The sequence below is a fragment of the Mauremys mutica genome, chromosome 13 (assembly GCF_020497125.1).
Source record: "Mauremys mutica isolate MM-2020 ecotype Southern chromosome 13, ASM2049712v1, whole genome shotgun sequence".
In the NCBI taxonomy this organism is placed as follows: Eukaryota; Metazoa; Chordata; order Testudines; family Geoemydidae; genus Mauremys; species Mauremys mutica.
The window spans coordinates 33,566,838-33,621,624 of record NC_059084.1 but is presented as its reverse complement, the minus strand read 5'-3'; the positions used below and the strand labels follow the sequence as shown (position 1 = coordinate 33,621,624).

Below are 54,787 nucleotides of genomic sequence, written 5' to 3'. Positions count from 1 at the left end.
ACTTCCTGTTATTTGTATTAAACCTGCTGCAATTAATTTCATTTGGTGACCCCTAGTTCTTGTGTTATGAGTAAATAATACGTCCTTATTTACTTTCTTAATACCAGTCATGATTTTAGAGACCTTGATCATATCCCCTCCTTAGTTATCTCTTTTCCAAGCTGAAAAGTCCCAGTTTTATTAATCTCTCCTCATATCGGAGCTATTCCATACCCCTAATCATTTTTGTTGCCCTTTTCGGAACCTTTTCCAGTTCCAGTACATCTTTTTTGAAATGGGGAGACCACATCTGCATGCAGTATTCAAGATGTGGGCATACCATGGATTTATATAGAGGCAATATGATAAATTTCATATATGATTCATCCAACTTGACCAGTTCATGAACAATTTTATTGTCTCCACGGAGAGAAAACTGATGCAGGGGATGGCTAGCAGGAACCACACAGCCGTGACACAGTTCTTCTTTGTGGCTTTGTCCAACATCCTGGGGCTCCGAGTTTCCCTTTTTTTTCTGGTGCTGGTTTTCTACCTCATCACCTTGGTGGGCAACATCATCATCATCACAACCACAGTGGTGGACCCTGCCCTTCGCTTGCCCATGTATTTCTTCCTCCGAAATTTGTCCTTTCTGGAAATTGGCTACACCTCATCCACCATCCCCAAGATGCTGGTGAACTTCCTCTCTGAGGACACGAGTATTTCCTTCCTGGGCTGTGCCACACAGATGTATTTCTTCTCCTTCTTAGGGATCACAGAGTGCTGCCTGCTGGCCGCCATGGCATACGACCGTTATGTGGCCATATGTCACCCTCTGCGCTATACGGCCATGATGAGCAGAGGTGTCTGCTTCCAGCTCTCAGCTGTGTGCTGGCTCATCGGGGTTCTGGTGGGAGTCGGGCAGACAACTTTCATATTCACGCTGCCCTATTGTGGGCCCAATAGGATCAACCACTTCTTCTGCGACCTGCCACCGCTGCTGAAGCTGGCCTGCGCAGAAACCTACAGGAATGAAGTAGCTGTTTACACCATCGCAGTCACCTTCATCATGGTCCCCTTCCTGCTCATCTTGCTGTCCTACATCCGTATCCTCCACGCGATCCTCAGTATTCCGTCAGCTGCGGGCAGGAGCAAAGCCTTCTCCACCTTCTCCTCCCACCTTATTGTGGTGACCCTGTTTTTTGGGTCCGGCATCGTGACGTACCTGAGGCCCAAATCCAGCTACTCCCTCAACACCGACAAACTGCTTTCCGTGTTCTACTCAGTGGTGTCCCCAATGCTGAACCCTTTGATCTACAGCCTGAGGAATAAGGAGGTGAAGGAAGCTCTGAGAAGGGTAATGGCCAGGAAAATATTCATTTGAAAACTGGGGGAATAAATTGGTTATTTATTTTCATATTCTTCTGATGGTTTTGGAGTTGCCTCTTGTAGCCCAATCAATGATTCATATATTCATTATACTGATTATTTAAGAATTTCCAGTGATCACTCTGCAGGTTCTTGTCCCAACATCAGGCCCAGTAATATTAAAATTGCCATTGAGTTGGGAATCCCAATGTGTTCAGTTGCAACCCTCACACTTTAGAAACTCTTCTGTATTTGTCATAATTCATTAACACGTTTAGCCAAGTTACCCAGCGAGGTAGATACAGATACTACAGAATGTCCACCTGAACATCCATCCCTTGCAGAACAGCCTGAAATGTCAGCCATTGTCTTCCTCATCATCCTGGCACAACCCAAGGGCTACGCTCTCTCTTCTCCTGCCCACGGGCTGGGATGCCACTTTTATAATATGGTCTGCTGGGATAGTCAATAGGAGGCCTGTGGGCCAAATCCACACCACCAGGTGCTTTTGAACAAGCTGTGACATCTTTTTATTTCCTTATTATCATGATTGTTATTGCGATGTGAAAAATGTTTCTCTAGAGTTTGGATCCTGACCAAGAAATTTGGACCTTGACAAAAAATAATTGACTCCCCTTGTCTTACAGGATCCAGGCCTGCAGGTTTCTTGCCTTACTGCTGAATAAAATAAATGCTAAAGCGAGCTCTAAGGGCTGCAGTCTGTGAATACTGTATGAGCCTTGTGTTTGTCTGAAATCTGACTATTGTAAAGGCATTCTTGTGTGCACATATTGGGTTAATTCAACAGCTGGGTGTTCAGGAAACAACCCAGGAAGATGGACAGTAGCTCAGATAAGAGCTCCTCTGCAAACATCATGACAATTAACTGTGATATGCTACCTCCGCCCACCTGCCCATGGGGGGCCTGCCAGTCCAGCTTCCCCAAGATCAAAAGACTGAGAGTGATTTCAAAAGAGACACTTCCTGATTAGAGGAGAGCTTGATTTTATGGGACAAAATTGCCTCCTGACCCTCCAGAGGCTGAGGGATTCCTCAGGGAAGCTTAGCCTGCTAGGGGCTTTAATCCTTGTCTCTTGCTGTGCCGTGTTCCTACTATTAAGATTGTTTTAAACAGGCTGTTTTGGGTCACTATTATCACTGCAGGTCACAGTTCCCCACGGGGACACGCACCTCTATTGAGCGATCCTAGCTAGTACCCACGGTGCTGTCACCAGGGACCCGCTCTGTGCCTGGGAGAGTCCCACGATTCCTCACCAGAGAGGCAAAGGCTCATGACCTGACACCTGGGGTGGGGTCCACTCAGTGAGACCAAGAGAGGGGGCAGAGGCTCATCTAGCCCTGAAGCAAGACAATTCTTTTCTTTTCTATCTTCTTACATTTTTGCTCTTTCTCTCTCTTTTCTCTTTTTTCATTTCCCCACTTTGGGGTTTTTTAGTCTGTCTTTTCCATTATTTTTTCTTCTTTTTCCACCTTCCCCATCCCTGCTTTTTGTTTTAAAAGGAGGTTGTTGACAAAGCCCTGGCTGGGATGATTTAGTTGGGGTTGGTCCTGCTTTGAGCAGGGAGTTGGACTAGAGACCTCCTGAGGTCTCTTCCAACCCTAATCTTCTATGAGTCTGTGATTCTATGAATGAACCAAACTCCTTGATGCATTTTTATTCACTCGTTCACCACTCTTTGAAACAAGAGTAGATTAATGTGCACTAGGGAATGTTAGTGCACGGCACCAGTGTCTACATGGACACTCCATATGTGTCACACTAGTGAAAGGTAGATTTACACCCTGGCTTGCTGCAAACTGTCTACACAAGCCCTGAGAAATGAGGCTGAGATTTTTCCAATCTTCCTTGTGGGCATTTCAACAGGAAATGGAAATTATTTTTCTTCTCAAGGTGAGGTTTTTTGGGGGATGGATGGATGGGGATTGACAAAAAGCCACTATGTTCTGCTGAAAAATTCTATGGAAAAAAAATAGTTTTGTCAAAAGTTTCCATGGCAAAACAAACAAAAAAAAATACTCCAAACCATTCCAGGGGGTGAGCCAAAACCATGTAATGTGGGTTTGAGCATTCCCTGCAAATGCTGAGGGGCTCTGAACTAGAGTTTTGCTTTCTCCCAATACAGAGGTAAGGACAGCTGTGGAATTAGGCGCTCCATTATGTTTTCCTACACCGAGAGCAGAGCATGTGCATTCAAGCCATATATTTCTAAGTAAGGCTACAATTTAGTCATGGAGGTCATGGACTTTACCGGACCTCCGTGACTTCTTCGGCTTCAGCTTTTTACTTCCTTATTATTATCATGATTGTTATTGCGGTGTGAAAAACGTTTCTCTAGAGTTTGGATCTTGACCAAGAAGTTTGGACCTTCACAAAAAATAATTGACTCCCCTTGTCTTACAGGGTCCAGGCGTGTAGGTTCCATGGGACTCCACCTGTGATTCCTCCCCCCTACCTAGCCCTGCCCCCTGGTTATTTTTAGTGAAGTCACAGACAGGTCACAGCTCCCATTATTTTTTGTTGCCCCTGACTTTTACTAAAAATAACCATGACAAAATCTTAGTTTTATTTCTAAGAACGAAAGAGAGACTCTAGACTGGGATTGCGCACAGACTCTAAGCATGGGCCTACGCTAAGCATGTGATTGGTCTCATAGAAGTCAGTGGGACCATTCCAATGCCAAGGTTTAGCCACATATTTACTGTCTTATTGGGCCAGGACCACAAACTCTCCATGCAGTGTGAGCACAGTGTGTTAGTGACTGTGAGTGACCCACACCGCTGCTGCCGCACGGACCCATCCCAAGAGGCTTCCCATCATGTATAACTATAAGAACCACTACGTGCCTCCGACACAGCACCTGAGCCTTCAAGTTTCAGACCCACAGCCCTGTCATCGGAGCATCCCGGTCAGTGCTGGTTGTGGTGGGCGGGTTCCTCTCACTTCTGAATGCAGCCCCTGTAACCTTAAAGTGACTAGAACTAGTGTCGAGGCTGCTCGGATGCAGCTAATGAGACCAAGTCCCCTGTGGCAGCCCGAGCCCGTTTCTAAAACTGCTAACAATGCCTTTTGGAGAATGGGTTAGGAACCATGTCCCCCAGGGCCTCTGCCCTGTCACTCAGTAAGAGATCACTGCAACAAATGTATATAGGCCAGTGGGGACAGACTGATGAGAAAGTTCTTCAGCTGAGGACGTTCAAGTGTTTTCCAAAAGATGCAAAAGCAGGAAGGTGACTAGCACAGAGAGGGCCGGAGAGCGTCTCTTCCTGGGAGCGTGGACTCACTCCTCTTTCATCTTCGCTCCTGAAGCAGGTAAAACCCTCTCATTTATTTCACCAATCTCTTCCCCCCATTTAGGCCAAGGAAAACAAACACATATGTGTCTAGGATTCTTGCTGTCTCAGAAGACCAGGCTGAGAGACTCTGCGGGGCATGGGCAGTGTAACTTTTCTTGCACATTATCAACCTCAGTCAAGCTAAAGCTGTGTAGATCACTTGCTTGCCTGGTCTGAGACATCTGACTAAGCCTCGGCAGTCATCTTTTGTGCTCTGGTGCTACAAAACCAATGCCCATGACTCACTTCCCTCATGCGAGTGACCCTGTTGAGAGCATGTGAAAGGAGTTACTCGTGTGTGTGTCAGTATCCTAGCTTCTTGTGCAGCAGAGACAAGCAATTTAAGCTGGATAGATAATGGGCTGGAGCCGGTCCAGAATTTTTTTAAAATAACAAACCAGAAACCACCCAAATTGGATCTGGACTCTGCTGCCAGTGGCCCCTCTCTTTAATTTCTAGCACTTGTTTGTGTGTTTAAAAAATATTTTTCCAGTGAAAGAAAAAAACGAGAGAAAATGGGGAAAACTCACTTTCTTTCCTGTTTTTATTTATTTCCCTGTTCTCCCCTCAGTATCAAACAGGGGGGGTGAGGCTTTTTAAAGGTTTAAAAGGTTTAAAAAGGAGAGAAAGCAGCACCTTTCTTACTTGTTAAAACTTTTAAACACTTTTCCAGTGGGGCGGGGGAGTTTTAAAACATGGGGAGGTGTTTTACCTCCCAGCTTTTTCTTCTTTTTAAAGAATAAAAACTTTTTTCCACTGACTTTTTGTCACTATCCCATTTTTCAAGTTTTGGTTGAAAAAATGTCAGCCAGCCTTAGGTGATCCTTCCCCCGCAAATAAGTCCTGCTCTGAAATCCCAGGCCTCAGGCTCTGAAGCTCAAAGAGCACCTGTGTTACCTGTCACAGGACAAGGCCTTTGACAAGCAGTGCAGCAGTTCTGATCATACTGCCTGGGGTGGGGTGCTCTCACCCCATGCATGTTGGGAATGGGTTAAAATGGGTCTGAGGGGCCAATGAATCTGCCGGCTCTCACCTAGCATGGGCTAGGTCTAGTTAAAGATCAAGCCAAGCAGGGCAGCCCAGCTGGGGAATGGAGAGTGAGCGGAGAGGAGAAGAGAGTTCCTTCTCTCTGGGAAGCAGCCTGAAAGAAGAGTAGAGCAGAGCGGTCACTGAAGGGGTCAGCTAGCAGCCAGAGTGGACTCAGGTGCCCCAAATTGCTGTGGCCTGCGTGAACCCCTCCAGATGGAGGAATGTGCCAGGGATCCGGCTAGAACAGTAGAGGCACAGCTGTGACAAGGTAGCTGCCAGCTGAACCCAGCCGGGCTGCAGCTCTGGTTACTAGACATTTCTGTTGGACTTTGGGTGAAGGACTGTGAAACATGAAGGGCTGGGACAGCCTTGTGGCTGAAGGCTAAAGGACAGTGGGGAAAACTGAGGCAGAAATTGCCACAGCCAGCCAGAAGTGGGCGTGCTGGGGCAGCAATTTCACCATGCTCCTGTACGTACATGAGACGGAATACACCACTGTCACAGTCATAAGGGTGTGGGTATCTATGCAGGTTTCTATTGCTGACGGCTGAGATGCCTGATTTCACATCTGTGAGAGACCGTTATGTGCCAGCACTCTAGGTGACATGCCCTTGTCCTCTGCCTTTAGCGTCTCTCAGGATTCAATGCACCCATCCAATGGCGAGTGGAAATCACACCACAACACCTGGCTTCATCCTCTTGGGCTTCTCCAGCCTCATAAACCTGCAGGGTTTGCTCTTCGTGGTCTTCCTAGTCATCTACATGGTGATCCTGCTCGGGAATGGTGTCATTGTCTTGGTCACGGTGTTGGACTCTGCCCTTCAAACCCCCATGTACTTCTTCCTCAGGAACTTGTCCTTTGTGGAGATCTGCTACTCCTCTGTCACCCTGCCCAAGATGGTGGCCAGTTGCCTGGCAGAGGATGGAAGTATCTCATTCATCGGCTGTGCTGCCCAGATGTATTTCTTACTTTTACTAGGTGGCACAGAGTGTTTCCTTCTGGCGGCCATGGCCTATGACCGTTACGTGGCCATATGTAACCCCCTGCGTTACACACTTATTGTCAACAGGGAGGTTTGTGCTAGGATGGTAGCCGGGTCCTGGCTTGTCAACATCCTGCTACATTTTGGGCAGACGTATTTGGTGTTTTCTTTGCCCTTCTGTGGGTCTCATGAAATTAACCATTTCTTCTGTGATGTCCCCCCTCTGCTGGAGCTGTCCTGCGTGGACACCTACAGGAATAAAATGGTTATCTTCGTGGCAGTCCTGCTATTCCTAATCATCCCCTTTTTCTTGATAGTTATTTCTTATATTAAAATCGCCAGGACGATTTTGAAGATGCCGTCAGCCCAGGGCCGGCGCAAGGCCTTCTCCACCTGCTCCTCACACCTCATTGTGGTGACTCTGTTCTATGGCTCTGGCATGATTGTGTATTTAGAACCAAAGTCAAAGGAGTCAGTGGACACCGACAAACTGCTCTCGCTGTTCTACACCATTGTGACTCCAATGTTCAATCCCTTCATATATAGTCTGAGGAACAAGGAAGTGAAAGCTGCCCTAAGGAAATTAGTAGGGAGAAAATGATTCCATAAAATACACACTGTGTTCCTCAGGTAACGTTCTAGATTCCTAAGACAATGCAGAACCGACAAGCTACATTTCTGGTTCCTCAAGAGATGCTCAAGATTTCTGAAGATATAATCTAGACTACTTGGAGAATCCACCAGACATATTGCTAATTAGTATTCATTCTAGATTATTCAAGACACATTCTAGACATCCTGACGTACTGAAAAGATTCATTTAGACATGTTCAACATGACACATTTCATATTCCTCAAGATTTGCATGTTGAACTTCATCATGTATATTTTGAATGCAGAAAAAAATATTAGGGGAAATCTCATAACCAAAGCAGCTTCTTAATGTACGACTCACATTCTTCCACATCTGCTTTCTTGTAAATACTAAAATGTGCTGTAGCTTTAATAAAGCAAACATGTTTGTAATGAAATAATGTATCTTGATAATGTAACTTCTTCCTTTCCTGTAGTTTCTGGACAACTGCATTCAAGTCTGGAATGTTATCCAGCCTCAGACCTAAGCCAATGTGAAACATTAGTTTTAAATGCAGAGTTTATTGTATCACAGTTAAAAAAATATTAATTTTACATTCAAATTATTAGAAGCACTGTGTTAATTTGTTTAACCCCTCACTTTTAATGAGTGTTACCTAGAAGGAAATGTGTATGTTAGTGTTACATTGGTTGGAGAGATCTGGAAGAATAGACTTTAACACCAGCGATGCGATCCTGGATTTGCAAAGCATCTGTTCTAGTCTAGTCAAGTCTCATCTATGTATATTCTTATACCAGGCTCATCACCATAGCTTTTAACCACTTTGCAACCATGGCTAGGGATTGGGAACTCTCTGTGCAATGGCTAGATACTGAGAGCATTAGAATAGATACACTATTGTTCACATCATTTTGAATGTTGATGTTGCTGATTCAGGCACTTGAGAACACACACAAACTTTAATGGAACATGAGCATAGGTTTAAAGTTAAGCACTGATTTCCTTCACAGGGAGGCCCTAAAGTGCAGAACCCAGAGTGTTTCATTAATCAAAGCAGAGCTTAAAGATCAATAAGAAAGTACAAAACATAAAACAATTCTATAGCCATGCTATCAAAGTTAAAATGGATTAATGGAAAATATGGCATGATGCTAAAGAATAACAAGAACTTTAGAACTACAGGATAATAAATCAAAGTTTTATCACAAGATGTTAAATTACTTCCAATTTTTTGCTTTTTTGGGTAGGTAATTTTGGTACCAACGTGATCCTTGGTGGACGTCCTTAGCAACTTGCCGGGTAAACTTGATCCTAGTCAAATTTCAAATCATCAGTGACTATTCAACCAAAAGGAATTTCTAAACACAGAAATTATTTTATTACTGAAATGTCCATTTAACCCTAAGTTACTTTCCCAGGAAATAAGGAAAATAATAAATAAATAAAATAAATAAATAAATATATGTAATAAGGAAACGGTTGACATGAAATGTTTTGCTGTTATCAAAACAAGTTGAAACAAATTGTGCCAAAATTTCCATCTAACATTTTGTGAGACTTAACACGTCCCCATAAAAATTTTAATTTTGTCAAAGCAGTATTTTCTTACAGAAAACTGCTTAACAAAATTTTGTCCAGCTTTAAAAATAACTAAAGGTGTGTGTGCCAATTGATTGGGTACTTCAGTAGCATTTTGTGCGTGGCCTCAATAGTGCATGTGGGAGGGAGTGCACATGTGCATTCACACGCATGTACTTGCTTGGTGTAATTGGTGATGACAAGATGAAATTGTGGAACCAGAACATGGGAATCAAAATTGTTTAGCCACAGAGCTACTATTGTCCTGAATCAATCCGGGAACAAACCTGAGTGAAAACACCAGTCTGGGAACAGACATACACCTCTACCCTGATATAACGCTGTCCTCGGGAGCCAAAAAATCTTACCGTGTTATAGGTGAAACCGCGTTATATCGAACTTCCTTTGATCCACCGGAGTGCGCAGCCCCAGCCCCCGAGAGTGCTGCTTTACCATGTTATAGCCAAATTCCTGTTATATCGGGGTAGTGGTGTATTTGGTACAATAACAGCCAGGTACCTCACATGAACCGGGGCAATCAATGTAACGATAGAGAGGAAACAAGGGAAGATTCTTCTCTGACATACCAAGTAGCCTAATGCATCACAGGAAGTGAGGAAAAAAGGCCTCTCTAGAAAGATGAGGCTGTTCTTTTATTGCAAAACCACCCAGAGGGCTGTCCATCTGGTTTAACGTACTGCATAGTTGGTTAAAATCTGATGGTATCTCTCCGTTCTTAACAAATCTTGATTTTAATTACCCCACCTGAGTCTTGGATTGTGTTGAGGTTAAAGCAGATCAGAAAATGTCGCCAAAACATTTATTTGTCCAAAAAGTGACTTTTTAACTAAATGGAAATTCCCATGAAAAAAATGTTGTTGTTGCTGTTGTTGTTGGGTGGGGAGTTGTGATATCTTTTTTTGATATGTAAAATTCTCAACAGTAAATTAAATTTTTTCTGGATCTAAATTGCAAATTTTGGTTTTCATTTGTTGAAATGATATATATTGATTTGGGGATTTTTAGTTTTTCAAGTAAAAGTCATTCTCCGTCTCTTCCCCCCATCTAGGGTGACCAGACAGCAAATGTGAAAAATCGGGACGGGGGTGGGGGATAATAGGAGCCTATATAAGAAAAAGTCCAAAACATCAGGACTGTCCCTATAAAATTAGGATATCTGGTAACCCTACCCCTATCCCCCTTTTTCTGGTCAGCTGTAATATGATGTTCTGGCTCTGTTCTGTGATAAGTCTTGTTTTTAATTATATCATCTTGGTCTTGGATTGTGCTGAAGTGAAATCTCTGGTATGTTCAACATCCGCTGACTCGGATGGGAGTCAGTTGATGAGGTGTTTGGTTGCGCCAGTCTTCTGACCCAACTTAGATGTGTTTGAGTGTCATCAAGGGCCAGGGGTGGTGGAACAATTTGTATAGTGGGGGTACTGAGAGTCATTGAACCAAACTTCAAATCCTGGATATAAAGGAAACCACTTCAAGCCAGGGGGTGCTGCAGCACCCCCATCACCCATAGTTCCAGCACCTATGTCAGGGGCTCCCTAACTTGCTACCCCAGTTGGCTGACCTACCTCAGAACCAGTGGAAGGATTTGAACCTGTGTCATGGCAGCAAGCCTACATAAAGTAATGGTTCTCCAGCCAACCTGCAGGCTTAGTGGAACGTGAGGGCCAGCTCCATTCTCCCTTCCCACACCATGAACACTTGTAATATGCTGGCATTGGAGCATGGTCTCGCTTGTGGATGCAGCCTCAGAAAGACTAAAGAGTCAGCCCGCCTACCAGACTAAAGTTATTTCCTTTAGCTCCAGCGACAGACGTGTCTGTCCATGGTTTTTTGTGTGGTCCCAGCTCCCTGTACTGAGGGGTTTTGTGGGTTGTGTGTGATGACTTCCCCCTGAGCTTCAATGGAAGACAACAGGACTTAGGCACCCAAGTCAATTGACATATGTGAAAATGTTACTTGTACAGTTTTCAGCTAGTGAGTTGTTCATGAATTGTTCACCTTAACTATTCCTTATTTGTGATTGGTCACTGACTGCATGCAGTTAATTGCTTCACTCTGATTGGTAAATAACCAATCAATTGCTGGGATGAACTTCCAGCAACTAATCATCTGCGCTAAATCCCCTGGAATTTCTAGGATTTACAGACACTTTCATGAATCCACAATGGTTAGCACAACAGTCATAAAGAGCAAACACCCCAAGCAGAAGCAGACAGAGGAGCTGGACCATTTATTTATAGGTTTGTTCATTTTTCTCATTAGCCAGGCAATATGGTACAACAGCATAGTCACTTTTCTGCAGTGTCACTATTCCTTGTCTTACAGAGCCCACCACGCTGAGAGATGCTACAGGAGAGCCGAGTTGGTGTGCCAAACACCTTGCCTTTTAAATCAAACAGTCCGTATAAGATACACATGTTCCCATGTCCAGGAAGCATAGTTATGGGCGGGGTCAAAGACTTTACAGCTGCACAGTGCCATTCAGCCCAGTGTGGTTATTTCTTATTTACAAGCCAGCAAGTGAGAGGAGAATTGGGTCCATTTAACGCCAATGGAGTTACTCTTGATTTACACCAGGGTAAGTAACAGAGGAGGCTCATGCAAGAATGGTGAAAACCAGGTTCACAATAGTTTTAGAAAACACTGGAAATGAGCAATGACCTCCCCCGGCAATGTCCCACAAATAAGAGTCACTCCTCACCCACACCGTATGAGGAAGGAAGTCTGCCTTACTATTGACTTTCTGAGTGCTCTCCTCACCTCCTTGTTCCTTAGACAGTAAACAATGGGATTGAACATAGGCGTCACCACCGTGTAGAGCAGAGAGAGCAGCCTGTCACTGCCCAGAGAATAGATCAACTTGGGCCTCACATAGGTGAATGTGATGGTCCCGTAGAAGAGAGAAACCACAATGAGATGTGAGGAGCAGGTGGAGAAGGCTTTGCGCTGGCCCACGGCTGAGGGCATCCTCAGGATGGCAGAGAGGATGAGGATGTAGGACAAGAGAATGAGCAAAAATGGGATGAAGATAAAGATCACTGTGACTATGGCAACGGCAGCTTCATTCTTGCGGGTGTCTGTGGTGGCCAGTCTGAGCACAGGGAGAACATCACAGAAGAAATGGCTGATATTATTAGACCCACAGAAAGGCAGAGTAAATATTGACGCTGTTTGACCAAAAGCCACCAAGGTACCAATGGTCCATGAACCAGCTGCCATCTGAGCACAGACTCTCTGGTTCATAACCAGGGTGTATTTCAGGGAGTGGCATATGGCCACGTAGCGATCGTACGCCATAACGGAGAGAAGGCAGCACTCTGTGATGCTGAAGAGAATGAAGAAGTACATCTGAGTGCCGCAGCCTGCAAAGGAGATGGTCTGGGTCTCTGACAGCAGGTTCAGCAGCATCTTGGGGATCACGACTGAGGTGTAGCCAATTTCCAAGAAGGACAAGTTCCTGAGGAAGAAATACATCGGGGTGCAAAGAGCCTGATCCATCACCGTGACAATAACTATCAGAGAGTTACCCAGCAGGGCCACCATGTAGAAGGTGAATACCACCACAAAGAGCAGGACTTGCAGTGCCTGGAAATCTAAGAACCCCAGGAACACGATCTCTGTCACACACGTCTGGTTGCTTTTCCACATCTCTTCAACTTGCTTGACTCGTGCAGAGTCCATGGAGACTGCAAAGAATGCAAAGAAATTTACAGGTGTTAAATGTTTTTATAGGAATATAAATTGATGGTAGTGGACAGAGGTGGATTGGCCAGCAAGCCCACACTCTATACACCCGCTAGCTTACTGGAGGTTTCATAATACATATCTGGCTTCAATTCCAACTTTTAACATCCTGATATTTCTGAGTAGGAAGCTGGAACAACCAGAGAAGATTCTGTCCCCACACAATCCATCACAATTTTAACACTGAATCATAAGAGTATTTCTCTTTTTTTATCTGTAGATCTCAAAGCAGTTGACAAAGGTGGGCATGTACCATTATCCCCATTCTGCACATGAGCAAGCTGATGAAGAGTGAAAAGATGCGATTTTTCTAAGGTCTCACAGCAGGACAAAGGAAAAGATCTGATTAAATTCTTATTCATTAGCCCACTCTGGCTCCCCAGGAAAGAGCCAGCCCCAGTGCCTTGGGAATCTAATCCATGATTTGTTCTAAGCAGAAAAGATTCAATTTTCCAAATTTTGAGTTTTCAATATTTTTTGCTCATAAATCCAATTTTAGATTTAAACAGAAAAAAGAAAAAACTCATAATAAATCATTCATTTTTTCTGCATCTTTCAGACACCTCCAGTTCCAAGTTCATCAATTGAAGTATCTCTTTTGCAAAGCACAGGACATCAGGGGAGCTGCAGTATGGAGACCTTCGGTATGAACCTCCATCCAAAAGCAAAGTGGGTGCAACAAACAGATCCCTCACAACCCAAATCACCCATAACTCAGGGGGTTGGACTAGATGACCTCCTGAGGTCCCTTCCAACCCTGAGATTCTATGATTCTATGATAACTTCCCTCTCTCTGTCACCTTCACAAGGCACTCAGAGTTCATCCAACCAACGCTTTGAAGAGAAGATGTGTCAATCACTGACCAGGAGATTAGATAGATAGATAGATAGATAGATACCTTACAGGAAGCTTTGTGGAAACCTGTGTAATAAAATAAAATGGTCTAATTCTCCCACTGTCCTGTCTGCTGTGTTGTCTTGAACACCTGAGCAAAGAGAATTCAAAAGGCTGGAAGCTGAAGCTAGACAAATTCAGACTGGAAATGTTTTTTAACCATCAGGATAATTAACCATCGGAACAATTTACCAAATGTTGTGGTGGATCTGCATCACTGGCAATTTTTAAATCAAAACAGGATGTGTCTTTAAAAGAAACAAGACCATATAAAAACTCTCCACTCATTCACACTGGTAGTTGCATTTCACCCCTGCTTTGTACTCTTTTGCACACTTGTGAATGGTGACACAAGGTGCAAAGCAACAGTGAAGAGGATCTCCTGCATCCTCTTCCCTTTGGAACAGCATAAGGTTGTCTCTAAGGTAGTTCTTTGTCCTAGCATCACAACAGGTGGATCACTATGAGGGCACTGCTGCATTGTACACTCTCTGACACTTCCCTCACCCCTTGCTCAAACGTTGAAGCTTACTTGGGACTCAGGGAAAGTCAGCGAGAGCTTGGAAGTAGTAAAGACTGGATAAAAACTGAGTGCGCAGCTCAAGACTTGGTGTCTTCCTGAGTCTCTTTCCAAAATATGTCAGATGCCAGCCACTCATTTATATGTTTTTATTGAACTTTAAGCTGGTGAGAGTGAATTTCTGCCATCAGCCAGAGAGCAGAAAGCACACAGAAAGCAGCCGTGAATGATGCCGCACTGGTCCAATACCCATAGGGTATTTGTTCCATAGGGGACAAAACAAATCTTATTGATATTTAAACCACCATAGGACCTACAGGGCCATGCAAAATAACAGCCCCATTGGGCCAGGTGCTGCACAGACATAGTGAGAGGCAGTTCCTGCCTCAGTGGGCTTGTTAATCTGAATACAGAAGCCAGACAATGAACTACTATTTACAACGTATTTCAGATAGGGAAACTGAGGCACAAAGTGACTGAGGGTGAAATTTTCTGAAGGTGCTAAGGGCCAGATTTTCCAAGGTATTTAGGCCCCTGCTGGGAATTTCAAAAGCACCCAAGAAGGCTAGGAACCTACCGCCAGTGAAATCAATGAGAGTTATAAAAAAAAATAATAATTGGAGATATACCTATCTCCTAGAACTGGAAGGGACCTTGAAAAGTTATCAAGTGCCAGATCCCTAAAAGGCCCCCTCAAGGATTGAACTCATAACCCTGGGTTTAGCAGGTTAATACTCAAACCACTGAGCTCTCCCTCCCCCATTATGCAGCTAATGTATTTAAACACTTCTGAAAATTCCACTAGGTGTCTGTCTGCATCTTCAGACACCTAAATAATGTTGCCAATCTGTCCTGTAGACACGGAAGAGCCTAGATCTTTTTGAAAGTCAAGGAGATTTAGGCTCCTACATTATTTTGGTGCTTTTAAAAAAATGTCACTCTGCCCAGGGTCCCAAAGCGAGGGATTGAAGCCACTTTTACTGCTTTCCCTATGAGATTACCTTTGCTTAGCAAGCGGTGAGATTGAAGGCTTCATCCTTGAGGTTCTTCATTTCCAGCATCTTTCATTGCTCTTATCTGGGCTGGTGAGTGATGAACCAACACAGCCCTCCCCCTTTAACTCTCCCTCCGCCAAGCCAAGGAGCCATTTGTTGCTTAATCTCTGATTTGTAATCTTTGTTATGGACAAACTTTTCAAATCGCAACAGCATCTGAAGCAATGATGGAGCTTCCTTGGCACTAGCGGGCTGGGGTTTTCAGAGCAAAGTCAATGGGAACTGGACACCTAACTCGCTAGGCAAACACCAAACTCTGAGATGAAGAATTTGTCCCCTCGTGATTGTGTTACTGATGCCGAGTACCCGGGAATGGATTGAAGAGGAGCTTTTAAACTCTCCCTAAGATCCCCCGGGAATGTGATGGCCAAAATAGAGCAGGTGGCTCGTCCCTTAAGTATGTGACCCAACAAACAGGCTAATAATGCTCTTCTTGTTTGTTTGCTCCAAATTAGTGTTAGGGGAGAAGTGCTGTACAGTGCTGTCAATATACACCGGGGGCAAGACAGAAACGGACTCGGGGGAATTCGGACTCTATGAGCAATTCAAGCTTTGCCCACTCTGTTTAGCGTTCTAACAGAGACAGTCAATTAATGCTAATGGGTTGGGACTTACCAACCGCTTCCATTCTGCTCAGCAAGGAGCTGTCCAGTGTAGAGTTGGTCGGGTTCCGTTGTTGTTGTTTTTTCTTTCCCAAAGGACATTTAGATCAAAACAAAACAATTTGAGTTCTTGTCCAAATTTTCCATGGTACATTTAGACTTTTCATTTAAAAACTGGAAAACCAAAAACATTTCACTTCTCAGGAACTGAAATTAAAAAAATTTGGCCCAAGAACAGCCCACACTCAAAATTTGGGACTGAAAATTGGGGAAAGAAATCAGCTGAAAGTTTACAGTTTCAGGGATTTGGATTTTGATGGAAAATTTTCAGCCAAGTCTAATCACGTGTCAAGTCTCCTTCTCCTTGTTTATTGTTACAATTCTGTGGCTTCCTTTAATTTCATGGCTGTCGCTGAGCATCACAGCAGTAGAGATAGAATTCAGTCATTGGGCTGGGAGGAGAGAGAGCGCAAGAGAGACACTGAGGGGTATGTCTAGACTAGAAAGTAAAGTCGCCCTGTAGTAGGCTGATTTACAGCCACTGCAGTAATTACCGCAGTGTGCATGTTCACACAACCCTTCCTGGGTCGGTGGTGCATGGCTTCACCAGGAGCGCTTCCACCAACCTACAAGGGGCAGTGTGGGGAGCTGAGAGCCCGGTCTCTCAGCTCCACTGGCAGCTTCCTGCTGGAAGCTTGGCTGCCCCACAGGCTCCCGGGCTCCCGGCAGGCTGTCCCCACCCTCAGTTCCCCATTCCCCGCTGGGAGCAGGGGAACTCGCCCTGGGTTTCTCAAGTCCCCATTCCCTGCCGGGAGCTGGGCAGCCTTGTCAATTTCACAGCCCCTTGGGAGAACTGGTGTGGAGAAGCCCCAGCTCCCAGCTGGGACCGGGGTCTGGCCACCCAGCTCTCCAGAGGAGCAGGGAGCAGCTGGGCTCTTGCTGTCTGGCTTTCTTGTCAATTTCACAGCAGGACCCAACCGATGAAAGTAACCTAACGACACCCCCCTAAGCCCTACGCCTCTGGTGGAGGTGGCGTGATGATGTGGGGGGAGAGGGGCACTTACCTGGGCAGGGACAAGGTTGTAGGGTGGACACTGACATGACTACATCGATGGAAGCTGCCTTACGTCGACCTAACTGTGTAGTGTAGACCAGGCCTGACACTAGAGCCCGGTGGGTCGTGCATTCAGCAGGGTGGTGGAAGACCCAAGATGGAGTCCTCCAATGACTATTTAAGTATTTATCCAAAGTGGAACAGCTTTAGCAAGAGAGATTGAAGGAGCCCTAATATTAGAATAGCCCCTAGCTCAGTGGGTGTGGTCCACATTTAAGAGGGAGGAGAAAATCACTGGCCTGTAGTTTGCAGGAGGTAAAACAAGACACTCATCACGGCCTCTTCTGGTTTTGAGAGCTCTGAAAGTATGAATCTAGGAGCTCCCAATGAAGGGAGTATTCTCTGTGTGTCTGGTTCTGATTTCACTCCATGAGAGACAGAAGAGGAAGGACCCAATTCTAACAAATATCATCTATGGATTTGCCCTTTAGCTCAATTGTCTCCTGAGGGCAAGATTTTGAATGGTATTTAAGTGGCTAGAAAAAATGCAGGCACCTAGTGACATTTTCAGAAGGAAACAGGTCCTGAATGCCCATTGATTCAATAGCAGTGAGGCACTTGAATATCTCACTTGATGCCTAGCTACATCTTGAGGCAAATAAATGCCTTTAACACTCTGGCCCTGTGAGTTTGGCAACAAAGAGCCAGCGTGCTAAACTCAGATCCCTGGTGGTGGGGATGGAGGGTGTGCGGACACATGCAACGTATCTGGTGTAACTGGCACGTTAGTATTTTGAGCTACTGGAGAACTTTCAACTTGCCCAATGGCCCAGATTCTCAGCTCAGTCATGGTGGTGTGAATCTGGAGTCATTCCACTGGCTCCAGTGCTGTCTCTGCCTCTGTTATCAGAACCTGAGCGACTCACTCAGTGATGTCAATGCACTGGGCCAGATAAATCCCTGGTGTAACCATGGTGAAATTGGTGCAGTTACACCAGGGAGCGATTTGGCCCAGTCATGCCAATGAAAACTCCTTGCACTGAGCTCGGGATAGATCATGCCGCAATAATGTTTTTAATTAATACCCAAAGGGCCTAATTGCAAACCCTCCATCACCACACACAGCTTAGACTCCATTTAGGAGTCATTATGTTGTGTTTATACATGAGCTGTTTAAATCCCATGTTCCCCGGTTGTTAGGAACAGGCTAGCTCAAGGCAAATTTAGCTGGACTTTTCACCCCTCGGTGTTGGAAGGGATCCAGGTGCTGTCTCAATGCTGATAAAAAGGGATGACAGTTTGGTAGCCTGAGCCCATTTCATATCAAACCCATGGCTACCCCTCCGGTCCTAGAACCAGGCCATGCGAAGGCGCCTGGTGGGGCTTTGCTAACCCAGGGTTTCTCAAACAGGGGTCACCGCTTGTGTAAGGAAAGCCCCTGTCGGGCCAGGCCGGTTTGTTTACCTGCCCTGTCCGCAGGTCCGGCCAATCGCAGCTCCCACTGGCCACAGTTCACCGCTGCAGGTCAATGGGAGTTGCTGGAAATGGCGGCCAGAAAGTCCCTTGGCCCGTGCCGCTACCAGCAGAGGGGGGGTCGAGCACCCCCCAGGTAGAGAGGAAGTTGGCACCTTTGCCTCTGTGTACCCCCAGGTGTATGTGTACCCTTGGTTGAAGACCACTGCTATAAGCCATTGAAGGAATGGGACATTCTGGCCCCAGTCCCTTCGGTGCTGTTCTAGAAAGGCGGCCTGCTCAACTCCCGGTATCCTGTCGAACCTTTCCACCATCCCATCAGATGTGGGTGTGCTGGGCTGGGGCAGGTTTTGAGGAGCCCTAGAATTTCCCAAATTTGCAGAAATGCTTTGTATTCAAAGTGTGTCCCTTGATCTGTGTGTTACTCATCCGGGATCCCAAATGTGGGGAAGAATTCATTCACTAGGACCCCAGTTGCTGTCACAGCTCTGGAGCTCTTCCTGGATAAGCCTCAACAAGCCCTTTTGTAAAGCAATCCAGAGCGACCAGCAAATATTGACCGCCAGCCTCTGGCTCAGGAAAGGTCCCAAGTACACCAATGGCAGCGAAGTCCTTTAGCCCCTTGGAAATTTTAAAATTGTCATTGATGGAGAATCCACTCAACCCTTGCTAAATTCTTGCAGTGATTAATCACCCTCACTGTGAAAAATGTGCACTTTATTTCCAGTATGAATTGGTCTAGCTTCAACTTCCATCGTGTTACACCTGTGTCTACTAGCCAGTAGAGCCCATTACTAAATATTTGTTCTCCATGTAGGTACTTATGAACTCTGATCACGTCACTCCTTAACCATCTCTTTGCTAAGCTAAATAGAATGAGCCCCTTGAGTGCACGACTATAAAGCACATTTTCCAATCCTTTAATCTTTCATTTCCTAGGAGCTCATAAGGTTTTGTCAAACAGCAGTCAGAAAAAAGTCAGACACTCGATTCAAATTGTTTAAAAAGTGGAAATTTCTGACATTGTCAACCCAATCCGCATAAACCCAACATGAAAAAAACAATTATAGGTTATTTGCAATAGCCATTTTTGTCACTTTTACATTTCTTAAAACTAAATATTTACCACTTCTGTTAAAATGAAAGCTCTGCAACAAATTTACCTGCAGATTTCTACCACGCTGAGATGGTAATAATAATAAATCAGAGAGGATACTAATAAAAATTTATTGAAAAAATTCCATCAAATTTGTTTATTTTAATTTAAAAAATGAGTTTTTACTAAACAAAACTGTTCACAGAACGAGTCTGCTTTTTTTAATTTTTTTCAAATTTTGATCAAAATCTGAGACCCTGAAAAAAAATTGGTCAAACATCTCTCCCTGCCCCTTGTCCCCCAACTTTTTTGGTTTTGGGCAGTTTTCATAATAATATTTTTGGTGTTTGGTTGCTGAAAACCAGAATGTTTCTGATCTTCAGGTGTTCAGTTTTTTTGATGACTAGTCAAAGTTCTCCAATGAAAATATTGCCAAATATATATATTTATAATTTTCAATTAACTATTCCATGCCAGCACAAAAATCCATTCACTTCTATTTGCAGCAATCCATTTCGTTCACAATGGTGTTAAAAAAAAAGCATTAGAACAATGATGATTCAGTCATTCCCAATGCTCTCTTCGCTTGGCACAGCTGTAATACAGATAGAGATGACAATAACAATTTAGAATGGTTCCCTACCCTGTGATTTCTCTGCACGGTTGTAATGCAAATAATACAATAAATGGTAATTAATATGTTTCCCTAAATTATGTGCCCCAGGCAGAAGTGTGCCTTACATTGTACAGCCCACTCCCCGTGACAATATCAGAGTCAGGCCCTTTGTTGGGTTGATTATTGTCTCTACTTTAGTTATTCTTTTCCAAGGAAGCAGTTTCTCCTTAGCGCTTTCCTCAGAGCAGATTTCACTTCCTGGTTCCTCAGGGTGTAGATCAGAGGGTTCAGGGCTGGGGTGACAACGCTGTACATGAGGGTGGCGACCATCTCCCTCTCAGATGAGCTTCCCGCAGAGGAGAGCATGTAATTGAAGATAACCGGCACATAGAGCAATGCAACTACCATGAGGTGGGAGATGCAGGTGGAGAAGGCCTTTCTCCTGCTTTCCTGGGAGCGGACCTTCAGGAGAAGGAAGGAGATGATGTAGAGGTAGGAGAGGAGTGTGAGGGCAAAGGAACCCAGACCAATGCCCCCAGTAACGATGTTGAGCAGGGTCAAATTGAGGTGGGTGCTGCTACAGGCCAGGCTCAGCAGGGGCTTGATGTCACAGAAGAAGTGCTGGATTTCATTGGGGCCACAGAAATTCACCTGCGATGTCAAGACTGTGTGCATCAGGGCATGCAGGAAGCCATTGGACCAGGTGGCCGCTGCCAGGAACAGGCAGGTCTGTGGGCTCATGACCAGCCTGTAACGCAGCGGGTTGCAAATGGCAACATAGCGGTCGTAGGCCATGACAGCCAGCAGCATGGCCTCACTGCTGCCCAGAAAGTGGAAGAAGTGGAGCTGGGCCAGGCAGCCTGCAAATGAGATGGTCTGCTGCCCTGAGAGGAAGCCGACCAGCATCTTGGGCACGGTGACCGTGCAGTAGAAGATGTCCAGGCAGGAGAGGTTGCCCAGGAAGAAATACATGGGGGTGTGGAGCCGGGGCTCAGCCAGCACCACAGCTATGATGGCCCCATTACCCAGCAGGCTGGTCACGTAGAGCAGGAGGAAGAGAAGAAAGAGAGGGTGCTGTAGTACCAGGAGATGGGTCAGGCCCAGGAGGACGAACTCGCTCACCGCTGTCTGGTTCTCCATTGCTGTGGAGGGAAGAGGACAAAGCAGGAGAAAAGCAAACAGGCTGAAGGTGCCATCCACCACCATGTCCATGGTCTTATTCCCAATCCAACGGAGCTGGATGGAATCAAACACTTAGGGATTTTGTTTTCTGGCTACAGCCACAGGTGCAATCTGTACCCAGATATGACTGAGCAGTAAGAAGAGGCAGAATAATTAGAGCAGTTTGCATTTCTTTATAAAACTGAGAGGGGAGGGGATTCATGGGACCAGGTCTGTCCAGCACAGTCATAAAAGATCTGGAAAAAGGGGTAAACAGTGAGGTGGCAAAATTCACAGACAATACAAAACTACTCAAGACAGTTAAAAGCAAAGCAGACTGCGAAGAGTTACAAAGGGATCTCACAAAATTGTGTGACTGGGCAACAAAATGGCAGATGAAATTCAAAGTTGATAAATGCAAAGTAATGCACATTGGAAAACATAATCCCAACTATACGTATAAAATGATGGGGTCTAAATTAGCTATTACCAATGAGGAAAGAGATCGTTGTGGACTCATTGTGGCTAGTTCTCGGAAAACATCCACTCAATATGCAGCAGCAGTCAAAAAAGCTAACAGAGTATTAGGAAAGGGAAAGATAATAAGACACAAAATATCCTATTGCCTCTATATAACTCCATTGTACACCCACATAGAATCATAAATCATAAGACAGGAAGGGACCTCGAGAGGTCATCTCGCCCAGGCCCCTGCACTCATGGGGCATCTAGACCATCCCTGACTGGTGTTTGTCTAACCTGCTCTTTAAAAACTCCAGTGATGGAGATTCCACAACCTCCCTAGGCAATTTATTCCAGTGCTTAACCACCCTGACAGTTAAGAAGTTTTTCCTAATGTCCAACTTAAACCTCCGTTGCTACAGTTTAAGCCCATTGCTTCTTGTCCTATCCTCAGATGTTAAGAACAACAATTTTTCTCCCTCCAAATTGTAACAACCTTTTATGTGCTTGCAGACTGTTATCATGTCCCCTCTCAATTTTCTCTTATCCAGACTTGACAAACCCAATTTCTTCAATCTTCCCTCATAGGTCATGTTTTCTAGGCCTTTCATCATTTTTGTTGCTCTTCTCTGCACTTTCTGCAATTGGTCCCCATCTTTCCTGAAATGTGGCACCCAGAACTGGACACAATACTCCAGCTGAGGCCTTATCAGTGCGGAGTAGAGAGGAAGAATTACTTCACATATCTTGCTTACAACACTCCTGCTGGATATTTGCCTTTTTTTGCTACGCTGTTGACTCATATTTAGCCTGTGGTCCACTATGACCCCCAGATCCCTGTTGGCAGTACTCCATCCTAGGCAGTCATTTCCCATTTTGTATGTGTGCAAATGATTGTTCCTTCTTAAGTGGAGTACTTTGCACTTGTCCATCTAGAATACTGTGTTCAGCTTTGGTTGCCCCATCTCAAAAAAGACATATAGAAATGGAAAAGGTACAGAGAAGGGCAGCAAAGATGATTAGGGGGATGGAACAGCTTCCATATGAGGACAGAATAAAAAGACGGGGACTGCTCAGCGTGGAAAAGAGATAGTTTGGGGGGATATGATTGAGGTCTATAAAATCATGACCGGTGTAGAGAAAGTAAATAAGGCAGTGTTATTTACTCCTTCTCATAACACAAGAACTAGGGGCCACCAAATGAAATTAATAGGTAGCAGGTTTAAAACAAACATAAGGAAGTATTTCTTCACACAACGCATAGTCAGTCTGTGGAACTCATTGCCGAGGGATGTTGTGAAGGCCTATATATGCCTGAGTTCAAAACAGAATGAGATATATTCCTGCAGGATAGGTCCATCAATGGCTATTAACCAAGAAGGTCAGGGACAAAACCTCATGCTCTGGGTGTCCCTAAACCTCTGTATCCCAGAAGCTAGGATTGGACAACAAAGGGTGGATCACTCCATAAATTGCCCTGTTCTGTTCATTCCCTCTGGGGCACCTGGCACCGGACACTGTTGGAAGACAGGATAGTGAGCTAGAAGGACCATTCATCTGACCCAGTCTGGCTATTCTTAGGTTCGTATGAAATTTTTGAGGCAATGGTTTGCGAGAAACCCAGGACTGACTCACAGGTGTTCTCATGGGAGTGGCTGGAAGAGGTGTCCAAGGAACTGAAGAGAAACCAAGAGTCCCTTTGACTTTGCTGAAAGGAAACTGGGAGACCATGCCATCTGAATAGAGTCAAGACAGCAAGTGTGAACCGCACAGTTTTTAGAAGAAAAAGAACAGGAATGAGACAGGTTATCTACAGAGGCTGTTTTAATCCATTTCCACAACCTCTGAGCTGAAATACTCTCCTATCTGGATTATCAGAGGACTGGTCAGAAGTTTTCTACCAATCATTTTGACAGAAAATTGGGTTTTTGGCAGAAAGTGTGTTTTCCTCAAAATATTTTAATTTTTTGTCAACAAACAAAATGCCAAAAAAATTGGGTTTTCAAGTATTTCAGTTTTTCAGTGTAAAATTTGATAAAAAATTGTGTGGGTTTTTTTTCATTTTTTGTTGAAATTTTCTATACAAAACCAAAACATTTTCTGACTAGCTCTGTTTATAAACTCCATATAGTCTAGGACAATTAGAGCTAGCTTAAGCCCAGTCAGGTAACAAACAGAGAACGAACTATGTAACCCAGCTTTTCCAATTAGCGAGTGAAGTTTAGGGAGGAGAAGAAACACAGATGACCTAAAAGAATGATTCCAGCTAAAGAAGAGACCCTTTCAGTGAGGACTTTATGGAAAGCCCTGGCTCTCATTGACCTCGCAGTGACAATGTCAACGCCACCAGTAGTCCAGTCTTCAAGAGACAGTTTATCTGAACAACATTGCCCTAGATAAAATCAACTGGTTTTCCTACCGGTTTCATGACTACCTATATAGCTATCAAAGCAAGCACTTATACTGGGGATCATCACCACAGAATCTGAATAACTCCCAAGAATGCACTCTTGGGGTTAAATGAAAGTGCTCAGTGAAGCAGTTTTTGAGAAGGGACCACAGACTATGCAGCGGGGAGCTTGGCAGGAGCCATGACTTTGAGGGAAGAAAGACTGAGGGACTTGAAAACCAAGATGCAAATGCCAGAGAAGAGGAGAGAGAGGGAGGGAGGGAGTTGAAAGGGGAAGGGGAAGTTATCAAAGAATGGGAATAAGATTACATAGATAGATAGATAGATAGATAGATAGATAGATAGATAGATAGATAGATAGATAGATAGATAATGGGAAATACTAGTGGCAAAATCAGCCCTTTGGTAAATGGTGTATTTTCCTCACTGAGTTTGGTCCCTGACCTCTGCATGGTGACCAAGGTGGATAGGTGCACCAGCAGGTTAGAGACATTCCAGGATTTAACTACAGGCAAATGCCAAAGGGACTCTGCCCTGGCTGAAGCACCGTACCTTGTAGCTGAATGTGTCTTGTACATAATTAACCTTCCCAGCTGTTCAGGAGCCAGCAGGAACATTTCCCCCCTTGATATTCCTCCACCCTTTTGATCTGTTTGAAACAAACGATTGTACAAAGCAAACAGACCTGTTTGTTCTACTTCATCCTTTCTGCTAAGCGAAGAATCACGTTGGCAGCAGCGCTGCTGATCTTCCCTGTGTGCTGTCATTCCTACTACAACCTGCTCATATTTAATGGGCCTCCTCCTCTCAATACACTGGGGATTAACAGCTGAGAGTCGCTGTTTATTGGAGAAAACAGCAGGCACTAGTTAACTCTGACTGGTCTCCCCAGTGTGAATGTTTTACTTTTGTTCGGAGAACCCCTCTCTGTTGGCTTCCATGCAACATTTCATTGCGCAATAGTTTCATTGTCTGTCTATCCATCCATCCATCTGTTTGTACTGGTGCCTGCCCATCCTGATATTATCTGAGGCCTCCCACGGACACAGACTGGCACAACAGAGTCCCTACTGGACTTCACTGAGGCATCTGCCCTTTCCCAGGCTATGCTCGGGTGCTGAGAACAGCTACTAGGACGATCCGGGGAATGGAAGGCCTCTCTTCTGAGAGGAAACGGGAACAGGCTGTCTTGTTTAGTCTAATGAAAAGACGACAGAGTGATCTGGATAAATACATTGGGTGGAGGTTAAATACCAGGGAGGGTGAAGAGCTATTGAAGCTAAAGGACAAGGTTGGCTCCAGAACAAATGGAGATGAACTGGCCATGAGCAAATTCAGGCTGGAAATTTGAAGCTGGTTTCTAATCACCAGAGAGGTGAGGTTGTGGAGAAGCCTCCCAATGGGTGTTTGGTAGGGGGGCAAACAACTGAATCAGTTTAAAGAGAGAACTCTCCCATCGGTGCAGGAGCGTCTTCATTTAAGTGCCACAGCGGTGAAATTGTGCTGATGTGGCATTTACCGTGTAGACCTGTCCTCCAGCACCTAAGTCCCACAGGCCTCTTTGAAAAGCCCAATTTGGGTTGACAGAAGCACAGACTGTTGCAAAAAAAAAGACAAAATTTAAATCATTTCCAGATTGTCCAGGTGTAACGGGATCCCCAGGGTACAACCTGGAACTGGGGTACCACTGTGCCCCCTTAACTCTCCAGCTGGACTGTCCCTCACAATGCTTTGCTAGTGACAAGCAGCAAACCCCTCTAGATGCTCACTCAGCCCAATAACATGTGGAGCCCCACACCCAGCTAGCTTCCGTGAATGTTCCCAGAGTCAGGAATCACACCGAGAAAGGCACCAGCCAATTCCCCCGCATCTCCCCAGCCTTGTACCCCAGAGCTGTACCATCTTGCCCTGGTCACAAGCCTGACCACTGTAAGTTTATTACCCAGTCCACCCCTCCCTCAATGTGGACAGGACATCCACCAGCCTTCATAACCTGAGCTGAGATTTCCCAAGCACTTCAAGTGAAATACAGTTTTAGGTAAAATATAAAATAGATTTATTAACTACAGAAAGATAGATTTTAAGTTGTTATAAGTAGTAGGCTTAAAAGGTCAGAGATAGTTAACAAAGAAAATAAAAGATAAGCGCATAATCTAAATCTTAAACCTTATTACACTAGGCAGTATTTAGAACAAGGAATTTTCTCACCCCACTGGATGTTACAGTTCACAATACACAGGCCTCTCACTCAAGCCTGGGACTAGGCTCCTCTGCTGAAGTCTTCTGTCTCTCCAGAATTCTTGTTGCTTTCAGCATAGGTGAGGCAGGAGAAAGGCCCAAGCATGATGCCCTAGTCCCCTGTTTTATATCCTTAGTTCATGGGCCTAGAAGACAGTTGCCCAGACAGGTCCTGGTGGGCTTTGCTGACTCACAGGGACCAAGTAAACCCCCATTGTGGTGGACTTGTACAACTGAGTCATAGAGTTGATTAGTGGCTTGTTAACATCCACCTGCCAGTAGAGGATCTCAAACTTACAACATATTTCAGTGACAACAATATAGCAAAATATCATGGTTTCATACACACTAATGACATACATGTTTGGATAGAACAACAGGTTTCAGCAGATCATGATCTTTCTTATGATCTTTTACATGGCCTGCTCTGTATGGAATATCACAACCACCTATGAATGATGAATATGGGGGTTACAGGGCACTATTTGGAGGTACAGTGTGTCACACCAGGCTCTCGTGTTTTCAGAGTTTCTGGTGAAAGGACTCTGCGAACGTGCCATAGTTGCCTTGCTGGTCAATTGCAGACAAATATAAACGACAAAGGACTTTAAGGAGGATGGCCGGCTTTTTGCTCATTTTTGTCTAGCCCTTTTCATTTATTTTTCTTATTTAGTGCTCCTCTAGGTCCCTTGGAAAGTCCCAGTTTAGAAGCTGTTCTTTGGGCTCCCATAACTGAAAGTCTTGTCCACAGAACTACCTCTCTTAAAGAAATCTAAGTACAATGTCTGTTTGCATTAATTCATCTCCTGAATCTTTCTCCCTCCACACCAGTACTCTCTCTCTCTCTCAATGCCAATGCCGCAGAAAGAAAAGAGCAGGTTGTGAGCAGGGTGTGCTTTTGACGAGAGATAAAGGATTGACAGATCGCAAGGCCAGAAGGGACCACTGTGGTCATCCAGTCTGGCGTCCTGTATAATACAGGCCATAGAACTTCCCCCAAAATAATTCCCCAAGCAGATCGTGATTTAGAACAAATCCCATGTTAATTTAAAAATTGTCCGTGATGTTCCAATGACTAATTGCCCTCACTGTTCAATATTGATGACATATTTCAACTTTTATTTTAAAAAATGAAGGCTCAAAAATGAGGCTCAAAAATGAAGGCCCTGATCACCCTGGGGAAGCATGACACTGGCAGGGACAAGTATCTGGTGAACAAGCTGCAGACAAGAGGTTGTGAAACCAGGGGCGGCTCTAGGCTTTTTCCCGCCCCAAGCACAGCAGGCAGGCTGCCTTCTGCGGCTTGACTGTGGAGGGTCCGCTGGTCCCACGGCTTCAGCAGTGCCTGCAGGAGGTCCTCTGAAGCCGCGGGACCAGCGGACCCTCTGCAGGCAAGCCGCCGAGGGCAGCCTGCCTGCCGCCCTCGCGGCGCCGTCAGAGCACCCCCTGCGGCTTGCCGCCCCAAGCACGCGCTTGGCATGCTGGGGCCTGGAGCCGCCCCTGTGTGAAACTGCGACCATCTCCCCCTCCAGCGCCCCTGCTCAGCTGAGTAGAGAAAAAGCACAGTCTAAACTACTGTGATCTTCTTGGGGCCCAGACCGTTCCTTCTGTCTTCTCTGGAAAGAGACAGAACAAAGCATTATGGTCCCATAGTGAAGTGCTACAATGCTGAGGTGAGAGGAACAGATGGAAAAGGCCTTTTGCCTCCCGCTGGTGGATGGGATTCAGAGGATGGTGCTGATGACACAAATATAGGACATCAAGGTTAATAGAAATGGCGAAAGTGCACCTAGGAAGGTAAATATATAAAGAACAGGGGTGATCAGGCTGGTGTTGCTGCAGGAGAGTTTTAGCACTGGGGTGAGATTACCAGAAAAATGGTTTCATGGGGGTCTGTGATAAATGAAGGGGCCTTCATTTTTAAGCCTTCATTTTTTAAAATAAAAGTAGAAATATGTCACCAATATTTAACAGTGAGAGCAATTAGTCATTGGAACATCACGGACAATTTTTAAACCAACATGGGATTTGTTCTAAATCAAGATCTGCTTGGGGAATTATTTTGGGGTTTAGCTTTTTCATACCTGGTTTTAAAGCTCCTTACAGCATTGCTGCTCTGTGTCTCCGCTCTCTGGAGAACAACAACAACAAAGGGGACGTTTTTTCCAATTTTAAAAAGTTCTAGCCGTCCCCTTGGCTCTTTTGGTCAGGTGCCTGCTCCCTTTCTTTTACCTAGCCAGGGAGACTTTTTAACCCTTTACAGGTAAAGCAAGCAGAGAACAGCCACCAAGAGGGACTTTATAGCTACTGGCTGGCTGGGTGTCCATAAAAGGGAGTTACCCTCCCCCCTTCATTTATCACAGGGTCACAGAGAATTAATTGGGACAGCAAATACATGGATGGTCTCCAAACTAGAACTCAATTTACCCAACATACAGCCGTGGGATTTGTCCACAGCTCCCTCCCGTCCCTCCCCCAGAGATCCCCAAATAACCCCCTCCTATAGCCCCCACCTCCTTCCCCTCAGCCTCCCACCCAACCCCCACTGTGCTCCTGTTTAATCCCATCCAACCCCCTGCTGCCCCACCCCCAAATAAACACATTCAACCCCCCCAAAGAAACCCAAGCTCCACAAAACCTCATCCTGCAACACTCCCCATCCATCCCACCTCCCCACTCCACCAACCCCCCCTCGCCCCACATAAACCTACCCCTGTGGCACAACCCCCCAGATAAATGCCTCCAGGAAACATCACCCTGCTAGTCACCTCCCCGCAAACCCCCGCACCCAGACCTTCCCCTGCCTCTAGTCACCGCCTCCCCAGCCCCATTCCCAAATAAACCCACTTCTGAAAATTACCCCTACACCCACATTCCCCACCAAGCCCAAACCACTTCCCTCCACACCCTCCCTCTATCTTCACCCCAGCCCCCGACCACCACCCCTTACTCCCCCCAGATCCATTCTGCAGCCCCCAAAACCCAGGTCCATCTACCCTACACATCAATCCAAATACCCCCAACTCCTGCTGCACCAACCCCCCTCCCTTCTTACATTGATCCCATCCCCTGGGGTTCACCTGGAACCCCCCCACACACACACACAGGGCCCCTCACACTTTTACTCTGGCACCAGCATCCTGCCTTCACTGTATGTGGGGCTGGGGACCTTTTCCCTCCTTAACCCTCCAAGTCCCTGTCCTCTTGGGATGGTCGGGTGGCTTGACCCCACTCACTGAGAGGAGCCTCCACAGCAAATCTGTGAGTGAGGAGAGCCAATATACTGGAGGGGAGAGCCGGGCCCAGTCCCACCCCACAGGAGAGGACCCACTGCTGTGGGGTGAGTGCGGGGTGAACTCACGCCCCAATCCCCCGTTCTTCCCTTGCTGGGGCCTCACAGCCACACCAGGCTGGGGTAGAGGCAGCGAGAGTTGGGCCTGGCAGTTCTACTGAGCTCCCACAAAGGGGATCTTCCCCAGCCCAAAATGCACTGGCGCTGAGTCACCAATCCCCAGCTGGCCTGCTCTGGCCTCTGCTGGGCACCAGCTGTGACTACACTGATCAGAATGGACTTTTTTCACCTTAAAAGCCATGAATCTCCAAGTTTCCACCTCCCCCTCCCCCCAAAAGAGTGGGTTAATAGGGAAGTGTGACTCTTGCAGGGTGGAGAGAAGGTGTGTGCATGGGGGGCAGTTGGGAGTCCAGGGCCCCCTCTTTCTCCTGTCCTTCCATATGTGAGTAGAAAAGGGCACCGTGTAAGCCACGCTGATCTCCTTGGGCACAAACCATTCCTTCTCCCAAGCCGGGAGGGGCTGCAAGTGCTTTGGAGGATAGGAATAAAATTCAAAATGATCTGGACAAACTGGAGAAATGGTCTGAAGTAAATAGAATGAAATTCAACAATGACAAATGCAAAGTACTCCACTGAGGAAGGAACAAATTGCCTAGGGCAGTTATGGAATCTCCATCATTGGGGATGTTTAAGAGCAGGTTGGACAAACACCTGCCAGGGATGGTCTAGATAATACTTAGTCCTGCCATGAGTGCAGATGACCTCTCAAGGTCCTTTCTAGTCCTACACTTCTAGGATTCTAGGATTCTCTGCTGTCTGGAAAGAAGCAAGCACAGAGCAATGTGACTACGAACAAGAAATAAATCATAAACCTTACAGATTGGCCAGGAGTCTCCAATGGCACTGAGATGGGGATTGTTAAGAACTCCACATACAGAACTAAACAAAGGAAGACAATTTGCAGTTTGCAACAATAATTTTTATTGGTCCTAAAAAAAACAACAATACACATTCTTGAGCACCATCTACTAGCTCCTCATCCATTCACTTACTGTTTACTAGAGCTGGTGAAAACTTTTAGTCAAAGCTTATTTAAATAAAAACTTTTTCATGAAAAATGTCTGCTTCCCTCAGAGATACTGACTTTTTTTTTTTTGACAGAAGACAGAAAACAAACAACAGAACCATTTTTTTCGACTTTCAGCTGAAAGTTTTCGGATTTCACCTGCCAAAAAACAAAACATTTTTTCATTTTCATGGCTTACAGTTCTTTGATGAAAAGTCAAAAGTTTCTGCCAAAAATAACCCCCCAAAACATTTTCCAACCATCTCTATAATTTACAAATATATTTATGCACACGCACGTCTTTCATACAGCGCTTCAGTGTCAGGGGCCACTTGGACCCTGCTGCTTTGACAACAGAAGCCTGATTGACTGAAATGAGGATCAGCCAACTAATCTGAATTCTTTGTAAGGGTCACAGCTCTCCTGACAGCGTTTCTCAGGGCCTCCTTGACCTCTCTGTTTCTCAGGCTGTAGATGAGCGGATTGGCCAGGGGCATCAGGACTGTGTAGCAGACAGAGAACACTTTGTTCAAGGCTCTCAGGGTGCTGGATTTCGGTAGCATGTAGACAATCATCATGGTCCCATAGAAAAGTGCCACCACAATGAGGTGAGAGGAGCAGGTGGAAAAGGCCTTTTGCCTCCCGGTGGTGGAAGGGATTCTCAGAATGGTGCTGATGACACAAGCATAGGACGTCAAGGTTAATAGAAATGTGAGAACTATATTTAGGAAGGAAAATATATAAATAACCGGTGTGATCTGGCTGGTGTTACTGCAGGAGAGTTTTACCATTGGGGTGAGATCACAGAAGAAGTGGTCCATTTCATTGGGGCCACAGAAAATTAAGTCTGACATGAGAAACACTAATATTGTACAAGCTAGAAATCCACTTATCCAAGACCCAGCTGCTAGCTGGAGGCACAGCCTTCCATTCATAAGGGCTCCATAGTGCAGCGGTTTGCATATGGCTAAATACCGATCGTAAGACATTGCCGCCAAGAGATAACACTCTGTAGTTACTAGAAAACCAAATACAGCCAATTGTGTGATGCAGCCCTCCACAGAAATAGTTCTGTCCCCAGTCAGGAGACTGGCCAGCATCCTGGGCAGGATGGTGGAGGTGTAGCAGGTCTCCAAGCAGGACAAGTTCCCCAGGAAGAAGTACATGGGGGTGTGCAGGTGCTGATTAGCCACAACTAGTGCAACGATGAGGAGGTTCCCAGCCATGGTCACAACGTAGATCACTAGAAACAGGAGGAAGAGAAGAATCTGCAGCCCAGGTTGATTCCCGAATCCCAGGAGGATGAATTCTGTGACAGGTGTTTGATTTACCCCTTCTGCTTTCTCCATGAGCTGTACTAGTAGGAAGAAAAGCACCAAACTGTGAAATAGTTTCCTCTCCTATTAAATAGAAAGTTTCCTCCATTCAATTACATGAAAGTTCAAAGAGGAAGATGACAAAGTCACATATTGTCTTCTAGGGCCACGTAACTTGGACCTGTGAGACTCAGTCAGAAACACATGTATTGACACACCCAAGAAGAGCAGTGATTCCTCTAATCTGGAGTCCCATCTTAAAAAGCAGCCAATATCAGATGCTTTAGAAAGTATTCAGGTCCCTTAAAGGCCTTTGCACAATCTCATATATATGGGGAATGTTTTCCCCAGACAGTGGAGTTGTAGCCATGTTAATAGCCAGATATTACAGGGACAAGCTATGTCAGGTAACATCTTTTATTGTTCCAACAGAATTGGTCACCCACATTGTTTCCCCAGACAGTTAATTCTTGGCCTATATCATAAAACCTTCTATGTTTTACACGTTGTTGGTGTAACTAGACATCTGCATTCGTTGTGAGGTGATTATCAGGCCCCAATTACCGTAGTATCTGAGCACCTCACAGTCCTTAATGTATTTATCCCCACAACGCCACAGCGAGATTGGAAAACCTTTTTATGCCCATTGTACAGATGGAGAAATGAGGCCTTAAGTGATTCCCCCAAAGGCCCCTAGGAGCCCGTAGCAGAGCAGAGAATTGGTCCCAGGTGTGCAACATCCCCGGTTAGCCCCCTACCCAAATCTATCCATCGCTATAGCTCACCACATTATTCCATTTCCTGAATTACCAAATGATCTCCTATGAAAATGAGTTCCAGGCAATGAATACACACTGCACAAAAAGAAAATTGTTTCACGTCTGAGCATTAAAGGTGTTGTCTCTTAAGTTCATTGAGTCACTCTTGATTTGATGGAGCTTCTCTGATGGAGCTTCTCTGTCCCATTCATCAGTCCTTAACCTCTCGCACATCCCCTTTTGTTCATCTCCTCCTTAAATTAAACTCCCACAGAGTCTTTTCTGAGGTTGGGATATTCAAAGGGACCTAACGAAATTAGACACTGTTGAAAATCGGGGATTTGGTCACCGGACTCCCTTGAAATTCCCAGCCCCATTAAACTCTGCCCATCCAGGCACCTGCTTCTCTGCTCCATTCCCAGCCCCATTGAGCAGGTGGGAAAAGGAGAGACGCTCTCATCCCCCGGCTCTGAGACACCAGGCACCGCACAGGAGCCTGCGTGTCAGCACCAGCAGAACAGGGCATGAGCATGCTCGCCTCATGCTAGAGCCTGAGACACTGACCAGCAGCACAGCAGGGAAACGGCCTCTGCCCAGCGCCCTGCCCCGTGCACAAAGGGAAACCCCAGCAGACATGCACAGACCCCCCCGCCCATGCCCCTCCTTGGCCACCAGAGACACGCTCTACCCTAGCCACACTCTGCAGCCCAGCTGATGAGTGAGTGTGTCTGGGCCTGGATTCAGTGCAGCACCATGCTCCCAACCACGCTCTGCAGTGCCACAGGGGCAGGGAGTAGGAAGTGAGATGGAGCAGGAAATGCTCCAGCTGGTCTCCTTCCCACTACGGCACCGTTTCTTCCTCCATGAGATCCCCAGGATCTGACTAAGGGCTTGTCTAAACGAAAAGCTGGGGTGTGACTCTCCAGCGCACTAGCCTGCCACGTACTAACGCTGCATCGACCCTGCTGCAGTGCACTCAGCGTTCCCTAGTGCACTTTGACCTCCCCCCATTACAAACAGTACTACGGCAAAGTCCACTAGGGGACCTGTAGTGCACCGTAGAAGGTCCTCGCAGCCCCTTACTGCACGGTAACCTAGAGCGCTGCAGATTTCCACCCCAGCCGGCCACTAATTCCCTGTGGGGACAAACCCCAGGAAGGATCAGATTTACATGGAATCCGCAGCAGGAAACGGCAATGCTGAGTGGGTGTGGGGATTGGCACCTGGTTTCCACTTCCAGGCTGCTCCCCGCTGTGTCTCCTGCTCTCAGATCCTGTCTGCAGGGTGGGGGAGTGCACTCAGGAGCAATGGGATTTCTAAAGGGCACCAGCAAGTTGCACGCGAACTGGCTCATAGAGACTCTTGCTGGCGCCCACTGAAATTTCCTTTGTGCACAACGTTTGGTGCACTGTAGAATTGACACCCCACGATTGTGCACCACCAGCCCACATGGACAAACCCGCATTCGCTCGACAAGCCTACCTTCTTCTGCTGCACTGAGCTGGCGCTTGCTTTCTTGCTTGATGCACACACCTGTGTATATTACGAGGGACCTTCATGCCTCCTGCTCTGGAGCCTTCCAGGGTTTATAGAGGAAAGCTGCCTCATGCTGCCTCAGGCGGCTGTTGGGATCTCCACTGAAACTGCTGCTAATGATCCCATTGAAAGCGCCCTCAGGAGGGAATTCAGTGCTATGTTGTTGTTAAAAGAGTGGAAACATCGAGGCCACTGACTATTGAGGCCTGGTCTACACTACAGAGTCAGGTTGACGCAAGGCAGCTTATGTCAACCTAACTGTGGAAGTCTCTACACTTAAATTTTGCTCCTGCTGATGTAACTGCCCCGCTACGCTGACTTAATAACACCACGAGAGGCGTAGGGTCAAGGTCAATGTAGTTAGATTGATGCAGTGTCAGCGTAGACAGTGTGTTGCTTACATCAACTGTTACCGGCTTTCAGGAGCCTTCCCCACAACACCCTGCACTGACAGTACAATCAATACCAGCACTCCTGGTGAAGCCGTGCACCGCCAACACAGGGAGCAAAGTGTAGACACGCACAAGCGATGTAATTACTGTGGCAGCTGTATGCCGACATATGCTAGGTTGACTTAATTTTATAGTGTAGACATGGCCTGAGTAGAGCAGAATGAGTTCCTTCGGATTTGGCCCAAAGAAGTTATTCTTTGCTGACTCTCTGGGCTAGATTGCCCATTCCAGGATGAATTAACAGGAGTGATATACGTAAGACATGGGAGGGAATTGTTCTCTACTCAGCACTGGTGAGGCCTCAGCTGGAGTGCTGTGTCCAGTTCTGGGTGCCGCACTTTCAGAGGGATGGGGACAAATTAGATACAGTCCAGGGGAGAGCAACAAAAATGATTAAGAGTTTTTGAAAACCTGACCTATAAGGAAAGGTTGAAAGAATTGGTCATGTTTAGACTAGAGAAGAGAAGTGGTGGGGGACATGGTCCCAGGCTTCACAGGTGTACCAGATCATTAGAAAGAGGAGGATGATCAATTGTTCTCCATGTGTACGGAGGGTAGGAGAAGAAGGAATCTATAACAAAATATGCAGGAGGTGGGAGGCACTGCGGAATCACAGAGCAACCTTGAGGTCTAGCAGAGAGACCATTGGACTGGGACTATTCCCAGCTGTGCTCCTGGTCTGCCTGTTGACTGTGGGCAAGTCACAGCACCACTCTGTGCCTCGGTTTCCCATCTGTAAAATGGGAGTATTGCTGTAAAGCTCTGGGGGATCTGTTGATGAAAAGGACAATAGCAAAGGTAGGTCTTTTGATTATTAGTGAGCCCCTGTAGCACGTCAACTGCAAATTTAGATGAGAACTATATCTGTCTAAAAGGCATTACAGTACCTTTTATCAACAAACATTTCTCCTTCTGTTTAAAAACCTAGGAAATAAAATGTCAGAAAAACTTGTCACCATAGTTAAAGTGCCTGGTGATAGCTCAGGCCCTTCCAGAATGCTGAGTTCAGCTAAACTCAAACTTCTGAAAACCGGGAAACACAGAGAGAAAATAAATGCCTACACAACCTTAACTCTGCCCTACTTGAGCGATGCCCCAGAACTCCCATAATGCACACATTTCATTCTGCTTTTTCACTAGAATAGACAGGCACTACCTGCACTTGCCCTGCACTCAAACACTCATCCCTCTTCCCAAAAAGAACACTACCCATGTAAAATTTAGAATCCCCTTCACCCCTTTTCACAACCCCTTCACCCAGGGCACCACCTAAACCTAGACTTCTCCCTATCTAGATTTAAATCCACAGATTGTTCACTACAGACACCACCCATTCCAATACAGAATTGTATCCACTGTGGCAGGAGCAGGGAACTGGGGTTTCCTTGCCAGGGGTCCTGTCAGTGGGGAGGTGGGTCTGTGCATTCACAAAGGGACTTGGGCACTGAGTGTCACAGCTCCTAATTTTTTGGTGCCTAGAAAAATCACAAGAGGTGCACAAAGCCTGCGTGGTGCCCCTACAATGAAGGAGGAGAGATCGGCACCTAAGAACGGGATCCATAGAAGGACCGCACACTCAGCTGAGAGACACCCGAGCTAGCCAATGGGAGATGACGACGAGGGGGGGGGGTGTCCTCAGCACCACCCCGCTCAAGAAGTTCAGCACCTAAATCTGGGCTGGAGGGGGAAGCGTCGCTCTGCTTGGGACTCTCAGCCTCTCTCTGAGTTAGACATGGACACCTCCTAGCTTTGAGTGCAATGTTTAGGCTATGCCGGGGTCACACCCTGGGTTTAAGTCCCCCAGCCCCAGAGTGGAGAAAGGATTTGCCAACCCTTAGGTAAGTGCACTAACCATTGGGGTTACTGGTGATATTGGTGGGAGAAGGACTCCCGCAGTCTCTCCCATTGAAGCTGTTCCGCTTGGCATAAATAATAAAAGAGGCCTTGGCCCAGAGACAGTAAATACAAAAAGGACTCTGTAACCTGCAAGGCGAAGTGCTCCCTGGGATGTGGGAGTCCTGGAATCCAAATTCAGATCCCAACCCCCAAATAACCTGCTCCCCCAACCCATGCCACCCACCTCCCCTCAACTGCCCACCCAGCCCCTGCTTAAACCCATCTAACCTCTTGCTGCTCCATCCCCAAATTACCCTCAACAGAACCTCCTGCCAGAGCCCCCCCACCCATCCCACCTCCCTGTCACACGAACCCCCATCTCGCCAAAAAAAACCACCCTCTGCCACAAAGCCCCCTGAAAACATCACCCTGCCATACCCTCTGTGATGGGTTCCCCCAGGGTGCCACCTAGAACTGGGTTATCACCGAACCCTGCTGACCCACCAGCCTGGGCTCCCTCTTACACTATGCTGCTGTGACAAGCTGCCAAGCCCTCCAGGCTCCAACCTGCACTTTCACCAGCATACATACCAGTTGGGATACACCCAGATGCAGTTACATGCAGGCACTCTGACCAGCCCATGCATAGGAAGGCTACAGCTAGGGCACTTCCCAGCTCCTCAGACACACACCTCCTCTGGACTATAAACCCAAAATTATACCATCCTGTGCTGCACAGGGAACTGTACAGCGTAAGCTCATAGAATTCGACCACTCCCTTAATGTGGAGAGGAATATGCAAATGCCTTGTACCCTAGAGGTATGATTCCCACACACTGGTTCAAAATAGAGCAAAAATAAGTTTATTAACTACAAGAGATAGATTTTAAGTGATTATAAGGGATAGCAAACAAATCAAAGATTACCTAGCAAATAAACAAAAAACACAATGTACGTTTAATATACTAAATAGAGTGGATATGCATAGCAGATTCTCACCCTAAGAGATGATACAAGCAGGCTGCAGATTCTTAAGGGGCCAGCTGCACTTGTTTATAGCTTGGAATTCCCATGTGTTCCAGTCACAGGCTAAAAATCCCTTTAGCCTGGGTCCAGCACTTCCCTCAGTTCAGACTTTGTTCCTCAGGTGTTTCCAGGTGTGTTTCTTTAGGAAGAGTGAGGCACCATCATGATGTCATTTCCCCTTTTTATAGCTTCTTCCCACTTGCTGGAAAGCTCCTTTGCTGTGACCTGGGTCAAATAGTTCCCACTGTGTAGTGCTATCTCTGAGAGGTTTCTATTGTACACAGTTCCTGGGGTAATCCTTGTGCTTGTTTGCATTTCCTCAATAAGCCATTAACACTGTTTTTCCTTTTTACTGTTGTACCTGAAAGGCTGTTTGTGGGTGTTTTCAACCTCACATTTCAGTAACACGTACAGAGCCAAACTTCATAACTTCACATACGATAACACATACAATCCAACAAGATATTACTGCCTAGCAGATCAAGACATTTATAATGATACCTCACAAGGCCTACTTTGTACAAAACATAGCCTATATATAACCCCAATATCACCAGTAACCCCTGGAGGGTAGGGCTAGGATACAGAGGGACCTAGACACATTAGAGGATTGGGCCAAAAGAAATATGATGAGGTTCAACAAGGACAAGTGCAGAGTCCTGCACTTAGGACGGAAGAATCCCATGCACTGCTACAGACTAGGGACCGAATGGCTGGGCAGCAGTTCTGCAGAAAAGGACCTAGGGGTTACGGTGGACAAAAAGCTGAATATGAGTCAACAGTGTGCCCTTGTTACCAAGAAGGCTAATGGCATTTTGGGTTGTATAAGTAGGGGCATTTCCAGCAGATCAAGGGATGTGATCATTCCCCTCTACTCAGCACTGGTAAGGCCTCATTTGGAGTACTGTGTCCAGTTTTGGGCCCCACACTACAAGAAGGATGTGGATAAATTGGAGAGAGTCCAGCGGAGGGCAACAAAAATGATTAGGGGGCTGGAGCACATGACTTATAAGGAGAGGCTGAGGGAACTGGGATTGTTTAGTCTGCAGAAGAGAAGAATGAGGGGGGATTTGATAGCTGCTTTCAATTACCTGAAAGGGGGTTCCAAAGAGGATGGATCTATACTGTTCTCAGTGGTAGAAGATGACAGAACAAGGAGTAATGGTCTCAGGTTGCAGAGGGGGAGGTTTAGGTTGGATATTAGGAAAAAAAATTTCACTAGTAGGGTGGTGAAGAACTGGAATGGGTTACCTAGAGAGGTGGTGGAATCTCCTTCCTTAGAGGTTTTTAAGGTCAGGCTTGACAAAGCCCTGGCTGGGATGATTTAGTTGGGTTTGGTCCTGCTTTGAGCAGGGGGTTGGACTAGATGACCTCCTGAGGTCCCTTCCAACCCTGAGATTCTATGATTCTATGATATCCTGGGGAATATTGGGGTGCCAGAGTGACACACCCTGCATGCCCAAAACGCTTTCCTCCACCACTACTCACCATTCCCCAGCCCCAGCCCTCAATAAACCCACTTCTTAAAACCTCCTTCACCTCCATCCCCCACCATCCTCAAACCACTTCCACCCTCTGTCTTCACTCCAGCCCCACCCACCCCACTGCCCCACCACCCTTACTCCCCCAGGCCATTCTGCAGCCCCCAATACCCAGGTCCATCTACCCTACACATCAGCCCAAATACCCCAACTCCTGGCTGCAACAACTCCCCTCTCCCTTCTTCAGCTGCTCCTGTCCCTTGGGGCTCACCCTGGAATGCCCCACAGGCCACCTCACCCCCTTACCCTGGCACCAGCATCCCACCTTCACTGTGTGCTGGGCTGGGGAACTTTCTCCTCCCTAGTCCTCCCCTTGCTTTTCCCACTGGGGTGGTCAGGTGGCTCAGCCTCCCTCCCCACCCACTCAGAGGAGCCACCACAGCAAATCTGTGAGTGATGAGAGCCAGCAGCCCGGAGCAGAGAGCTGGGCCCAGCCCCAGAGGACACTGCTGTGGGGTGAGCAGGGAGCAGGCTGGCTCACCAACCCCCTTTCCCCTCGCTGGGGCATCATCTACGCACCAGGCCAGGTTGGAGACTGTGAGAGCAGGGCCTGGCAGTTTTACTGAGCTCCCCCAAAGGAGATCTTCATACACACACACCCCAAGGCACTGGCTCTAAGGGAGCAATCCCAGCTGGCCTGCTCTGGCCTCTGCTGAGCAGGAGATCAGACTAAAATGACCAGAATGGACTTATTGCACCTTAAAAGCTATGAATCTCCCAGTTCCCCTCCCCTCAGGAAGAATGGATTAACAGGGAAGCATGACTCTTGCAGGGTGGAGAGAAGGTGTGTACACAGGGTTGGGGGATTGTGAGTCCAAGGACCCTCTCTCTCCTGTCCCCCGCTCATCCGAATAGAAAAGAGCACAGTGAAAACCACAGTGATCTCCTGGGACAGAGACCATTCCTCTCCCTTCTCTGGAAACAGACCAGGACTGAGCAGTGCACCTACATGCTAGTAATAAACCATAAACCTTAAACCTTGGCAGGGAGTCTATAGTGAGACAGAGATGGGGCTTGTTAAGAACCCCACATACAGAGCTGAACAAAGGAAGGCAGCCTGCAGTGTGCAACAGCAAATCGTATTGGTCCTACAAAGCCCATGAACAACAATACAGATTCTTCAGCAACATCCCCAGCTCCCGGTCTGTTCACTTACTATTTATCAGAGCTGGTGACAACTTTTCAGTAACCGCAAATTCCACGAGAACACTGAATTTTGATTAAACAGTTTTTTCATGGAAAATGTCTCCTTCCCTCACAGAACTTGATTTTATTTTTATTTTTTTGCCAGAAAACTGAAAACACTGCAGCCAATTATTTTTCCAGTTTCCAGCTGAAAGTTTTTAAATTCTGCCGGCCAAAAAACAAGACGTTTTCATTTTCCAGGTTTTTGTGTCTTTGATAAAAAGTCAAAATTTTCTGCCAACCCCTCCTCCACAAATATATTTTCAAACATCTCTTTTCGTTATAAATATGTATATGCACAAGTATGTCGTTCATACAGCACTTTTGTATCGGGGCCACTTGGCCCTGCTGCTTTGACAACAGAAACCTAATGGATTGAGACTCATTTCATTCAACTAGTTTGGATTCATTGTAAGGGTCACAGCTCTCCTCGCAATGTTTATCAAAGCCTCCTTGACCTCTCTGTTTCTCAGCGTGTAGATGAGTGGATTGGCCAGGGGAGTCAGGACTGTGTAGCAGACAGAAAATACTTTGTTCAGGGCTCTCAGGGTGCCGGATTTCGGTAGCATGTAGACAATCATGATGGTCCCATAGAAAAGTGCCACCACAATGAGGTGAGAGGAGCAGGTGGAAAAGGCCTTTTGCCTCCCGCTGGTGGAAGGAATTCGAAGGATGGTCACAATGATACACACGTAGGATGTCAGGGTTAATAGAAAAGGGGAAACTGCATCTAGGAAGGTAAATATATGAATAATCAGTGTTATCTGGCTGGTGTCGCTGCAGGAGAGTTGAATCAGTAGGGTGAAATCACAAAAGAAATGGTCAATTTCATTAGGGCCGCAGAAAATTAACTGTGGCATAAGACACATGAATATTGTACAAGCTAGAAATCCACTTATCCAAGACCCAGCTGCTAGCTGGAGGCACAGCCTACCATTCATAAGGGCTCCATAGTGCAGCGGTTTGCATATGGCTAAATACCGATCATAAGACATCACTGTCAGGAGATAACACTCTGTAGTTACCAGAGAACCAAATAAAACCAATTGTGTGATGCAGCCATCTACAGAAATGGTTCTGTCCCCAGTCAGGAGACTGGCCAGCACCCTGGGCAGGATGGTGGAGGTGTAGCAGGTCTCCAAGCAGGATAAGTTCCCCAGGAAGAAGTACATGGGGCTGTGAAGGTGCTGATCAGCCACAATTAGCACCATGATGAGGATGTTCCCAGCCATGGTTGCAATGTAGATCACTAGAAAGAGCAGGAAGAGAAGGGTCTGCAGCTCAGGGAGATCCCCAAATCCCAGGAGGATGAATTCCGTGACGGACGTTTGATTTTCCCCTTCTCTTTTCTCCATGAGTTGCATCCTGTGACAGTGAAAAAGTAACGAGCATTGAAAGATTTGGCTGTACCAGGAAATTGGGTCAATTTCCATCATTTGATCCCCTAAGAGTTCCCACTGCAAACAGAGAGTTGGGTTTATATTCTCTCACACTAGAGAAACTGCTTCAGGAGCTGGAGACTCCACAACTTCCCTTGGTGGTTTGCTCCGATGGATAATCCCCCGCACTGGCAACAGACTGAGCCTTATTTCCCATTGACGTGTGTCTGGGTCTAGCACCCAGCCCTTGCTCTAACTGTGCCTGTCCCTGGGCAATGAAAGAACCCTCTGGTAACCAGTTGTTTCTCCCCACGAAGGTGCTGAGACTTCTGGTCAAGCCACTTCTCCTTGACACACCGAACAGACCCAGTTCTTTAAGTCTGGTATTTCCTTCAGCCCGCAGATCAGTTTTGTGGCTCTATTCTGCACCCTCCCCAATCTCTCCACATCAATTTTACACCGTGCCCCCAGCCCTGCATACTGTATTCCAGCATTGGTGTCACCAGGGATCTGTACAGAGGTGAAACCCCCTCCTTGCTCCTGTTCTCTGCTCCCCTCTTTATACAGCCGAGGACGGTGTCAGCCCGTGCCCCACCCCACCGCACGGGGAGCTGATGTTGGGTTTCTCACCCTCTGTAGCCCCTACCTGTGCTGTGATGGGGGCCAGAGTCACACACACAAGCTGCCCCCTGGGAAGGGCAGAAGGGAGGTGGCACCATGGCAGTGCCTGCGGTGAGGGAGTGACGCTGACCCACAGCACAGACGAGAAAGTCACTCTGCCCCCAGCCATGACTAGGGCACAAAACAAACCACCCTCGGGGCAGATGCACACACAGACTCCTCTCATTTATAGCACAGTAGTGACTGGTCCAGAGACACAGAAACTGCTGATAATGAATTACCAGCTATTACTGTTAACTATGAATTACTGACTGTCAATCACTGATTGTTTGTGTTGTGGCAGTGCCAGGGGATCGGGTCCTTATGGCGCTGGGTGCTGTGTAACCACCCAACAGTTAATAACAATTCCCACCTGCTAGTTGGCCCGAGGGCGCTGGGTGGAACTGCAGGCAGAGTCTGTGCTGTATCCCAGCTGCCACAGGGACCCCCTAACTCAGCCTGCCCAATACTCTCACCGCAGCAGTATCAGGGCCTGGGGAGGGAGATACTGGGTGAGAATGGAAAGTCTGCCTGTGCCCAGTACTCATCTGCCCCCGTTACTGCAGTGTCTGGGCTCCTCGTAATCTCTAATGTGTTGATCTTCACACCACTCCTGTGACATAACAATGGGAGCTTGGGTGCTTCTGAAAATCCCCCTACGTGCCTAAAAACCTTTCAAAATATGATCCAAAGTGACTTACCCAACGTCGCCCAGCAAGGCTGCGGCTGAGCAGAGAAGAGACCCCAGGTCTCCTGTCACAGGCTGAGGGCCTAATCGCCATGTAACCCGCGCTCTGGAGAAAATGAAGGTAGAGCAGTCAGTGCTCGGGCAACAGCTGTGACACAGAACTAGAGAGCGCTGCTTCCTGATCTGTAAGGATTCCAGTCTCTATTCCATGCATTTCTAACGTACCCCCCTTTCCTGTGGGGAGATCAGTAACACCCATAAGATGCTGAGAGCCTCTCTGCTCCCACGGAATGCCATGGAGGAGACGCTCAGCAGGAGACACGAAACATCTCAGCACTGGGCTGAGGAGGTGCATTGCAATCTGCCCCCCAAAAAAGGCTGGAGAGGCAGCTGCGAAGCAGCTGAGAACCTGAGGGTCCCTAAGCAAACAATGAGGTGTCCACACGAATGAGGGAATAGCCAGCCAGAGGGCAAGAGGGTGTGGAGAGCACAGACAGAGGGATGTGTAAGGGCTGAGATGAGAGCTGGGTCTCCTTTCTGATCCATCACTGTCTCTAGCTGCAAACCGCAAAACAATCGACTCTGAAGTCCTTCTTCCAGCAGAGCTCCCAGTGTGTGAGGACACTGCCCGAGGGGGTGTCTCAGACCAAGGGCTGCGTAGGCGTAAGGACCTGAAGATCTGCCCCAAGGCTAGTGACACTCACCTTCAATCCTCAGCATGCAGCAGCGTGCTCTCCATGGCCAGGGACTGGGGCTGGTGTCAGTCGGCCTTCGTGTCTCAGTCCCTGGGCAGACCCCTGCCTGTGGCTGCTGGGACAGGCACCTCTCACTGCCTAGGGTGATTGCTGGAATCGCACAGACCCTTAGTGCCTCCTGCTCTTGGGTCTTGCTGGGTTTATCAGTGAAAGCAGCTGCCCCCTGGGCCTTACCACTGCTGTTGGGATCTCCCTTGGGAATGCTGCCGGCGATGCTCTGGGTTCCCTGCAGAGGGAAATTGATGCTTTGTTACATGTTTTAACAGTGTAACATCATAAGAACGGCCATATGGGACCAGAGCAAAGCTCCATCTAGCTCAGTGTCCTGTCATCCAACAGTGGCCAGTGCCAGGTGCTTCAGAGGGAATGAACAGAACAGGGTGATTGTCGAGTGATCCATCCCCTGTGATCCAGTCCCAGCTCCTGGCAGTCAGAAGTTCAGGGACACCCAGAGCCTGGGGTTGGGTCCCTGACCCTCTTGGCTAATAGCCATTGATGGACCTGTCCTCCATGAACTTATCTTGTCCTTATTTCAACCCTGTTATTCTTTTGGCCTTCACAACATCCCCCGGCAATGAGTTCCACAGGTTGACTGTGTGATGTTTGTCCGCCTGGGGTCAGCTGGTCTCTGCAACGTTACCCTAAGGAGGTAAAGTGCTTGGGACCTGAAAGTTACAGGGGCTGCTCCTTGCTGGTTGCCCAGAGTGGAGAGAACCACCGCTTGCTCCATGGTTTTGTGGCTTCCTCTGCTCCAGCGCACAGGCCAGGTGAGCCACAGAGGGTCCGATACCGCAGTCTAGCCACAGTTTGGCAGCTTCACACTGTCCCCAACGTGGGCCCTGCTTGGCACCATCCATCTGGCCCAGAATGGACTGAACAGGGCCCTGTCCCCTCTGAAACTGGGAAGAGAAATCAGATGAACATTTGTTCTGGTGACAATTTTCTGAGCAACTCTGCTTGCTGTCCAGTCACTGGGGCCAGCCAGCTGCCCCCGGTGTCCTTCTGAGGTCACCTCCATCACTTACAAAATAAATAAATAAGAAACAATGAAGGAGATATCCCATCTCCTAGAACTGGAAGGAATCTTAAAGAGTCATTGAGTCCAGCCCCCTGCCTTCACTAGCAAGACCAAGAACTGATTTTTGCCCCAGATACCTACAGTGGCCCCCTCAAGGATTGAATTCACAGCCTCGGGTGTAGCAGGCCAATGCTCAAACCACTGAGGTATCCCTCCACCCTAGAGTGGCACTTGGTTTGGCTGGAGGGAGCTGGCCAGAGTATAAAATAAATATTAATTAAAAATCAATTAAAAGAATATAAAACATCATTTCAGAGCATAAACTAAAAAAAATCATGATATTTTTAAATTTTAAAAAACCTCACAAACGGAACCCAAACATGCTGGGTGAGAGACAATGGGACATGTGCTGCTTTCCTCACACTTCAGGGGTGTCTGAGCATCCCATGCCCTGCCCCTCAAGGACAGCTCTAGACAGCAGTCTCACCCCGGCCCTGTGGCCACCGCAGCCCCATTATCAATGAACTGTGAGACCCTCCAGGCTAAGGGAGTTAGACACTCAAATCCCATTAAAACCCCAGCCCTATTGAAAGTTAATGGGGGATGTGGGCTCTCAAGGTACCTTGAGACCCCCTCCCATACAGCCTTATTGTCTACATGTGGGTCTGTCCAGACACGCTGGATTAGTTGGGCTGTGTTGAAATTTGACCGGCTGATAGGATTTTAACCTGGGTTAATGAATGTGATGAAAGTGTCAATCCAAGTGATGATGGGTTAACCGCAGAATGACACGGGGGTGGCTGGGTAGCTGAACTCAGAGTCTGGCCTCAATGTCTTCTACAGCAGAGCGGCTCAGATCATTGCCAGTGGAAGCATTTTCCATCTAACTTCATAGCACCAATTTCAGGGGGCTGAGGTTCTGCTTTGAGCTTTCAGTTCAGGCCATTCTGAGCCAGCCAGAGGGGGCCAATAAGCCCCATGCCAGGGACAGGGTGGAGCTGTCGCAGGGTGTCTGGATAAAAGTAAACTCCATCACTGTTACCACCAAGCAGCCTCCAGCTCCAGATCACAAGCAGCTCACTATTAACCTGTATGGACCTGCCATTGAGCAGGGAGCAGCTGTCATCAGAGATGGGGCGGGAGGATGCTTGAAAGATGTGGACACTCTCTCATACATCAGCAGCTGCTGCCGTGTTCCGGGCGATTCAGTGACAACATGGGGACATTATGACATCCAGGTTCTGGCATAGCTCCAGATCTATAGAGCCGCACTTACACCAACTCTGCTGTACGACCATGAAACCTGGGCTCCGGGGGCAGGCTGAGGAGTGGCGGAGTGATGGGTTTTGATTCTCGTTGTCTCCGTCACCTGCTCCATGGCAAGTGGCAGGACAAAATCAGCAGTGAGAATGTTTGTAGCCAAACCCAGCAACTGCCTCCATCAGCACTGGTTCAGTTCTGGCAGCTTTCTTGGTACAGACATATTGTTAGGATGGACAACCAACAAATGCCGAAGGGGGTTTACCAAGCAATGCCGCTGTATGGTCGGCAGTCACATGGTCACCGAAAGCTTTGGTGGCATGATAAGCTCTCCAGTGATAGACATAGACTGAACCTCCAGTCAGATGTCAGGACCTAGCTAGGGATAGATCCGGGCAGCCAGAGCACATCAGGGCCTAGCTAGGGATGGATCCAAGTGACCAGAGCATGTCAGGTCCTAGCTAGGGATGGAGCCGGGTGATGCTCAATGTGCAAGGAATCTACATGCCCCCTATGGGATAGTTGCCCTGATGCTCAAGTTGGTGGCTGGCTGACAGTATTTCTAGCTATACCAAGGCTAGGTTACCTTTGGGAATTGCCTCCCTTCTCGGTGCCCAGTTGTCTCGCCTGTGAAATGGGGATGAGGACACTTGCCACCCTTTGCCACGTGCTTTGAGATCCACGGCTGGAAACTGGTATGTAGGAGTTCAGTCTGATCATTAAAGGGATTGAAGCTAATTCCCCATTCGCTTGGACCCTCAACACACATATGGCACGTGGGAACACAGGAGCTTTCCTTGGGGATTAGGATGCCAACTGCACCCGCTTTGCTGTAACACTGTTTTAACCAGTAACTCTGCATCAGCTCCCCTCTTCAGGGAACCCAGAGCATCGCCGGCAGCATTCCCAAGGGAGATCCCAACAGCAGTGGTAAGGCCCAGGGGGCAGCTGCTTTTGCTGATAAACCCGGCAAAAGCCAAGAGCAGGAGGCACTAAGGGTCTGTGCGATGCCAGCAATCACCCTGGGCAGCGAGAGGCGCCTGTCCCAGCAGCCACAGGCAGGGGTCTGCCCAGGGACTGAGACACGAAGGCCGACTGACACCAGCCCCAGTCCCTGGCCATGGAGAGCACGCTGCTGCATGCTGAGGATTGAAGGTGAGTGTCACTAGCCTTGGGGCAGATCTTCAGGTCCTTATGCCTACGCAGCCCTTGGTCTGAGACACCCCCTCGGGCAGTGTCCTCACACGCTGGGAGCTCTGCTGGAGGAAGGACTTCAGAGTCAGTCCTTTGCGGTTTGCAGCTAGAGACAGTGATGGATCAGAAAGGAGACCCAGCTCTCATCTCAGCCCTTACACATCCCTCTGTCTGTGCTCCCCACACCCTCTTGCCCTCTGGCTAGCTGTCCCCCTCTGTCGCCCTGGCAGCTCGTTGTTTCCTCAGGGACCCTGCCCCACAGGTTCTCAGCTGCCTCTCCAGCCTTTTCTGGGGGGCAGATTCTTCCCAGCCCAGTGCTAAGATGTTTCATGTCTCCTGCTGAGCGTCTCCTCCGTGGCTTTCCATGGGAGCGGAGAGGGTATCAGCACTTTGTGGGTGTTACTGATCTCCCCCCAGGAAAAGGGTGTACGTTAGAAATGCACGGAATGGAGACAGGAATCCTTACAGATCAGGAAGCAGCGCTTCCTATTTCAGTGTCACAGCCTTTTCCCGAGCACTGACTGTTCTACCTTCATTTTCTCCGGAGCGTGGAGCCGATGGCAGTTAGGGCTCCAGCCTGTGACAGGAGACCTGGAGTCTCTTCTCTGCTCAGCCGCAGCCTTGCTGGGCAACCTTGGGTAAGTCACTTTGGATCATATTTTGAAAGGTATTTAGGCACCTAGTGGGATTTTCACAAGCACCCAAGCTCCCGATGTTATGTCACAGGAATGGTGTGAAGATCAACACATCAGAGACTGCGGGAAGCTTGGACATTGCAGTAACGGGTGCAGGTGAGTACCAGGCACAGGAAGACTTTCCATTTGTACCCCAGTATCTCCCACCCCAGGCCCTGGTTACTGCTGCAGTGAGTGAGCAGCTGGCAGGGCGAATTAGGAGGTCCCTGTGGAGATATGGCACAGACTCTGCCTGCAGTTTCACCCAGCGCCCTCGGGCCGACTAACCTGTGGGAATTGTTACTAATTGTTGGGTGGTTACACAGCACCCAGCGCAGTAAGGACCCAATCCCCTGGCACTGCTACAACACAACACTCAGTGATTGACAGCCAGTAATTCATAGTTAACAGTAATAGCTGGACATTCATTATCAGCAGTTTCTGTGTCTCTGGACCAGTCACTACTGCACTATGAACGAGAGGAGTCTGTGTGTGCATCTGCTCCAAGGGTGGTTTGATTTATGCCCTTGTCACAGCCAGGGGCAGAGTCGCTTTCCAGTCCGTGCTGTGGGTCAGCGTCAGTCCCTCATCGCAGGCACTGCCATGGCGCCACCTCCCTCCTGCCCTTCCCAGGGGGCAGCTTGTGTGTGTGACCCTGGTCCCCCTCACAGCACAGGTAGGGGCTACAGAGGGTGAGAAACCCAACATCAGCTCCTCGTGTGGTGTGGTGGGGCACGGGCTAACGCCGTCCTTGTCTGTATAAAGAGGGGAGCAGAGAACAGGACCAGGGAGGGGGTTTCACCTCTGCACAGATCCCTGGTGACACCAATGCTGGAATACTGTGTGCAGGGCTGGGGGCACGGTGTAAAACGGACATTCAAAAAATTTGAAGGGTGCAGAAAAAAGCCACACAAATGATGTGAGGGCTGGAGGAAATACCTTCCGGTGAAACACTTAAAGAGCTGAGTCTGTTCAGTGTATGAAGGAGAAGTGACTTGATTACAGCATCTTGGTGCTTTCATGGGGAGAAAACCCTGGTTACTAAAGGGCTCTTTCATCACCCAAGGACAGGCCTAGCCAGAGCCAAGAGCTGGAAGCTAAAGGCAGGCATGTTTCAATGGGAAATAAGGAGTAGGCTTTGTTTATTTTTCCCAGTGAGGGTGTCATAAATATAAAGGGAAGGGTAACAACCCTTATGTATGCAGTAACATAAAAGCCCTCCTAGCCAGAGGTACGGAATCCCCTTACCTGAAAGAGTTTAATCAGTTGAAATAACATATTTGGCACCTGACCGGAAGGACCAATGGCAAAAGAAGACACAAGGAGATACAGAACAAGCAGTAATGGTCTCAAGTTGCATTGGGGGAGGTTTAGGTTGGACATTAGGAAAAACTTTTTCACTAGGAGGGTTGTGAAGCACTGGAATGGGTTACCTAGGGAAGTGGTGGAATCTCTATCCTTAGAGGTTTTTAAGGTCAGGCTTGACAAAGCCTGGCTGGGATGATTTAGTTGGGGATTGGTCTTGCTTTGAGCAGGGGGTTGGACTAGATGACCTCCTGAGGTCCCTTCCAACCCTGATATTCTATGATTCTATACCAGGGGTAGGCAACCTGTGGCACGCATGCCAAAGGTGGCACATGAGCTGATTTTCAGTGGCACTCACACTGCCCGGGTCCTGGCCACTGGTCTGGGGGGCTCTGCATTTTAATTAATTTTAAATGAAGCTTCTTAAACATTTTAAAAACCTTATTTATTTTACATACAACAATAGTTTAGGAGTACTTGTGGCACCTTAGAGACTAACAACAGACTAACACGGCTACTACTCTGAAACAATAGTTTAGTTATATATTATAGACTTATAGAAAGAGACCTTCTAAAAATGTTAAAATGTATTACTGGCACGCGAAACCTTAAATTAGAGTGAATAAATGAAGACTCGGCACACCACTTCTGAAAGGTTGCCGACCTCTGTTCTATACTTTCAAGTCTGGGTGGGGGGAGGGTTTTTTTGTGCTCTCTCTGTTTGTTCCCTCTCAGAGAGAGAGAGAGACCAGGGCAGGAAAAAACATCTCCTCAAAACATACCTGAAATGAGCATCTAAGATTACAAAAATTGTAAGTAAAGCAAGGAAATGCATTAGATTATCTTTTGTTTTAGCTTATGAATTTTCCCTATGCTAAGAGGTAATTTTATTCCTGTTTTGGAGAAGCAAAGTCAGAGGGGAATCCTGTGTGTTTTAAATCTTTTTGTTTATCCTGCTAAAGTTATCTTCCATCCTGATTTTGCAGGTGTGATTCTTTTACTTTTTTTTTAAATAAAATTCTTCTTTTAAGAACCTGATCAATTTTCAGTGTCCTAAAAACCAGGGATTTGGTTTGTGCTCACATTGTAACCAATTGGTAGGTATATTATTCTCAAGCCTCCACAGGAAAGGGGGTGAAGGGGTTTGGAGGGATATTTTGGGGGGATAGGGGTCCAAGTGACACCTCCCTGAATGTCTGTTTAAATCACTTGGTGGTCGCAGCAATACCGTCCAAGGACAAGGAAAGGAATTTGTGCCTTGGGGAAGTTTTTAACCTAAACTGTTGGAATATAAGATTAGGGGGTTTTTCATGTGGATTCTCACATCTGTAACCCAGATTTCAGAGTGGGGAGGGAACCCTGACAGAGGGTGATTATCCACTGAAAAAAACTAGCAGGGGAAGAGGTGGATTTTCATCTCCTGCTATCTCCAGATCAGGACTGGCTGCCTTTCTGGAAGGTCTGCCTCAGCCAAACACAAGTTATTGAGGTCAGTGCAGGGTAAGTGAGGAAATTCTGTGGCTTTTGTTACATAGGGGCTCAGCCTTGATGATCCAATGATCCCTTTTGGTCTTCAATCTAAAAATCTGCGAATGAAAAACATTGCGGTGTGGGGCAGGAGGATGGTAAATTAACTGGGTGGCAGCTTCTTGGGGTGGAAGTGAAGCAGTTTCTCTGGTGTGAGAGAATATAAACCCAGCTCTCTGTTTGCAGTGGGATCTCTTAGGGGATCAAATGATGGAAATCAACACAATTTCATGGTACAGCCAAATCTTTCGATTCTCATTACACTTTCACTATCACAGGATGCAGCTCATGGAGAAAGGAGAAGGGGAAAATCAAACATCCATCACGGAATTCATCCTCTTGGGGTTCGGGGATCTCCCTGAACTGCAGACCCTTCTCTTCCTGCTGTTCCTAGTGATCTACACCACAACCATGGCTGGGAACATCCTCATCATTGCGCTAGTTGTGACTCATCAGCACCTTCACAACCCCATGTACTTCTTCCTGGGGAACTTGTCCTGTCTGGAGACCTGCTACAGCTCCACCATCCTGCCCAGGATGCTGGCCAGTCTCCTGACTGGGGACAGAACCATTTCTGTAGATGGCTGCATCACACAATTTCATTTCTTTGGGTCTCTGGTAACAACAGAGTGTTATCTCCTGGCAGCCATGTCCTATGATCGGTATTTAGCCATATGCAAACCACTGCACTATGGAACCTGTATGAATGGCAGGCTGTGCATTCAGCTAGCAGCTGGGTCTTGGATAAGTGGATTTCTAATTTGTACAATAGTCACATGTGTTATGTCACAGTTAATTTTCTGCGGCCCCAATGAAATTGACCATTTCTTTTGTGATTTTACCCCACTGATTCAACTCTCCTGCAGTGACACAAGCCAGATCACACTGATTATTTATATATTTACCTTCTTTGATGCAGTTTCCCCTTTTCTACTAACCCTGACATCCTACATTTGTATCATTGCAACCATCCTGCGAATCCCATCCACCAGCGGGAGGCAAAAGGCCTTTTCCACCTGCTCCTCCCACCTCAATGTGGTGGCACTTTTCTATGGGACCATCATGTTTGTCTACATGCTACCAAAATCCGGCACCCTGAGAGCTCTGAACAAAGTGTTCTCTGTCTGCTACACAGTCCTGACTCCCCTGGCCAATCCGCTCATCTACACCCTGAGAAACAGAGAGGTCAAGGAGGCCCTGAGATATGCTGTGAGGAGAATTGTAACCCTTACAAAGAATCTAGACTAGTTAAATGAAATGAGGATCAGTCAGTCTGGGTCCTACTGTTAAAGAAGGAGAGTCTAAGTGAGCCTGGATACAGCAATGCGGTATACAAGAGATGTTTGTGGACACATACACACCCCTTTATCTCACACACACACACACACACAAACACACACACAAACACAAACACAAGAGAGAGACAGATGGTTGGAATTTTGGTGGGGGGGACAGAAAATTTTGACTTTTCATCAAAACAACTGAAACCTGAAAAATGGAAACTGACATTTGGCAACTGACATTTGAAAACCTTCAGATGGAAACTGTCCAAAAAAAATGCCACATACTGTTGTTGTGATTGTGTTTATCCTCAGATGTTACAGAGACAGGACAGGTGAGGTAATATCTTTTAATGGACCATCTTCTACTGGTGAAAGACACAAGCTTTCAAGCTTACTCAGAAGAGCTCTTCTTCAGGTCTGGGAAACATACTCAGAGTGTCACAGCTAAATACAAGGTGGAACAGATTGTTTAGATTAAGTAGTTAGAACATATTGAAAGGTACTGATAGCAAGTGATCACTTTATGAAAAAAGTCTTCACATCAGATGATGGGGTGTTTTTGTCTTTTATCATTTTCAGTGAGTTCATTTGAGAGGGCAGAGATTGTCTGGTTTGACCCACATCATTGTTATTGAGTATTTAGTGCACGGGATGAGGTACTGCACATGTTGTGATAAGCATGTGTAGGATCCATAGATCTTGACAGGTGTGTTGTGGTGGGTGTTGATCATTGTAGCACTGCAGATATGGCTGCTGCTTTTGCAGCTGTTGCTCTGGCCGGGTCTGGCATCACTTTGAGCTGGCTCTGCTGATGAGGTTGGAGAAGTGAAGGGGTTGCTTGAAAGCCAGCAGTGGGGATTCAGGAAAGATTTCTTTCAGGTTGTGATCCCCATTGAGTGTAGATTGCAATTTTTAAATGGCACTTGTCACAAAATAATCACTCTACATCTGACCTCCCAGTCCTCAGCCTGAAGGGAAACTGTAGCGGGGTGGTCACCCCACTCATGCCCTGAAGGGCTTAAAACAGACCTGGAATAGGGCTGGGGTGGGGGAAAAGCTAGGCTGACTAGGGGAAGCAACCTCAGGTGGGGCCACGCTTCAATCAGGCCACAGATGGCCCTATAAGAGGGCTGAGGGCCAGAGACTGAAAACATACTATCTCGCTAGCTTCTGAGAGGAGGGCCCGGCTGCCTGGGAGCTGAGCAGGGTACCTGAGATGGAGCAGTGCTGGGGAAGGGCAGAGGGAGCTGGGGAGCTCCAGCCTAGCAAAGCCCCAGGCTGCAGGCCTTGCTAAAGGCCAGGAAAGGTACTGGAGCTACAGAAGTGTAGCCTGGGAATAGGCAACGGCAGCTGGTCCAACCCCCCTGGCTGATGATAAGTGATTTACAGACTGAAGTCTGCCCTAGTGAGCGGGGGTGTCATAAACAAATAGTTAAGGGTTAATGTCTCTTTTACCTGTAAAGGGTTAACAAGCTCAGTGAACCTGACGGACACCTGACCAGAGGACCAATCAAGGGACAAGATAATTTCAAATCTCTGTGGAGGGAAGTCTTTGTTTGTGTTCTTTGTTTTGGGGGCTGGTCTCTCTTGGGATTAAGAGAGGCCAGACGTATATCCAGGCTCTCCAAGCTTCCTGAAATATTTCCTTCTATTCAGTATAGTGAGTATTAGCAAGGCGGATTAGTTTTGTGATTAATTTCTGTATTTGCAAATGTGTGTTTGCTGGAGAAATATCTCTATTTCTGTTTGCTGTTACTTTTGATTATTCTGAGAACGGGGGGGGGGGGAGTCCCTCTAGGTTTATAAGCTAGACCCTGTAATATTTTTCATCCTGGTGTTACAGAGATAGTGTTACTTTCTTTCTTTCTTTTAATAAAATCTTTCCTTTTAAGAACCTGATTCATTTCTTCCCTTGTTTGGAACCTCAGGGGAAGAGGAGGGGGGAAGGTGAATCCCTCTTTGTTTTGATTCAAGGAGTTTGAATCAAGGTGATCTCTCCCGACGGCTAAGGGAAGGGGAGGTGGGGGAATGGGCTATTTCCCTTTGTGTTAAGATCCAAGGAGTTTGGATCGGTGTTCCCCGGGAAAGCTTTGGGGAAACCAGGAGTGTGCTAGACACTGGAATTTCTAGTTGGTGGCAGCATTACCAGATCTAAACTAGGATTTAAGTTTAGAGGAGCCCATGCAGGTCCCCATCTTGTGGACGCTAAAGTTCTAAGTGGGGAATAAACCTATGACAGGGGGCTAGATGATGACTGGCAGTAGCCACTGAGGCAGTGGGGATAAAGGGGTGGGGGTTCCCCTGGGTGGGAAGACCCAAATTGTGGGGTATTGCTGGGGTGTAACCTCAGGGTAAAGGGCACTGGGGTCCGGGAGGGACACGGGGCCAGCGGCAGGCAAGACACTAGCCTGCATAGGGTGCTCCGGGCTGGAAAAAGCTAATTGCTGAGACACCCAGCAGGAGGCACCGCAGCAGTGAGTCGTCATCCCACCACAAGTGGTGGAGAATGCGGGCATAGTCGGTCCACCCCTGACACAAGGGGCAGGGCAAGGTCTGTGGAACTATCGCCCAAATCTGCGCATTGAGGAATGGAAGGTGGAGATAATGATGGTGGACTTTTATTGGAGGGCCTGGGTGGCACAGCTTGCTGAGCAGCAGAGGGGGTCGTTCCAGCTGCTTCTGGGGTGGACACCCGGACCATATGGGAGACCAGGTACCAAGGGCAGGAGGCCAGGGCCTGGATCTAAGAACTGTTTCACCTGTGGGCAACCAGGACACTACAAGAAGGAGTGTCCCTACTGGG

The 54,787-nt window shown here is 47.1% G+C and overlaps 6 protein-coding genes and 1 pseudogene across 6 annotated transcripts; 3 read left to right on the top strand and 4 right to left on the bottom strand.

Annotated features, from left to right (window-relative positions):
* The first annotated feature begins 427 nt into the window (after nt 1–427).
* LOC123348706 (olfactory receptor 10A4-like) lies at nt 428–1,363 on the top strand. The gene has a single exon (XM_044986321.1). It carries the CDS (start codon nt 428–430, stop codon nt 1,361–1,363), a length of 936 nt encoding a protein of 311 aa, XP_044842256.1.
* A 5,024-nt stretch (nt 1,364–6,387) lies between these two features.
* LOC123348541 (olfactory receptor 10AG1-like) lies at nt 6,388–7,314 on the top strand. The gene has a single exon (XM_044986053.1). The coding sequence runs from the start codon at nt 6,388–6,390 to the stop codon at nt 7,312–7,314; it is 927 nt and encodes a 308-aa protein (XP_044841988.1).
* Nucleotides 7,315–11,604: 4,290 nt separating this feature from the next.
* LOC123348318 (olfactory receptor 10A4-like) lies at nt 11,605–12,588 on the bottom strand. The gene has a single exon (XM_044985836.1). It carries the CDS (start codon nt 12,586–12,588, stop codon nt 11,605–11,607), a length of 984 nt encoding a protein of 327 aa, XP_044841771.1.
* A 7,572-nt stretch (nt 12,589–20,160) lies between these two features.
* LOC123348317 (olfactory receptor 12D1-like) lies at nt 20,161–21,102 on the bottom strand. Its single transcript, XM_044985835.1, has one exon. The coding sequence runs from the start codon at nt 21,100–21,102 to the stop codon at nt 20,161–20,163; it is 942 nt and encodes a 313-aa protein (XP_044841770.1).
* Nucleotides 21,103–30,980: 9,878 nt separating this feature from the next.
* LOC123348316 (olfactory receptor 6C4-like) lies at nt 30,981–34,130 on the bottom strand. The gene is made up of 2 exons (XM_044985834.1): nt 34,094–34,130; nt 30,981–31,948 (listed from the first exon to the last, which is right to left on the bottom strand). Exons 1-2 carry the CDS (start codon nt 34,128–34,130, stop codon nt 30,981–30,983), a joined length of 1,005 nt encoding a protein of 334 aa, XP_044841769.1.
* A 6,506-nt stretch (nt 34,131–40,636) lies between these two features.
* LOC123348315 (olfactory receptor 11A1-like) lies at nt 40,637–41,620 on the bottom strand. The gene has a single exon (XM_044985833.1). The coding sequence runs from the start codon at nt 41,603–41,605 to the stop codon at nt 40,637–40,639; it is 969 nt and encodes a 322-aa protein (XP_044841768.1). The 5' UTR covers nt 41,606–41,620.
* Nucleotides 41,621–50,931: 9,311 nt separating this feature from the next.
* Nucleotides 50,932–51,949, top strand: LOC123347994 (annotated as a pseudogene).
* Nucleotides 51,950–54,787: the final 2,838 nt, after the last annotated feature.

What these genes read in the sequence shown, in the direction of transcription:
- LOC123348706 (XM_044986321.1), top strand. Translation starts at nt 428, where the DNA reads ATGGCTAGCAGGAACCACACAGCCGTGACACAGTTCTTCTTTGTGGCT.
- LOC123348541 (XM_044986053.1), top strand. Translation starts at nt 6,388, where the DNA reads ATGGCGAGTGGAAATCACACCACAACACCTGGCTTCATCCTCTTGGGC.
- LOC123348318 (XM_044985836.1), bottom strand. Translation starts at nt 12,588, where the DNA reads ATGGACTCTGCACGAGTCAAGCAAGTTGAAGAGATGTGGAAAAGCAAC.
- LOC123348317 (XM_044985835.1), bottom strand. Translation starts at nt 21,102, where the DNA reads ATGGAGAACCAGACAGCGGTGAGCGAGTTCGTCCTCCTGGGCCTGACC.
- LOC123348316 (XM_044985834.1), bottom strand. Translation starts at nt 34,130, where the DNA reads ATGCGGGTTTGTCCATGTGGGCTGGTGGTGCACAATC. An exon ending in TGGGCTGGTGGTGCACAATC is followed by an intron (nt 31,949 to 34,093) that starts GTGGGGTGTCAA and finishes TCTTCCTACTAG; the next exon opens with TACAGCTCATGGAGAAAGCA.
- LOC123348315 (XM_044985833.1), bottom strand. Translation starts at nt 41,605, where the DNA reads ATGCAACTCATGGAGAAAAGAGAAGGGGAAAATCAAACGTCCGTCACG.